At 49.2% G+C, this 67867-nt stretch overlaps 9 protein-coding genes across 13 annotated transcripts; 4 read left to right on the top strand and 5 right to left on the bottom strand.

Moving 5' to 3' along the window:
• Positions 1 to 8683: 8683 nt before the first annotated feature.
• On the bottom strand, positions 8684 to 9369 carry LOC120681392. The gene is made up of 2 exons (XM_039962881.1): positions 9217 to 9369; positions 8684 to 9067 (listed from the first exon to the last, which is right to left on the bottom strand). Exons 1-2 carry the CDS (start codon positions 9367 to 9369, stop codon positions 8684 to 8686), a joined length of 537 nt encoding a protein of 178 aa, XP_039818815.1.
• A 5304-nt stretch (positions 9370 to 14673) lies between these two features.
• Positions 14674 to 16840, bottom strand: LOC120683057. Its single transcript, XM_039965071.1, has 3 exons — positions 16430 to 16840; positions 15990 to 16195; positions 14674 to 15213 (listed from the first exon to the last, which is right to left on the bottom strand). Exons 1-3 carry the CDS (start codon positions 16517 to 16519, stop codon positions 14955 to 14957), a joined length of 555 nt encoding a protein of 184 aa, XP_039821005.1. The 5' UTR covers positions 16520 to 16840; the 3' UTR covers positions 14674 to 14954.
• A 4232-nt stretch (positions 16841 to 21072) lies between these two features.
• Positions 21073 to 21986, top strand: LOC120680824. The gene has a single exon (XM_039962384.1). The coding sequence runs from the start codon at positions 21287 to 21289 to the stop codon at positions 21725 to 21727; it is 441 nt and encodes a 146-aa protein (XP_039818318.1). The 5' UTR covers positions 21073 to 21286; the 3' UTR covers positions 21728 to 21986.
• Positions 21987 to 22136: 150 nt separating this feature from the next.
• LOC120680823 (katanin p80 WD40 repeat-containing subunit B1 homolog KTN80.2-like) lies at positions 22137 to 30216 on the bottom strand. The gene is made up of 18 exons (XM_039962383.1): positions 29924 to 30216; positions 29382 to 29512; positions 28948 to 29065; positions 28633 to 28859; positions 28395 to 28497; positions 27618 to 27688; positions 27259 to 27333; positions 27027 to 27170; positions 26691 to 26919; positions 25709 to 26593; positions 24939 to 24995; positions 24736 to 24848; positions 24044 to 24166; positions 23629 to 23703; positions 23439 to 23551; positions 23159 to 23278; positions 23016 to 23084; positions 22137 to 22675 (listed from the first exon to the last, which is right to left on the bottom strand). Exons 1-18 carry the CDS (start codon positions 29955 to 29957, stop codon positions 22609 to 22611), a joined length of 2754 nt encoding a protein of 917 aa, XP_039818317.1. The 5' UTR covers positions 29958 to 30216; the 3' UTR covers positions 22137 to 22608.
• Positions 30217 to 34786: 4570 nt separating this feature from the next.
• On the top strand, positions 34787 to 35402 carry LOC120681428. Its single transcript, XM_039962921.1, has 2 exons — positions 34787 to 34916; positions 35022 to 35402. Exons 1-2 carry the CDS (start codon positions 34788 to 34790, stop codon positions 35370 to 35372), a joined length of 480 nt encoding a protein of 159 aa, XP_039818855.1. The 5' UTR covers position 34787; the 3' UTR covers positions 35373 to 35402.
• Positions 35403 to 44518: 9116 nt separating this feature from the next.
• LOC120681817 (HBS1-like protein) lies at positions 44519 to 51672 on the bottom strand. Of its 5 annotated transcripts, none has more exons than XM_039963437.1 (11): positions 51106 to 51672; positions 50814 to 50991; positions 50520 to 50714; positions 49989 to 50066; positions 46808 to 47133; positions 46492 to 46602; positions 45923 to 46413; positions 45662 to 45830; positions 45177 to 45416; positions 44949 to 45083; positions 44716 to 44844 (listed from the first exon to the last, which is right to left on the bottom strand). In XM_039963437.1, the coding sequence occupies exons 2-11, from the start codon at positions 50980 to 50982 to the stop codon at positions 44716 to 44718; spliced, it is 2043 nt and encodes a 680-aa protein (XP_039819371.1). In that variant the 5' UTR covers positions 50983 to 50991; positions 51106 to 51672. The 5 variants fall into 5 exon arrangements, with proteins under 5 accessions (XP_039819372.1, XP_039819371.1, XP_039819374.1 ...); XM_039963440.1 differs by having other exon boundaries at positions 50520 to 50737; positions 50814 to 50975; positions 51106 to 51669; XM_039963441.1 differs by having other exon boundaries at positions 50520 to 50704; positions 50814 to 50975; positions 51106 to 51669.
• A 259-nt stretch (positions 51673 to 51931) lies between these two features.
• Positions 51932 to 57735, top strand: LOC120681819 (probable protein arginine N-methyltransferase 6.1). Its single transcript, XM_039963443.1, has 13 exons — positions 51932 to 52261; positions 52421 to 52486; positions 52577 to 52645; positions 53152 to 53187; positions 53694 to 53759; positions 54052 to 54120; positions 54210 to 54287; positions 54655 to 54733; positions 54847 to 54941; positions 55076 to 55160; positions 56394 to 56575; positions 56673 to 56791; positions 57403 to 57735. The coding sequence occupies exons 1-13, from the start codon at positions 52058 to 52060 to the stop codon at positions 57443 to 57445; spliced, it is 1191 nt and encodes a 396-aa protein (XP_039819377.1). The 5' UTR covers positions 51932 to 52057; the 3' UTR covers positions 57446 to 57735.
• A 724-nt stretch (positions 57736 to 58459) lies between these two features.
• LOC120681818 (protein ASPARTIC PROTEASE IN GUARD CELL 2-like) lies at positions 58460 to 60201 on the bottom strand. The gene has a single exon (XM_039963442.1). It carries the CDS (start codon positions 60126 to 60128, stop codon positions 58734 to 58736), a length of 1395 nt encoding a protein of 464 aa, XP_039819376.1. The 5' UTR covers positions 60129 to 60201; the 3' UTR covers positions 58460 to 58733.
• A 5031-nt stretch (positions 60202 to 65232) lies between these two features.
• On the top strand, positions 65233 to 67044 carry LOC120682696 (LRR receptor-like serine/threonine-protein kinase FLS2). The gene has a single exon (XM_039964695.1). It carries the CDS (start codon positions 65378 to 65380, stop codon positions 66944 to 66946), a length of 1569 nt encoding a protein of 522 aa, XP_039820629.1. The 5' UTR covers positions 65233 to 65377; the 3' UTR covers positions 66947 to 67044.
• The last annotated feature ends 823 nt before the right edge of the window (positions 67045 to 67867 follow it).

The raw sequence follows: 67867 nt of genomic DNA, 5'->3' as shown, positions 1-67867 counted from the left end.
ATCTCATGTTTTTATTAGAGCTTGATTTTCAGTACATGAACATTCCTGTAAAATTTTAGCCACTGAAACTTAGTAGTTTGGTCTGAATAAATTGAACTTGGTCTATGTTACTATAACTTGATTTACTTTGGATGCCTTTTATAGCGCTTGTTTAAATCTGAAAAATATACAGTAGGCTCATCATGAGATCGCCAACACTTAGTGAAGAATCCCTTATCTTTACTTGCATGTTTTGACCTGTACCTTTTATCTTTGTTTAGTTAGTGTCTGTTGAAACACTTGCGTTATATGACTTAGCAAGATTCTGGGAAGCCACCCCACGTTGTTTTTATGAACTAAATTGCATCAAGTTACTACTCTATAAATGACTGCCCAGTAAGTAGGAAATGAAATAAGTGTTTTCTTGACTTAAGTTTTATGTGGACTACAACTTTATCGTGAAGGAAAAATAATAACATCTATATTGTTGAGCAACTCGAAACTGTGCATTCATACATATGCATTGTTGCATTTCATTTAGGTACGATAGATGAACCACGTGAAGGACGCGACGTTGGAGTCAAGCCAGAAGACGGTGAATGGTGGACACATCCAGAAGATGGACGGATGGATCCCGATGTGCACGACCGAAGGAAGATGCTCGCCGAGCAGTTGTTCTCTAACTAACACTAACCTAGTGTTAATTCCAGGCAAGCCCCGGAGCATGTCCTACTATTTTAAATTTATGCAACTTATTATTGTTCCTATCTATTTGTGCATTTAAGTTTACAGGAGTTGACTGGAACCTTAATTGCATAATCCTAGGTACCGATGTTTGAACACTAGTATGTGTAGGTCGCTAGTTGGCTATGCTAATGTTTCGGTAGAAGTCGAGTGATTTCCTGTCACTCGCGAGAAATATAGGAGTTGGATGTTTACTACCTGCTGCAACTATAAGGCCTACGGGCGGGACTGTGGTACTTGGGATGTCCCGTCTGTTTAGTGAAATGTGATAAGGCCGCAGTGTGTGGTAGTGGTAGTTAAGCGTTTGAACGTACTAAACACATGCCGAGAATATGGTAATCGGTAAGCTTAAGTACCTGATTGGCCCGGCAAGTGGACTTCTCCCTCACCTTCTTTGAACGTTGTTTCTCATGCGCGCACATGCGGGTGCAGAGTCGTCGTACTCTGTAGTCGAGGACGGTGACCCTGATCCACAACCCGGAAAGAAAGGGGAAATGTTGCACGTGTGACTCTGGGAGTAACCACGTGACGTGTGTTTAGGTCTGCCTTGCAAGGTTAACAAATTCGATTCGAATCGTCCGCCTCTCACGGATAATGGGACTGCTTAACTCTTCTGCTACATAGAGTAAGAAGTGAAAGATGATGATGATGAATATGGTTGGTTGAATGTTGAAAGATAATTGTTTCCCACCATGTATGCTATTGGATAGATGCTCACCTAGAATGGTTAATTGAACTAGAACCTGAAAACTAAAATATAAAATTAAGGATCTACTCTTTACTGCTTTTCGGCAAACAAACCCTCAAGCCAAAAGCCTTGCATGTCTAGATAAAGGGCTAAGTATACCCTTAGTCGGGTAAGCCTTGCTGAGTATTAGTATACTCAGCCTTGCTTGTGGCTTTGTTTTTCAGGTGGTACATCTGAGGATGTGGCTGACGTCATGTACGGGCTTCATCATGACGTCTTGTTTCGTCGCTAGACTATCGTTCGTTTTCCGTCAAACTTAAACTCTGTTATACTTTTATGAATTCAAACCTGGTTTGTAATAATAATTCAATTTCATACTCTATGCTGTAAAATTTGTGGAATGTTGCATTCTCTGGACTGCTTTGTCGATCCTGTTCAAGTGGTTTAATCGGGATTTTACCCGACAGCACTGCCGGATTACTCCGTTTTAAGTGCGTGTTAACCCTGATTGTTGTTTTGATGATGGTTAGCGCGCTTAAGCCGGATTAATTTAGGCGGAGTTGCCACAATCAAGATGCGCCCCGAGGAGGGGTACCATTCTGTGGTGAGTTTGGTTTTCAGTCGTTGTCAATTTTGGGCTGTCTCCTTCCCTACTTCTTGCTCCTGTTCTGGTCGCGTTTGCAAGGAGTAAGCCGCAAAGGCTATGTCTCGAAGCCCCCAGTCCCGGAGGATCACCAAGCCAACCGCCTGCGTGATGAGACGGTGAAGAAGAGGAAGGACGCGGCGAAGGAGGCCGCCGCTAGGAAGAGGGACAGGAAGGAGAAGCACGCCAAAGCGTGCAAGATTGCTCAACCGAGGAGGAAGATTCCTCGAGCGGCGGGTTCAACTTCTCGGAGCCTGATGACTTCGAGGTGGTGACGGGCGTCAGTCCCCCGTGGGCCCCTCGAGGGGTTGGCGGCGAGGGCTCGACGGTGACACTGGGCGAGGCGAGGTTCACGCCAGGGTCACTGAAGGAGGTGCCTGCGTCGAGGGCCGAGCGGAGGTCACCCACGCCGGCGGCAGGACGAGGGTCGCCCGCGCCGGCAGCGAGTAGGAGGTCGCCTGCGCCGGTGGCGGGATGAAGGTCGCCCGTGCCGGTAGCGGGTAGGTGATCCCCCGCTCCTGCGGTGTCGACAGGCGGCAGGGGGACCACAGCGAGCGCGGAGTCGCCCGTGAGGATGGCCCCGAGGCTCCAGGCTGATCCGAGGACGACGCTCTCGGGTCAGTCATCGGGAGGTGTCAGCGTGCCGCGGGCCCAGAGGAGTGGCACGGGCAAACGCAGCCTGAGCGCCCGGTCCGAGTAAGTGATCTCGATTTTGTTCTTCGCATTCGTTTACTCGATCCTCCAATTCCGCTAACCTCAGCCTTTTCCTCCCCGATTGCCCGACTACAGGGCCACCACCAAGGATGTGGCCCGCCTTGCACCGATCAAGGCCCTCAAGACCGGGGCACGTGCGACGCCACATTCGGTGCCGCAGCCCCCGACCGGAGGGCACCAGGACCTAGAGGCGGAGGCCGTAAAGCTCTGGGAGGCGGTTGCTCGGGGGGCCTGGAGGCCCAACTGGCCCGAGCACAGGAGGGCGGAGGCGACGCCGGTAAGAGTGGCGCTGCGACGGCTACTCCGAGGAGGAGGAGGGCCGAGGCGACACGGAGAACGCTGCCCGGCCGAACATCGAAGCGAGCGAGGGCGGGGCGGTCGGCGTTGCCCAGCCAGAAGCAGGAGGAGGAGGTGGTGGAGAGGCGCAGGAGCGCCGCTCCAGCCAGAGAGTGGGAGAGACCCCCGCACCCGAGCCCCCGAGGGCTGGAGTCGAGGGTGCCACGGAAGTGGAGTCGATGCTAGGGGCGCCGGCGGTGGAAGAGACCAACGTCCCCGAGCCTGCGAGGGTCGGGGACGAGGGTGCTGCTAGAGTGGCGATGGCGCACCCGGCACCGGAGAACGTGGTGCCGGTGGTGGAGCTGCCGGAGAGCAGTGAGGAGTACGGCGATTCGAGGGACCTCGATCCCGTCGCAGCGACCAGCGCTGCCGCCTAGATTACCGAGTTCATCTCGGCCTCCGAGGATATCCTTGGTGCGGGAATGTATGAGGCGCTCGTCGATGAGGATGACTGGGCGATCATCCGGTCCGGAGTTCCAACGGTCATCGCCCCCACCGAGCGAGGAGAAGACGATGACTGGCGGGTCCATGTTATCCCCTCGGTTTCGCCGACGCCGAGCGGGAGGAGGGTGACGCCTGGCGCTATCACATGGCCGTCGGGGGCCAGATCGAGGAGGACATCTCCCAGGTCGTGGATCTTTTATCGAAGGCGTACCACAACGCCAGCGATGTGAGTGTTCTATTCGCCCACTTTCGATATTACGAGTATGCTTTCCTCTCATGCTTCCTCCCACATTTTCCCCATTTGCAGCAGCTGTTGTCCATGTCGAGGGACAAGAATGACAGGATGGCGCGGCTGCATTCCATGGTGCACTGGCTTGACTCGTACAATGGCACCCTGGTCACGCGACTGGAAGAAGCCAATGCGCGAGCTGGAGCAAGAGCTGGCCCGACCCACCGGCGAGCGCGACGCTCAGCGAGCCGCAGCTGACCAGAAGGCCCAAGAGGCCGAGACGCACGAGGCCGAGCTGCAGCGAGCTAGAGAGGTGCTTGAGCAGAAGGAACAAGCCCTCGAGGCAAAGGAGGATGAGCTCCAACGCGAGAAGGCGACCGTCGCCACGCTCACCGCGACCCTCAAGGAGAAGGACGCAGCCCTCGGGGAGAAGGAGGTGGCCATCCGGAACGCAGAGGCCGCCCTCAAGGAGAAGGAGGACTCCTTGTCCACGCTCCAGGAGGCCGCACAGGCCCAGGAGAAAGAGGCGCAAGGACATATCGCGGGTAAGTATCTGGGAATTCACTGTTGTTCGATTCTTGTTTACCGCAACTTATTGTTTGTTTCCTTGTTCAGAGCTGAAGAAGGCAGTGGCGAGCGAGACCGCGGCGAAGGAGGCTGTCAACACCACACTCATGGTGGCGCACGACGAGCACGCAGAGCTGGAGCTGACCGCCGTGGCCGTGTGCCAAGAGCTCGAGGGGGAGGGGGCCTTATCTGGTAGCTCGGTGGCCAGCCGCCTGCGGGAGCTAGGCGGTCGGGTTGCCGAGCATGCCAAGAGCACCTTCCGCCTTGGCGTTCAACGAGCCCTCGCCGTGGCCTCGACGCACTACGACATGGACCTCAAGCTGGTGTCATCGGGGTACGTCGTTGCGTCCGGTCTCGATGCGGACGCCACGTCGGCTACCATGAATGACGCCGATGCCGCCGTCGAGGAGTTCACCACCGTCTTGGCCAAGAAGCTCGAGGATGACATCTCCCCCATTGCCGAATTTGATATCGTTGAAGATCCGCTGAGGGGAGAAGGCAACCTGTAGGGAATCTGGGCCTCAGAGCCCATGTAAATAAGTTAGTACTTGTCGTAATCGTACCTTTGGATTAAGAAATTTGCTAATGTATATTGACAGTGTGGCCGATCGAGGCCTTGTGCGTTCGAGCCCTTGTTTTTTCCTACATAACTTCTGTGTTCTCATATGCGTCTTAGATAGTTTTCAGCGAGGAAGTTTGCGTTCACAAATGACTTAGGCATAGCGAGGTGAGTGGGGATGCCATATCCCGGAGGCGTAGGCGGTCCCACGGCTCGGCCGATCCCGTTCCTTAGTCGTTTGCGCCTTGCGTCTACCTTTCTAAGTATACGAGAAACTTGGATACGGAAATTTTTTGAAAAAACGTTGGCATTTTCGGGGACGTTCGGGGTTTCCCCCCGTAGTAGCCCCCGAGGGAGGCTTGGCTTTGCCGAGGGTAAAGCCAAGCGTACCTCAGTGTTCGTGCGCATTCGAGCCCCCAAGGGTCCGAAAAGTTCCCAAAAAATAAATAAGTGAAGCATACTCTTTATTGCTTTGGGAGATTTAATTGCAAGTACAAACTATGTACAAGTGGCTTGGAAATTTAAGGATAGAAGCGACGTAGCTGCTGAATGTTCCAAGCATTGGTGAAGACTTCGCCGTTCTCGTTCGCTAGCTTGTACGTGCCGGGCTTGAGCACCTCAGCGATGATATATGGGCCCTCCCATGGCAGTGAGAGCTTGTGGCGTCCCCTGTTGTCTTGTTGAAGCCTCAGCACCAAGTCGCCCTTGTTGAGGTCTTGGCGTCGAACTCTCTGTGCTTGATATCTTCGCAGGGACTGCTGATAACGTGCTGAGTGAAGGAGCGCCACGTCTCGAGCCTCGTCCACTTGGTCTAGCGAGTCCTCGCGGACTTGCTTGTTTTGCTGCTCCTGATAAGCCTTGAGCCTTCGTGATCCATACTCCAAGTCCGTGGGGAGGATGGCCTCGGCGCCATAGACGAAGAAGAATGGGGTGAAGCCCATGGCTCTGCTTGGGGTCGTCCTCAAGCTCCAGATAACCGAGGGTAGCTCTGTGAGCCACCTCTGGCCAAACTTGTTCAGCTTGTTGAAGATCCTTGGCTTCAGGCCTTGTAGGATCATGCCATTGGCACGCTCCACTTGGCCATTTGTTTGTGGGTGTGCCACAGCTGACCAATCCACATGTATGTGATAGTTGTCGCAGAACGCCAAGAATTTCTTGCCCGTGAACTGAGTGCCGTTGTCAGTGATGATCGAGTTCGGAACCCCGAATCTGAAGATTATGTCGGTGAAGAACAGCACAGCCTGCTCAGATTTGATCTTGCCGATGGGTCGAACCTCGATCCACTTGGAGAACTTGTTGATCGCTACCAACAAGTGGGTGAAGCCCCCGGGCGCCTTCTGCAGCAGGCCGACGAGGTCCAGTCCCCACACGACGAAAGGCCATGTGATGGGGATAGTCTGCAGAGCGTGGGCCGGGAGGTGCGTCTTCCGGGCGTAGAACTGGCAGCCCTCGCAGGTCCGCACGACGTCGGTGGCGTCGGCGACCACGGAGGGCCAGTAAAAGCCTTGCCGAAACGCGTTACCCACGAGGGTGCGTGGCGCGGCGTGGTGACCGCAGATGACAGCATGGATGTCACGGATCAGCACCTTGCCCTCGGGGATGGGGATGCATCATTGCAGAACGCCCGAGGGACTGTGCTTGTACAGCTCATCGTCGATCAAGACGAAAGACTTAGCCCGCCTGGCGATGCGCCGCGCACGGGCGTGGTCCGAGGGTAAGACCCCTCGGATCATCCAGTCGAGGTACTGGGTATGCCAATCTCACGGATGCGGGGCCTCGTCTATCTCCATCGCTTCTGTCTCGTCCACCGAGGAGGTCTCGAAGTCAATGTCCATGGCCTCGGGCTCCTCCATCGAAGGGTCCTTGGCCGATGGCTCCGTGGTCGTAGCCCCCGAGGGTCCAGGTGCCGCCCCGACGGCTTCCGCAGGGTTCTTGAAGTCAACAGATGGCTTGGCGAGGTCACTGGCAAAGACGTTGGGGGGAACGGTGGTCCGCCCGGACGCGATCTTGGCTAGTTGGTCCGCTTTCTTGTTGTACTTGCGCGCGATGTGGTTGAGCTCAAGCCCGTCGAACTTGTCCTCGAGGCGACGCACTGCATTGCAGTACACCTCCATCTTCTCGTCGTGGCAGCTAGCCTCCTTCATCACCTAGTCGATGATGAGCTGGGGTCTCCCCGGACATCGAGATGCGGAGACCGCTGAGAAGGGCCTCGTACTCCGCCATGTTGTTGGACGCCGGGAAGTGCAAACGCACCACGTAGCGCATGTGCTCTCCGAGGGGTGAGACGAAAAGCAGGCCCGCGCTTGAGCCGGTCTTCATCACCGACCCATCGAAGTACATGAGCCAGCATTCCGCTTGAATCTAGGGTGGGAGCAGCTGAGTGTCGGTCCACTCGGCTATGAAGTCTGCCAAGATCTGGGATTTGACCGCCTTGCGAGGTGCATAAGTGAGGGTCTCTCCCATTAGCTCCACTGACCACTTGGCTATCCTACCCGTGACCTCCCGGTTTTGGAGTATCTCCCCGAGGGTGAAGGATGAGACCACGGTGACGGGGTGAGCCTCGAAGTAGTGGCGCAGCTTGCACCGAGCTAGGATCACTGCATAGAGCAGTTTCTGGATCTGTGGATACCGTGTTTTGGTTTCAGACAACACTTCACTGATGAAGTACACCGGCCTCTGGACGGGCAGAGCATGTCCCTCCTCTTGACTTTCTACAACGATGGCTGCACTGACGACCTGAGTCGTGGCTGCCATGTATAGGTAGAGGGGCTCGCCGTCCACTGGCGGTGTTAGGATTGGAGCTCTGGTGAGCGACGCCTTGAGTTTGTCGAGAGCCTCCTGGGCCTCGGTGGTCCATGAGAAGCGTTCGGATTTCCTAAGGAGCCGATACAGAGGCAAGCCTTTCTCACCGAGGCGTGAGATAAATCGGCTAAGGGACGCTAGGCAACCCATGACCTTCTGCACCCCCTTTAGGTCTCGAATTGGTCCCATCCGAGTGATGGCCGAGACTTTCTCAGGGTTGGGCTCAATGCCCCGCTGGGAGACAATGAAACCCAAGAGCATGCCTCGTGGGACTCTGAACATGCATTTTTCGGGGTTGAGCTTCACCCCCTTAGCTCTAAGGCAATCAAACGTGATCCTGAGATCGGCTACCAGGACGTCTGCCTTCCTGGATTTCACAACGATGTCGTCGACGTACGCCTCTACAGTCCGTCCGATATGGTCTTTAAACACGTGGAGCATACATCACTGGTATGTTGCTCCGGCGTTTCTAAGGCCAAAAGGCATTGTGACGTAGCAGTATATGCCGAAAGGGGCAATAAAAGAAGTCGCAAGCTGGTCGGACTCTTTCATTTTGATTTGATGATAACCGAAGTATGCATCAAGAAAGGACAAAAGTTCGCATCCCGCAGTTGAATCAACGATTTGATCAATTCGTGGCAAAGGAAAGGGAACTTTAGGACATGCTTTATTTAAACTAGTATAGTTTACGCACATCCTCCATTTCCCACTCTTTTTCTTAACTAGTACAGGATTAGCTAGCCACTCGGGATGGAATACCTCCTTGATGAATCCGGCCTCTAGAAGCTTGTGCACCTCCTCGCCGATCGCCCGTCGCTTGAGCTCGTCAAAGCATCGCAGGCATTGCTTGACCGGCTTGGAGTTCGGCAGGATATCAAGGGAGTGCTCGGCGATCTCCCTCGGGATGCCAGGCATGTCCAAGGGGCTCCACGCGAAGATGTCAGTGTTGGCGCGGAGAAAGTCGACGAGCACCACTTCCTATTTGCTGTTGAGGGTAGCGCTGATCTTCAGCGCCTTGCCGTCGGGGGTCTTTGGGTCAAGGGGGACGTCCTTGGTACCCTCGGCGGACTCGAAGTTGCCCGCGTGCTGCTGCTTGGAGCCCATGGCCTCCTCGGCCATTCCTTGCAGCTGCGCGGTGAGGTCTTCGTCGAGCGCTAGAGCCTCGGCGTGCTCGATGCACTCGACGTCGCACTCATAGGCATGCTCGAACGAGGAGCCGACGGTGACGACACCTTTCGGGCCCGGCATCTTCATCTTGAGATAGGTGTAGTTTGAGATCGCCATGAACTTGGTGTAGTAGGGACGCCCAAGGATGGCGTCGTAGGCTCCCCGGAACCCTACCACCTCAAAGGTGAGCACTTCCTTGCGGAAGTTGGCCGCCGTGCCGAAGCAGACGGGCAGATCGATCTGGCCGAGGGGTTGGACTCGCCTCCCCGGCGCAACGCCATGGAACGGCGACTTGCTGGGGCGAAGCTTGTCCAGTCCGATCCCCATGAGCTCCAAATTTCCACAATGAGTGGATACTGTCCTGGGTTCGGGACGTAGTGGGGGTTGTCCTTGCGGCCGAAGTAGATGGTGTTCTCCGACCAGCCGAGGTAGGATGGCGTGGCCTTGGTGACGGAATAGACTTCTCGACGCTCGCGCTTGCGCTGCCGAGAGGTCATGTTCGCCGTCAGCCCTCCGAAGATGAAGAAGGCGTTCTCCGCCGAGAGGAACTCGTCGTCGCCACCCTTGTCGTCGGCATCCTTCTTCTTGTCCTCATCGCGATGCGCGATGCGGTTGTAGTACTTGCGGAGCATCTCACACTGCTCGAGGGTGTGGTTGACCAAGCCCTTGTGGTAAGGGCACGGCTTCTTGAGCATTTCGTCGAATAGACCGCCACCGCCTCGAGGGTGACCTCGAGGACCTTTGCGGTCTGTGGAAGTGACGAAGGCCTCGTCGAAGTCCTCCACTTGCCCCTGTCCGTGCTGGTTCGGTGGGACCGGCTTCTTTCCTTTCTTTCCCCTCTTTTGTTTCTTGGCGGGGGCCTTGGTCTTGCTGTTGCTGCCCTCTGCGGGCGCATCTTCCTTGCGCTTGTTTGCCTTGCCATCAAAGATGCCACCAACTGCCTCCTCGCTGGTGGCATAGTTGGTAGCGGCGTCGAACAACTCATTGGTGTTGGCGGGACAGGTTCGCGCAAGCTCGTGCACTAGGTTCCTGCACGCCGTGCCTTCGAGGAAGGCGTTGATGACCTCGACGTGGGTGACGCTGGGGAGCTCGGTGCATTGCTTGGAGAAGTGCCGCACGTAGTCACGTAGGGACTCGTTGGGTTTCTGTCGACACCCTTTGAGATCCCACGAGTTCCCAGGGCGCACGTAAGTGCCCTGGAAGTTGCCCACGAAGATCTTGACTAGGTCGGCCCAGTCATGGATCTGATCCGCGGGCAGGTGCTCGAGCCACGTTCGTGTGGCATCTACATGGTGAAGAGAAAGGTTGCGGATGATCACGGCGTCATCCGTCGCGCCGCCCAGTAGGCATGCCAGGCGGTAGTCGTTGAGCCAGACCGCGGGATCGGTCTCACCCGAGTACTTGACGAGTGGTGGGCTGTCGAAAGCGTGGGGGGAAGGGAGCGGTGCGAATCTCCTGACTGAACACACGGGTGCCCGGAGGCTCCGGTGACAGTCCCCTATCTTCTTCGGGGTCGAAGCGGCCACCCCGTCGAGGGGTGTACTTCCTCCCATTGATGACGTTGCGGGCATCACCGTCATCGGCATGCCCACGCGTGTCGTGGAGGCGCTACTTCGCAGGAGTCCTCTTGATGCGATCGTGCACCGAGGGTGCTCTCGCATCGTCGGCTGCGGCCGCCTTGCCCTTTCCTCCCAGGGGAGTGTGCACCGAGGCCTCGCGGCCCTGGTGTGCTGCACCTCCGGCCCTCGGGACTGCCGAGCGCATGCGAGATGCAGAGCTCTCAGGCTGCTGCACTGCAGCCTGCTCAATGAGCACCTTCGCCTCATTGCGCAAGTTGCGTTCCTCGGTCGTAGAGGGCTCTGTCATGGCTTGGAGTAGGTAAGCCGCGGCGAAGAGCTTTTCGCTGACCCTTTTCAGTTCCAGCGATTTGCTGACGTTGTCGTTGGCCAGGATCCGCTCCCGAGCGACGCGTCCCGCTTCCTGAGCTCGCACACCGCGCACGGTGCGCTCCTGCTCAAGCGTGGTTCGTAGCTCTCGTGTCTGCCGACGCTCCTCTTCGAGCTTCTTCTCAAGCTCTGTGAGTTGCGCCAGCTGCGCCCGCCGCGCCGTCGAGCTTGATGAAGCGGCGGGGTTCGGAGGGGGTGCCACCACTTGGTTCGTAGGTGGGGGCTCCTCGTTGTTCCCGTCGTCGCTCGGCGCTTCGTCGACCGCCCCATCCGCCAGCTCGACCATAAAGCACTCCCGAGTGGGATCGTAATCCCCCTCGCTTGAGTCTTCGGAGCAGGTGAGACAATATGCCGCCGCGAGCTAGAACGACCGGAAAGTGTCGAGGTCACAGACCCCGGAGTAGTCCACGGCCTCCTCGGCCGTGAAGTTGTCCATGAAGAAGTTGATGTAGTTGGCGATCGAGCCCGCCGGTTCGGGGTAGGAGTCGTCGGGGGACGACGCGATGAGGTTGCGGATCGCGAAGAGATGGTGACCCGACAGATCCTCGTATGTGCTCATGTCGGTGCTAACCGACGAAGCGTAGATCGTAGCCGCGTTGCGCATCCCGAAGGGAAAGGGCGATGGCGCAGTCGCTCCCTCCTTGGAAGGCTTCGGGGCCGCATTCGTCGGTGGTGCCGGCGCGGACGGCGCCGGAGCACGCGGTGGCGAAGTGGTCACTCTGTTTGTCGCGGTGCCAGGCTGCGACGCGTCAGCCTCGACCCACGTGGGGGTGCTGAGGCGTGCGGCCCTGCGCCGCTCCATGCGCGCTTGACGCGCGTGCTGGCCCGAGCGCCTGTTGCGCTGGGATGGTGGAGTCGGAGCGTCGGGGTTGGCCACGGACGGGAGAAGCTCCATGTCGTAACCGTTGGCAGTTGCGACGAAGTCGAGGCTCCCGAACCAAAGCACCGTGCCCGCCGGGAGAGGGCGTGGCTCGTTTGCCTTCCAGGAAACAGGAGAGAAAAAAAGACAAAAGTCTCGCAGCGCAAGGCCCCTACCTGACGCGCCAACTGTCTGTGCCCATACCGGGCGGTCCGGCACTAACTAGTAAGATGCTGCGTGATCTCTCTTCCTGGATAGTTGATGTGGAAGGTAATACAGGAACATACATATTTATCCTGGTTCCGGCTGCGGGGCCGTATGTCCAGTAAGGGTGTGCGAGTGCACTGTACTATTCTGCACGGGGGGTGCTTGTAGTAGGGGGACAAGTGAGGCGAGAGAGGGAGGGAAGCTCCCAAGTCTCTGCTAGAGGAGGTGATTGAGGCAAGTGCCAATATCGGTGCTCAAGAGAGGGGGTGTGTGTTCTGCGAGTCGTGTTTAGCGTGTTGGGGATGATCAGTTGGAGAAGACAGAGTCCGCCTCCCCCTTTTATAGACAGAAGGAGGGGTGGAGTACATGTACGGGGTGATCTAAAAAGTCGTCGTCTTCTCCCCAAATCGGGGGCGCGCAGTGGGTGACTACTGTAGAAAATACACTGTGAGGCACTGAAGAGCATGGCGCCGGGCGTAGCGGTTATCTTGGGAGTCGTCCTCGGTCTTGCGGAGATCACGCCGGCGTCCCGACAGCTCCAGCGGGCGGCATGGTGGCTCTTGTAGAGGGTACTGTCCCCTGCGCTTGACGTGGCGGTGTTCCGAGGGTCCTGCAGGTAGGGGTCTTGATCGGGTCAAGATTCGGGCCGCGCCCGAGGGTCGTGCCCATGCCATTTGAGGGGTCTGCAGCAGAGGAGGTACACGTAGTAGGCAGCACAGTGGAGGGAGCAGCGCCGAGCACGTCCGCACAGTGCGTCGCAGGTTCCCAAAGTGTTGCTACAGCGCCGGGGAGCAGTGACCGGAGTTGGCGGGCGGGACTCCGGGTGCTGTTGCTGTGCGGAGTGGCGGCCTGACGCCGTATGACCCGGGTGCTGTAGCAGAGTTTTGGCATTTAATGCCTACGTACGGCAGGCGGGTGAGCGGATAGGCGTTTGTCCTTTCCGTCGAGGGGTGGCCTCGAGAGAGACGGAACGGATCCGCTTTCCCGAGGGTAGGCTCGTTACCCTCGAGCGAGACGGAGTTGACGTGCTTCCCCGAGAGTAGGTTCGTTACCCTCGAGCGAAGCGAAGGTGCGGGAAGCTGTCGAGGGCCTCGGCGGGGAGCCCTCGAGCGAGGCGGAGATTGCCCCGTGGGTTTGAGGGGGGTGCGAATGGGCCGCACTGTGTACTTGGACCGTGGATTGGGCTTCTTTGAGTCTTTTTCTTTCCTTCGAAATAGAAGGAGGTTGTTGGCCTTCGCGGGCCCGTTTGCCTAACATGTGTTTTGCGTTTTAAGGGCGACTGGGTCCCCTGATTAGGGTGCCCCTAATTATGATACCCGACAATGATAAATTAATTACACGGATGGACTGAAAATCACGAGATGCATCTATCAAGCCTAATTAATTCGTCATTAGAGGTTATTTACTGTAGCACGACATTATCTAATTATTGCATAATTAAGTTCATTAGATTCGTTTTGCGTTTTCATTCGGAGGTTATGGAATGGGTTTTTTAAGTTATTCACATTTAATATTTTTAATTAGTGATCAAATTATCAAAGTTACTGTAGCGTAAGAAAAATTTTGGAAACTAAACCGGGCAGCTTGGTCAGTCACTTAGTCATCGGGTCGGCTAGAGAGAAACAGGGAGAGAGGTCAGGTCAATTGTGCATGTCGCTTGTCTTATTTTCTGACCTACGTTTACCTACCTAGCTACGTCCTCCCGAGCGAGCAGCGTCACGTCTAGGCGACCGGCCGGGAATCATGTGCACGCTGCTGCGAAGCAAGAATTGCATGCATGCCATTCCGATGCAGGGGCAGCGCAGGACGAATCTGGCCGCTAGCTAGCTAGCTTGTCTGAACCAGATCGACATGGCCACCCTTTTTTTTTTAGCTTGCCCTTGACCACGCATCACGATCGAGATCATCAGATCCATGGACGGACCAACCACGAGGTGACGGGGCGACGCCGACCAAGGACCAAATTAAAGCTAGCACAACACCAGCAATTCCGCTAGTTGGCCGATGGATTGTCCGCGCGAGCAGAGCAGACACGTGAGGAATTAGGCATGCTCCCCCAATCAGGCCGCAACCGCCGCCGTTGTCGCCGCCGGCAGACATGCGCATGCTACGCCTAGTACAGTAGCAGGGTAGTAGTGCACCGGCCTACTACTAGAATACTCCTGCAGGCTGCAGCAGAAACGACGGCGAGGCACAGCACCGCCTGGCGCCATTGCTACTCCCTCCTTCCCCATTTATAAGGCATGGTGGAACATGACACGGTCTTCTAAACAACACTTTGACCATTTATTTATCATATATTATATCACTTTTGATTATAAACTTATAATCATTGTAAACTATATTTGATTATGAATCCAATCATATGAAATTTGCATTATAAAAACAAAAATTTAATAGTCAAATTATTGGTCAAAGATGAGAATGTTTGAATCTTGATATACGTGTATGCCTTATAAACGGGGAAGGAGGGAGTAGTAGTTAAGAAGAGCAGCGGGGCGCGGCCTTGCCGGACCGCACAGGGACAGCCGGAGATGCGGCCCGGCGCTGCAGGGACACCCGAGGAGATCTTTACTCGGCGGCGGCGGCGACGACGACGACCGGTGTGCCGCCGACCACGCCTCGGTCCCCCGACACCGGGACCGGATCCACGGAGTCGTGTCCTGCGTCGCGTGCCTGCCAAGTGCAGCGCGAGCATAAACAAAGCTCCGCTGCTCGCCGGGAGCAGGACCAGCGCCCGCCGAGCAGCTCATGGCTCCGTACGGATTTCCATTCCGTGCAGATCGTGATTAGCCAAAGGTTATCTTGACTGTCGGGTAGTTAACAGGCACAGCAACAGAGTTTAGTTCTGAATGTTTATGCACAGGAAAACCTATTTCAGCTAGCAATGCATCAGGTCGTATGTTCCTGAATCTGATAGGAGGATTCACACCACGCAGGCAGCCCAAGGGCAACACGTCACACTACTACCACACGCTGGTCAATAAGGGAGGGCATGGACGAGCACATCATGTACAAAGCAGCAGTGTCGGGTCAATCACCACCCGTGTCCTGGTGAGGTCACTCACAGTCACATGCGGGTCATGCCGATGCCGCCGACGATGGGCGGCGGCGAGTCGGCGGCGGCGCGCGACCTGGCGTAGAAGAGGTAGTGCAGCTCGGTGAAGAGCGCGGTGAGGAAGGTGAAGGCGGCGCCGGCGGCGAAGACGCCCTTGCGGAGCATCGCGCACGACGGCGGGCTGTCGCTCGGCCGTGGGATGTACTTGGTGTGGTACGCGTTCCGGACCGAACCCGCCAGCAGGCACAGCTCCGCGATCACGAAGGTGATGCTGCGCCCAATATAATCCACTTAAGATTCTCATACAAACATACATACATATATGTGAAAGTTTTCAAGTCTGCATAAAAACTAAACTGCACTCTATGTCTATATATAATATTGTTGACTATTTTTGTTGTTGCCAAACATATTTTTTCAGTTTACCAGCATATGTTCTCTCAGTGGCTCAAGTCTGAATACCTAGACTGCTAATAAGATTATCTCAGTGGGCGATCCCATCAGTTTCAGTCCCTCCTTCCTGCTCAAACATACTTTTCAGTTGAGTTCCCCAGCAGAGATGTTCTCAGTGGCTCAAGTCTGAATACCTAGCTAAACTAACTCTTGCCGATTTGCTCCCTCGATCTTTTTATTCAAAAAGAAAAAGAATTTGGTGGTAGCTAATAAGGAGTTGTGCAGGGACAGGGCACCATATTTGCCAGATGATGAACTGTCCGGATACCGACTTGCAAACCAGCAGATGAGCATGAGCCCAAGGTGTGCAATATGTAGCCAACCAGGACACACACATGATGTATGCACTAATACTAATCCATATTTAGTGCTGTGCAACTAACTGAGATTAGCTGGGCACCGGGTAGGTGTACGACTGCAAAAACCCAAATCCCAGGGGGCGTAATCGCACAGGTAAGGTAACACCGCGACAAATGAGAGACGGACACAAAACAATATTGCTGAGGTTTCCCTAGCTTGCTTGCTGATTCACCAATGCAAGGTTGTTGTGGTTAGCCAGGAAATTAGTTAATTAATCAAGTAGCAATTAATTACCAGCAGACGACGAAGCAGATGCCGGACCATGCCCGCCAGCGGCCCGGCGAGAGCGCGCGGCCGCAGCAGAAGCATCGGGTGGCGACCATGGCGACCGCCTGGCCGGCGAGCAGCAGCAGCAGCGCGCTGACGCCGTACGCCGTGGACGCGTCGGAGCTGTACACGCAGTAGGCCCGCCCGTAGGTGTCCACGTTCACGTAGGTCACCTGCAGCAGCAGCAGCAGCAGTTAATGATGAGGCAGCCTGCCCTTGAGAACGAATCGGAATCGGATGGATCGCTACTACTTGGTTCCCGGCCCCTCTCCGATCCATCACCGATAGCAATAAGCAATCACACGGAGATAGAGTCAAGACGAATACTCATCATAATTAAGAAGAAGAAAGAAGATGATGAGCAAGCCTATAGTAGATAGATAGATATAGATATGTATCTGACGTACGTAGCTCCGTCGGCGCTCGGCGCCGATGGCGAGGACGAAGGCGAGGACGTCCAGGACGAACACCACGGCGATGATGATGATGGACGCCATGCCGGCCGATCACTCAAGAAACCAGCACCCTACCCTCTGGGGATTTCTGGATGGAGGGGAGTGATGAACTGATGATGCCACAGGCCGCAGCTAGTATAGTATAGTAGCACGGGGCTCGATCGATCGATCTCGCTTTCCCCTCCGACTCGCCGTCGTTCTCGTTGGCACAAAAAAATAAAGAGAGATTAGGCCGATCCAAGGGGTTGCCGGCCGGATAAGCTGAGCTGAGCTTAGCGCGATGTGGTGTGGTGAGGCGATGCGGCACTAGCCTCCGACGTTGACGTGTTAGCAGCTTAGCGCCGCTCGTCGATACCACACCACCTGCCTTTGCCTCCGATCATCTAGCTAAGCTAGCAGTAGCAGCTGGTTGACGGGCGGTCCCAGCCCCAGATTCGTGCATGATTGGAATGTTATTGCTGTGCAGCTGTTAGCCGCATGCTTTAGTAAGTAAATTTCCTTCCTTCCTTCTGGGCGAAGAATTAGAATTTGCTTGCCAAAGCAAAGCAAAGCTGAGCGACTAGTGGCAGATGCTTTAGACCATGTTTAGTTTCCAAAAAATTTATACATATCACATCGAATTTTCGGACAGATGCATGGAGCATTAAATGCAGTTGAAAAAATAACTAATTATACAGTCTAACTAGTTAGCAATCTTTTAAGTCTAATTAGCCCATAATTAAACGTTATTTGTCAAGTAACAATGAAAAGTAATACAGTACAAAAACCCAAACATTTTCACCGCTGCGCGGGTGGCCCAAGCCAACTGGGCGAGATGGTGGTGGTGGTGAGCCTTTTCTTTCTTCTTTGCCACCAACGGTACGTGTCAACCAAACATGCATGGAGGCTGGAGGCTCCTCCTCCTTGCACGAATCCTTGAGCTAGTGTTTGCTTGCAACGCGTGCAATTTGTACTTGATTGACGCCAGAGGACTAGAGGAGCATGCCTGAAAGGGATACCTGAACATCGGGACATCTGACCAGACTACTGCACGTAGCTAGTATCTCTTTCTTTTTTTCAACTTTTGTTACGGCGACGAACACCTCGGTGCTTGAGTTTGTCCAAGACTAGTATCACTGCGATTTGCGCTAAATTAGGTTTCACTTTTTGATGCAACCACCGCCGGAAACCGGCTGTTTGCCGAGTACGGCACTCCGCAAACAAGTTATTTGCCATGTGTAGAGAAAAAAACTCCCGACAAAATAAATACACTCGGCAATAATTATATTTACCGAGAGGTCAGGCACTCGACAAAGATAGTATTTGCCGAGAGCCTCCTAGAAGACACTCAGCAAAAGAGAGGCACATGCTGTCACTTGGCTGTTCCCATTCCTTCTTTTTGCTGAGAGCCGTCTCAGCACTTGACAAAGGATTTGTCGAGTACTCGACAGAAAGCACTCAGCAAATAGTTTTTTTCTATCAATTTTGTGGCGCTGTCACATTTGCCCAGGATGGCACACAATAAAGCTTTTGCCACGTGTATTATAATCTTTGTCAAGTGTCATGTATCCAAGGTTCTAAATAGCCGGCTATAGCCTGCTATTGTCTTTGAGAGCGGAGAAAACTAAGATATCCATCTCTTAGCTCTAAATGCCTAAATCCGCTAATAGCTGGCTATATCCCTCTATAACCGCTAAATTATGGATTAATTTAGCCAGCTAAATCATATAATTAGTTTTTATTTATTATTAGTTTAGTAATAAACTTTATCATTTATAAAACTTAGTATTTCATCAACGATGTAACGAGGAAAATGAAACCCAAGACGTACTTCAGTCAATGAAATTTTCTTGATTTCATATATATATGCAAAATTACTCATAGATTTATATATGGTATTGAAATAGAAATGCATAATTGTGAGAAGTTTCTAAAAGATTAGAGAGCATGTGTCGCTGCGGGAAATGGGCGACTACAAAACTACTCGATTGCTCGTTAGTTGTGCGCTTGATCGGATATGGTCTAGCACGCAAAGACTCGAGGATTTAGACTGGTTCGGGCCTGAAATGCCCTACATCCAGTATGGGGGGTGGTGTTCTCGCTCTATTGCTCACGAGCCCGGGTGCTCAAAGTTCAGAGGGGAGCTTACAAGCTGGTCAAGCAGTGTCGAACCCGTGAGAGTCCAACCCTTTCCTACGTGGGGGGTTTTTCCCTTTTATAGTCCAAGGTGGGCCCCCATTTACAGATATCTAGCGCTGTGTCTTGACACCGCCGGGGTGCAATTCGTCCTTGTCAGTCGTCGGGGCCTACTCGGTCGGTCGGGAGTGAGCAGGCTTGATCCTGGCGATCTTCTGGTGCAAGGGATGATCCTGTCGATCTTCTTGGGCGGTGCGTTCCCCCGGTGCTGTCCCATCCTGGCTCAGTCGGGGCGGCGCGACCACTCGGACGGTCATTCGGGGGTCTCTTCCGGTCTTGTCCGCCGGAGCCCGTGTTCCTTACCCGCGGAGCTATCTTACGTAGCTCTGTCACCGGACGGCGTGCCTGGTGAGGGGTGTCATACCGAGGCCTACCTGGTGGCATCCGGTCACACTCGCTGGCGTAATAAGGTGAGGCACAGAGGCAACCATCATTACGGCGAGGGGAGGCAGCGTCTGCGGACGCCCCCTCCTGTTGTGTCGCGGGGCCCGCGCGAGCGGCGCTGTCCCCTTGTCAGGGAGTCCTGCTGGCTTAGCCCTTGCCGCAAGATAAGGATGGCTGGCGTCTCAGGGCTCGCACGGAGCCTGTCTTGGCCGGCACGCCTGTCAGGAGGCGCGGCGCCCTTGAAGCACATGTCCCGGGTCACCGGCAAGGCTCTGACCCGGGGTGCTAGGTCGGGGGGCCGCCACGTGTCCCGGGAGGTAATGCTCCCGGACCCGCTGGCTTAGCAGTGAAGGCAGCTCCCCGCTCGGGTTAGCGGGCTGTCCCGTTCTTGGCCCAATAGGCTTGCTGGGCCTTCTATTACATGAGTCGGGCACGTTAGGGGTCCTGGGTTTGTACCCCCGTCAACATGCATGACCATACCAGAGAGAACGTATATTGTAATTGCTTGAGCCGCGAGCCTCTATCGCGCTCTGTTAGTCAATCAGCAACCAAGCTATCGAGATAATCTTAAGATAAATCACTTCGTCGAATCATATGCTTACAATTAGTTGTATATTGTAAAATTCTTGGATTAGAAATTATATGTGAAAATTTTCTTACGGTATATATATCAATATATAATACTTGAAATTTGCACTATACTATAGGTACTTGGATAGTGTTGCCCCCTCATACTTTATTCCTTGCTCCGCTCCTGGTACACTACAAACCGATCAAACCTAAACTCAGCTCTACAATTGATTGAGTTACTTCTCTTTGGTAGCTAGAAATATCCGTACTTTTATATAATGGTTTTTCTTTCCTCCTCTGTAATCTTTTTTATCTCATGATACCTAGAGCACCTCAATTAATAACTCATCCGATCATTATGGTTTTTATCGCCTAATGCATGCAGGAAAACACAAAGTTTGGGGAAAATTCAATTTATGTTCGGGTCAAAAAGATTGAGGATTCGTTTGGCTCCAACCAGAGAGCGGACAGCTTGGAAAAGGCAGCATGTCCAACCCCAAGCATCCAAAGTTCAATACCTGGATTTACGCGGAAAAGGCAAGTTCAGAAACAAACAGGCCTTGATACCATGTCGTTATGATGAATATGGTATTGGTGACTTGAAGCGAAGGGTTATGATCAAATGCACATACTTGTATCGAGAATTGATGTTGCGCCTTAACGCAAGAAAAATCACAGAAACATATTATATCTGGAAGGAAAAAGGCATGTTCAACTGGAAAGCATATCGGAAACATATAGAAAGCATCTGAAAATCATTTGATATTCTTCGACATGCTCTTGCAAGGTACAATGATCGTCGTATAAAAGCTGGGTACTTTTATATGTGCAAGAATCGAAGATTACACTTTGGTATTTGTAATGAGCCCACTGTATATTATGCCACGGAAAGAAGCATTGAAGAAAATAAGACGCATTCTTCAGAGGAGAGAAGCCTATGACCCTACTCACAACAAAACTACCCGTGGTACACATGTATCAAGCTCGAAAAATATAGGTGGACATATTTGGATGCAACTATTGTTGCTCTATCTCTTTACCATAGTCATTGTATTATAATATTTTATCATTAGGTATATATCTACGTAGTTTATGAATTCTCTATAGTCAGTGCTTGTTGAAATATATGATATCTACTCTTGACATGTATGGAAACTTTATTTTAATTTTTAGCAATGTATACTCAATTTTTCTTTTTTGAAGTCATGTTTGCTGTTTTTGTGGTTTATTTTTTTAGAAATATAACCTGTGCACAAATGCATACAATATGTGTTCAAGATTTTACTCCATCGGATGGAATTATTGCCGATGTCTCTTCCCACGAGTCATGATGGAGAACCCTGCAGGTCATTTTGAAAGAAAAAAAAAGCTTCCTGAGAAACATTGCTTGGAATTATGTTGCTTTCATTATGCTTTGAATATACGTACATACATACATATATATTAGAAATTAAAGGCAACGATTCTGAACACATCCTCTACCTATCCATGCTCCCTCGATCACGAGCACGTAGTTGGCGCCTCTTACCTAACCGGCATAATTAGTTGAGGCATGCCCTGGTTGCTGCCCAGATCACGAACGTACCCAGCATTATAAATACGCACGAACCGAATCTCGCAACCAAAACCACACTAGAAAAAAAGATTTGTATTGATCGAGAACTAGCTCTAGCTGCAGCGATGCCTCGCTCTTGCTGCCTGGCGGCGTCAGTACTGCTCCTCGCGCTCGCCGTGGCGGCCAGCGCCACCTCGCCGGCGGCCTCACCGTTCGAGGCGCGCCAGCAGGACAAGCGGACCATCCCGAGCGACGCGCACCTCGAGGAGGCCACGCGCCTGCTGGCCGCGGAGGGCGCGACGCTGGCGGCCATCTGGGCGGCGAAGAAGGACACGCTGGCGAGGCCGCTTGAGGAGCAGCCGAGCGGCGGCGTAGCCACGCAGGGCGACGACCAGAGCTCGTCGGGAAGCGGCGAGCACGGCAAGGAGGGCGAGAAGCAGGGCAAGAGCTGCCTCACCAAGGAGGAGTGCCACAAGAAGAAGCTACTCTGCGGCAAGGGCTGCACGCTCTCGGCGCACAGCAAGTGCGCCGCCAAGTGCACCAAGTCCTGTGTCCCCACCTGCTAGAAGGCAGGAGCCATTCAGTTCCGTGGTGAAGTCAGTTTGAGCGTTGGCGTGTAGTCTTGAACTCCTGATTAGGTCTGGGAGTCAGTTCTGTAGTAGTAGATAGACCATGGAGGGGGAATAAGGAAGGGCACTTGCTGCATGCGTAAACCGCTGGTGTCTTATCATTTGTTTGGGCTACAGTTTGTGTGAAGGTCGGTCACGTGATGGATAATCTTGTGGAAATTTTAATCTGAATGGAAGTTCAACCTGTTTGTTGCATACAACTTGGCATTTATCTGAAACCAGACTTTCGAGATGCTCGTGACCAGAGAAAGGGAATCCAAAATCAATCTGATATCGGCTTTATCACTATTACGATGCAAGACAGACATGCAGTTTGCTAAAACAGAGTGATTGTTGCCGGACCAAGAACAGCACAAGTTCATCGAAAGCTTAAATTGAACAACAAGGTGAAATCAATTCCGCGCTTTAAGTAGAACAAAGAGAGTCATCCAGAGAATAGATATCAAACATTCAAAAATGATATACATGCCTCGCTTGCTTCACTCATCAATCTTGTGACTAAATCAACCACGCAGCACACTATAGATGGCGAAGTACTAGAAGAAGTGCTCGAAAAGCCCACCATCTTCAGCAGCCATGAAACGACCTCCACATAATAGTGTGGCTCAAGTCATTGTCCATGGCTGCTTCTCTTCTCAAATGATATGGATGTCAGTCCGGCTGTTAGCATGTGTACAAAAGGCACGAACAGCAGCAACAAAATGTTTCTGTTGCTGGTGTGGCCTTGGAGCTTGATGCCAGCTCACGATTGAACAGCTAGCGCTCAGCAGCTGCTGATATCAATGCACCATAAGGGGGGAGCATTTCCCATCTAATTGTCAACTCATAACTTCCTGGAAGACAAGAGTGAGCTCCTGTGCTGCATTTGCAACTGCCCCTTTTCTTCTGTTGAAGTTTAACAGAATCAGGACATGGATGATGTGGATACAATGAAATGCAAATTGTAAAGAGCTTGGTGCGCTTACTAAATGATTCAAAGCTACACGTTTAGTTAAGACTTAAGACAATTCGCTCAACTGAATCAAGTAGGTTATAACATGTTCCTAAAGGTTTATAGCAGTTTAAGCAAATGCAGCTTCTTCCCAATTTTTGTGTCAATAATGAAACAATGGTGCACTTGACTCAACGACCCAAGAAGTAAACGGTCAATGCTATCTAGTTGCATGACTATTACAGGTCAAAATTATAAATTCCCTTAAGGTATAATATTTAAATTGTCCAATACCTTGTAAGAAAAGGAAGCTTATTTTTTACTTTCTCCAGTTCAATGAAGCATAAGTTGCAGCGCTCCCGCCTACAAAAAACAAGCAAATTACATCATGTACTCTAGTAATGGCCTTTCATAGAAGAAGCTATCTGAAACAATACCTTTGCTCTGCCTCAAGATCTACACCAACAGAAGAAGGACCTGATGATACTGTCGAATGTATCATTGGACCAAAGGTCCTGACAAGCTTCACCAACAATTCCAATGAAACACCTAAATGTCTGCATATAATTAATTCATTAATTGATTAGATATCATGATGGTCGCTCGGATGGCACTCAGCGTACATGGATCAGTCAAAAATTGGTCCCAATCTTGATCGATCCATATAATACCAGAAAAACATGAAAATCGCTCACAAAAGTCATAGCAAAAAGGTACCTGTCAGTTTTACTCTCCAGAAGGTCAGTGACAACAGGCAAGATAGAGGTACATAAATCTAGTGTGATTGTTTCACTTTTCTCCATCAGAACACTTGCCATATCGGCAGAGACCTGCAATTAACAGAAACGATATAATCAGCAAGATGATGATTATTGGATGCATAAGAAAGAGTAGCCAAAGTACTGACAGCATGATCACACATCTTCTCCATCGCAGAGAGAACACCTCTGATGTCGTTTCTTACCCACATCTGATGAATAATCTGTATGTCAACAAAAAGAGAAGCATTTGAGAAGTTGCACTTTAAAAGCCTAGCATCAATTCAAATGGGTGCTTTACACCACTGAGCAACACAGTGATTTACAATAGTATGTGATTGCACCACACTTGGCAAATCACGTACCAACACATTTCTGGATGAATTATCAAATAGGCCCTAATATAATCTTAAACACCGAAACACAATTCATCAATAACCTGGGGAAGTTACACTATCTAATTAATTGGTAGGATTAAAAGTTAAAGTTATAAAATTGCTTTTCTTCACCAGCACTGATATATTACACAACAAATAAGGCTAACTGGTCAAGCACTGCACTGACCTGCAATTTTGTCAGGCGAGACCGCGTTGAGCTTAGAAATAGCTCATGTTGCTCCATTAGAAGGGACAGAACATCCTCATCGCTAGCAATGGTTGGAGTTTCAGAAGCTTGATTGCTTCCCCTCTGCAAAAGACAAATGTCTCACAAATCTCAGCGTAAAAGAAAAAAAGACGACCAAACATGCTGGAGAGATACAAATTCATCTACTTTCTAGTTCAAGCTATAAACCGAGATGCCAAACAAAGTTTAAGATCTGCATATTTTCAATAGAGTAAGCACAAGCTAAGCAAGCATGAGTCTGCAATGATTTCACAGGAATCGGTGAAATTTTAACATGTTTCAAATGGGAATTATTGATAGGTCTAGGCTGAGACTGGGCAAGGTATGATTGATGGAATGGTTAAGACATACGCTATCTTTGGTCCATGATCTATCACATGAATGAATGGGGCAGCAGCAACCACAAAGAAACATGAAATAAAGGGGGGGAGGGGAACAAACTAAGCATAGCATCTTCTAATTGCTGGAGAAAAGGTGGAAAATGCATGAACATTTATCTACAAGATGAACTGAGGTCATTACTTATTGCAACCACTGAGGTCATTACTTATTGCAACCACATTTTACAACCTTCAGGAATTAAAATAGAAAATAAAAGGTATGGGATGTATAAACGTTTGTCTCCGACATACAGATAAATATGAACGGCCTGTAGGAGCCAGCGAAGAACTGCTTGTTGTTGGTTCTTCATGACTAGGGGATTGATCCCTCCCTTCCCAATTAGAGACATTTGATCTTGCTCTACCTACACGATAATTTATTAGGATCCATGGAACATATTACGGGAAGCACAAGATAGTAGCATCTTCCATTAAAAAAAATAGCATAACTATACCTGCTCTTGAAACTTCAACATAGCAGTTATCTCTTGGTTTCCGCATTCTAGAAACATCTGTAAAACAGAATCAAATGGCACGATTACCCAAAAAAGTAATTTTTTTGTCAAAACACATATATCTAATAGTTAACCAAGAGAAGAGACGATGTGTTTCTCATACAATTCAGAATGTAAGCTCTGAAAACCCATGCTTCATCCAGTTAATACTGAGTAAATAGGATATTACTTAATTAAATTCAGATGAAAACTACAAGACATGCAGAACAACTATAGCTCTACAAATTACCGAGCACCTTGAAGAAATAAACATGTCATTCTTTCCTTTAAGAAGGAAATTGTTTGGATTAATATTTGATTCAATGTAACAAAATGAAAATGTGACTAAATCCTATAAGAATCATTGCTCTTGGATTGAAACCGACAATTCTGAAGAATATAAACCTTTTAATGAGGATGGGCACCTTACTGCACAACACTGCTATATGTGTATTTGTAGATATGATTTAATTTATAGAATTACTAGTATGCGCAAATGAATGCACAACAACAAAATTCACAATCAGCTAATTACATACATGTAGGGACATATACATGCAAAAATGTGCATGCGCATGGAAAACAACATACATAGCAAGCAATAGAGATATCTCAACTTGTTAGTCCATTAAGCACAGGGTGAAGGAAATCAAGCACCACTAACAATTGTGAAAATGCATGCAAATCAAAATGTAGCGGCACATAAACAGATAAGTAGGTATAGATCATACAATTCTCACTGCGGACACTTGCACTCGGTTCTGATGAATTTGAAAATGGCATCCTGTCAACTGCACCATGCTTCATATCTTCACAAGTTTCTTCAGAACTTATTGTTTGAAAAACACCATTTCTCCGGGAGGGAAATATTTGGCAATTGAAGTCATCTGTTTCAGTATTTTTACTTCCGCTGTCAACTTTTGCATGGGTTAACTTGCGTAGCTCAGCGTATCTTGACTGGATTCTGAATGGCGATACTCTTCCAGCAGAAGGTTCTCTCCTAGAATCTGAGGACATTTCTGTTCTTGAACTTGTTCTGGGGACGATGACAGGTGCTGCATCAGCACTTTCTTTCTTTGAATCTGTACCAGGATCTACCTTTCTGTTTGGCTTTGAAAGAATAGGTGCAGAATCAGAGGCCATTTCCATTTTTGTATTTGACCTAGGAACAACAACAGGTGCAGCATCGGCGCTTTCTTTTTTTGAATCAGCGCCAGACTCCAGCCTTCTGCCTGACTTGGAAATAATAACAGGTACTGAATCAGAGGATATTTCCGTTCTTGAACTTGCTCTAGGGATAATAGGTTCCACATCAGTACTTTCTTTTCTAGACTCAGTAGCAGGATCAGCCCTTCTGGTTGCCTTAGAAAGAACAGGTGCCACATCAGCAGCATCACTTCTAGAATCAGTAGCCAGCTCCCCTCCTGAGATAGTTCTTGGAACAATCACAGGCACTACATCAGCTTTACTGAAATTGCTAACACTAGAGGCATTGTGACTCCTCAATGAACTTCTCTTCAAGGTGGTACCACCAGATGCAAAAGCTGAATTTCCAAAAGATCTATTATTGGAGCCAACTCCAGCCCTTTGTGGTGTGCTTGGGACCAATCCGCTTGCTTCAGTATGGTAAGAACAGTAAAAGATATAAGGCATATGAAATTCTTTAATCATTAAATGTAAAAAAAGTGTAGATAGAGATGAGCAGGAACATACAGGCTGTTGATTTTGTCTCTTTGAGTGCAGAATCTGAGTTCTGAGAAACCGACAGTCTTCCTGAAGAAGCTTTTAAGTTATTCTCTGAATTTTGCAAAACTGATGATCGCCCAATGTTAGCCCTTGAACCACTGTCATTTTGTAAAGGCAAAGTGCTGCTTGACACAGTCTTCAATTCAGAATGACCATTTACTTTTGTTGATGTACCAGTTGCATATGGCTCAAGACGCTGCCAATTGATTTCTTTGTTAGTGCATTCAAGAAAAAAAACAAAAAAGGAATACTCCAATTGACGGTAACATATCGGTGTTAAAATTGCAGCTTTAGCAAACATACCGTCAGATCAACAACCCATATTCCAACACAACTTTGATTGAAAGAACAACCAAGAAGTTTTCCCTCATGAACATTCAAATCAGCAAGTCTAGACCATCCCACATCCACAGTATCATGGCATCTTATTGGCTCCCAAGAGAAAACCTGCTCAATCGAGAAAAGTTTATTTCTGGAAGTGAAGGGGTACAAGAAGCTGTCATGGCGTGATCACTTGAGAAAGTAATAGCAGTACCTTTAAGCTTTCGTGCAACCCACATAACAGAGATCTTCCGTCAGGATTGAATGTCATGGATCGAACACCTGTTGTCTGATAAATTTGATGGAGACAAGAAACAGTAATTCAAATGAATTAAATAAGTAATAATTTAACTGGATTTTGCTGTAAATATTCGTATACGATTCTTTGTGGTATAAAGTAGCATCAAACAGGTGATATTAGTTTCTTTCTGATCATTTTCCATTTCTTTTTTTATGGAACAGAGAAAGGTCACCAACACTTTAGTTACTTATTAAGGAAATGATGTTAAAATATCTCATGTTACAAAGACAAAAAAACAATGGAAAGAACAATGAATGCTTATAATAATATACCTCAGGTCCAGTAGATCCAATCAACTCAAAGGTCTCCAAATCCCAGAACTTGACAGTTTTATCAGCTGAACCTGAGTGAAGCAACAGGTTTTATATGTAAGAGAGATTTAGTTTCAAAAATAATATACTCTAGTTCCACAGAGACATGAATCTCCCTTCACTACCTGACAGGAAACAATATGCATCTCCGCAGGAGCAAAAATGGAATTTCTTAATCAATGCTGATAAGTACACAGTTTAAGATGCATCTCCTCACAAATGCCACCGATGAACAGTGAGGAGCTTATAAATGGAAACAAGCATGACATCCCACAACAAAATTAAGAAAGTACATGAATTGCTGATTTACTTACAACAAGCTAAATTACACCAAGACATGACTATTCGGAAATTTTGTCATCAATCCAACAGTTATTTGCAACCAGCACATGTACAGCACATAAACAACTATAATATGGTGCATTACACTTTACCGGTTATACCGTCAAGGAAAGGTTATTTGCACTTTGCCAGGGTTCTTGTTTTCAGTTAGGATATCATTCTTACACAATTTTTCCACTTTACGGACAAATGTCGAACCTAGCTTTTTAAAAGTGTGTGCATAAGTAAATTAATTTAGCAACTCTATAAAGAAACAAGTCTTTTCCTCAACCAAAGGCCAAGAAAGAAGTCGAAGAGTTAACCACAAAAAAGTAAATAGTACATAGTACAACAAAAAGGGTCAAATGAACATTAACAATTAAAAGATAGGTCAGCATTGTAAAACCTTAACCTAACCTGTTGCCAAAAGGAACTCATGGGGATGGAAATCTATGCACTGAATCTGACCCTCATGGCACTTGAATTCATGTAATAACTTTCCGGCTGTCAGATCCCAGAGCTGCCAAGGCAAAACTTATTATAAATTCCACAGAGATAAGGATTTGCATTGGAAGGATTAAGACAAGAAAATGGAATGACAGCACAAGAACTAGCAATTGAAACACATAGCACCGGCTTACTGGCAAATTATTACCTTCACTGTATTATCTTCACCGCCAGATACAACCCACCGGCCATCAGGTGTGAATCTAATAGCATTCACCCCTCGTGTGTGACCTTTGTATGTATGGATGCAATTCTTCCTTCTTATATCCCATATCTTCAGATTAGTGTCCAATGACCCAGAGGCAAAGAATTCCCCAAAGGGATGAAAATCAACTGACATACAGTTTGACCTATGTCCGGTAAGGGTGCGGACAACTGCATAAGATATAAACCAAGAGATATAATTGCTGAAAGATTCATTAATATTTATATTAGTAAGTTAAATATACATATTAAAACATACTCTTCGCCTCCTGCAAATCCCATAATTTTATTGTTCCACTAGCTGCTCCTGCAGCCACAAAAACTTCTGTGGAATCAAAACCAACCGACTCCACAGCACTTGTATGGCCAGATAAACTCTGCACAGCCACCAAAAAGTTAAAAGTGTGGATACAATAAAGTATTCCGTCCCACCTATTTGTTAACTAAACCCACAATGCTCAAACACATTATTGTGCAGTAGGTTGTTAGCTATCTTTGTATTGATTGAATACCATCATAAAGAGAACTATGTTAGATAAGCTAGCAGCAGTTGGAATGGTGAAATTTTCATCTTGTAACCACTTCAAGGTTCAGCAAAAGTTTTGCTGAGTGAGTTAGGGTTTTGCTTTCGTACTCAGCTGTAGAACCACATTTACATTCAGTTCGGAACAGCACTAGACAAATCAGTCTTACCAATATTGAATTGGGCTTCCCAATAGCCCAAAGATTGACCTTATGATCCTCTCCTCCTGTGAGAAGAACCCGTGAGGTCTTCCTCCCAATCTTGAGGCAGTTAACATTGGACGAGTGCGCCACAAACTCCTCTGAGCCAAATGCAAGTCAAGGCATTCCAATGTCGCAAGTTTAGCAACCCAATCACCCCCAAAAACTGTTGTTACGTCTATGCACCACTTCAGACATTTCACAAACGCAGGATGCCCGCAATTGCACTTGTCAAATAATAATCAACAATAAATCAGTAGTGGCTACCTAAAAGTGCGACCCACCCAACCTCACAGCCGCCAAATCCCTGTTCCTCTTAACGGGGGGGGGGGGGGGGGAGGGGGATAGAAGCAGAAAATTGAGACTCGGAAGCTCCCTCCGAAATTTGATAAATCAAATCGCCCAGCTGGTTGAACGGCAGCGGCAGCAGCGATGGATCGGTCACTCGGAAAGCAACTATGCGCCACCCCGAATTGAAATTCAAATAAAGTTAGCGAAATTGACAAGGATACGGAGCTTGTAGGCGCGCTTGGTGTTGGTGGTCATGGCCAGCACCTCCGCTGCGAATACCGCGCCGCCGGGCCCAATCTCATTTCAGATCACGCCGACGCCACGGCGCCACCCCGAGACCCCCCGCGCCTTCCGGCCCGGATCTCGCGCCGCGCCTGCGCCCAGCACGAAGCGGCCGTACACACTCTCGCCAGAGCCTCCCTGTTCCAGGGACAGACCCTTCCGCCGCCGCCGCCACTGCCCGGGTGGGGGAGGGCGCCGCCGCCACGCCCGTAGCCGCCGCTCCGGGTGACGCGGAGGGGAGGGGCGCGAGGGCGGGGGGGGGGGTGGAGGGAATGTGGGTGCGCTTTCGGGTTTGGTGCGCGGTCGAGGTGGAGGGAGGACGGGGAGGGGAAACGGAGCTGTCTGGTCTGGTCTCTCTCTCTCTCTCTCTCGCTCGCTCTCTCTGGTTGGGGCCGGGCCGGGCGCTGTGCGGGTGGGGTGGGGAAGGGAGGCAGGAGGAGGAAGACGAGAGAGAGGATGGTTTGGTTCGAAAAAATTCGAAATAAAAAAAGCTCGGGGTTGGAGGGCTCGCCGATTAAAAATGGAGCTGAAGGCGTTGGGCAGTGGAGGTGGATCTTGTCTTCCTTCCCAGCTCGCTCTGCTCTGCTCTCTTCAGCTCTCCTCAAGAGACGAGGGTAATCCAACCATTCCGCTGGTCCTGTTTAGTTCTCAAAAAAATTTCTGCAGCATCCGTCATATCAAATTTTCGGACACATATATAAAATATTAAATATAATTGAAAAAATAACTAATTATATAGTTTAACTGATTCATACGAGATGAATCTTTTAAGTCTAATTAATCTATGATTGGACATTAATTGTCAAATAACAACGAATTGTGCTACCGTACCAAAATCTAAACTTTTCACAAACTAAACACCCTAGGCAAGTTCAGTGCACGTTAGTATTCGGAAGAAACTTACGCATCAATGTGCTAAACACGCAAGGATAAGTGTTTCTCGGGTTATCATTTGCACGCTAAGACTATACACAACCATCACCAACAATTAGGCAAATGACACAGCAAACGTCTAGCCAGATAAGGTAAGGAGTAATCAGTTGGGTGACAAATGTCCTGCACTCGGTTGAACGCAGTGTCCTGGGCAGGGATTCACAAATGCTTCCTTTATGCTCACGGGTGCCATGGCTAGTTTGTTGAATTGTTGTCAAAGCCTCCAACAGAAGCCTTTGTTCACGGATCATGATCGTTTTTGTTGTGCTCTGTGAGCGTTGGTCGATGCATAAACAGAGGATTCTCCCGATCCGTTGAGTGAAGTGGAGGAGAATGCATACCGTACCATATATGCTTACGTGCACCTCATCCCCAATTTTTTTTAATTGCACAGTATAACACTATTTTTTTTAAATTACAACTCAGACATTCACAACGCACGTATATTCACACCGCTATGAACACACGTACGCAAACCCTACCCCTATGAGCATGTTCGAAGACTGAGCCGGCAAATCCTCGAGATTGACGAACTCACCACAGGCGCCCACAAAAAATATTTTACTGCGATCATTTTTTTAATACCTCTAAGGCGGGCAGGAATTTTAACCCTCTCAATTAATACCAGGTATTAATCGAGACGGTCATTTTCTTTTAATTGAGGCGGTTAAATAAAACACCTCGCAAAATAAATTGTCCGAGGCTGTTGTTATATTTACTGAGGCGTTTAAAAATACCCGCCTCAGTTACTCATTTATGGAGGCGGACAAGTATAAGGCATCCGGCGAAGGGGCTCACGGTGCAGTGGCAAAGGCCACTGGTCGGGGTGCTCCCGCCCGGGGTTCAAACCCTCGGTGCCGCACCTAATTAAACTTTAAGGGTTTCCCTTAAAGTATTTCTATCAAAAAAATATAAGGCGTCCGCCTTAAGAAAAAAAATCAGGCACAACCCACAGCCTACTGCTGCACTCGACTATATAATAAAATCCTAACACTAACCCACTCATTCCGTTCTCTTCCTCCCTCATTCCCCATTCGGCGCCGCCCTTTCCCTCCACTCTCTCACTACCTACAGCGCCGGCGCACCTCCGGTGTACTCTCCTCTCCCTGCCGAGCACACCTCCGGTGCCCCTCTCCCTCCTCCCTCTCCCCTGCAACCTCCGGCGCAAGCGGCGACCATGGTGGCGCGGGTGAGCGGCCAGGGTGCTATGGACGTGGGCGGCTGACCAGGTGGCGCGGACTAGACCTGGTCATCCGTCAGGTTGGATTGGGTTCGGATTGGATCACTTCGGAATTCAGATAAAAAAATGTTGGCCCGCACCCGACCCATAACATGGTCGAGTCAGGTTAGGTTCGGATTGAGTCAGGTTGACCCGCATTTTTTAGTTTAATTTTCTGGTTGGATCGTTTTTTTAGTTTCGAGTCAAATATTTCGGCCTGCACCCAACTTGTTACATGATATTTTTTCAGACTGCAGGTTTATCGGGTCGGATGCTTCGTGATTGGGTTCAGCACGAATGTGACGTGGCCGGCCGGCCGGGTGGCGGAGACACGGGTAGTGCGGATTCGGCTGGCCATTGCAGTGCAGCGGCCGGCCGGCCAGGCCGAAGCGGCGGCCCACGGCGGGCGAGGCTGATGTGGCATCTTCCTTCCCTGAGCTCCCCTTCCTCTCCCGCAAGTAGGTGCCTAGATCCGGCCATGGGTGCTCGGATCTGGTGGCTGTTGCCTAGATCCGGTAAGCAGCTGTGACGGCGTGTGGATCCAATGTGCTATGGCCGCGGTGGCACGTGGATGAGTTTGTCGGGCTTATCTATGGATTTTTCTTTTTTTTTACCGCCTCGGAGCAAATACTGTCTCGGTTAAGTTTGTTGTAGTATTGCAGCACTCACTCCTATAAATATACATATGCAAACTCTATCTCTATGAGCATCTTCGAAAATTGAGCCGGTAAATTCTCGAGATTGACGAAGTCACTATAAGCGTCTCACTGTTGACCGACCAAAAGCACAATACCATTAGACATATAACTACCGAGGCTTTACTTTTGTAACCACTAAGCTACAGACCCCTTCGCACCTCATGTCCAAGTTAATCATGGTTGTAATTAATTTCCAAGTACACCGACGGTGTAGTTAAGCCGAAGCTGTGATAGCTAATTATTAAAATATGGCCAGCTTGGTAGCCTCATGATTAGCGGTGGTTCAGTTGGCTTGTCGAGGAAAATGGGATCGCATTCGTGGAGCTCTGGATGAAAGATCCGATAAAACTGTCTGTTGCCCCGTCTCCTCTACATTTTATTGGGCTATTTATATTCCTACCCTTAGTTGTGAACCCCACCTCAGTTGTCCCCCTAACTCATTCCCCACCTCAGATTTACCCTCCCACGCGCCACACTTCGCTGAATTCTACCCGCACGGACGGAAACCGTCCGTCATTGACAGGTGGGGCCCACATTTCACCAAATATATGCACCGCGTTGTCTCACTGACCAGTGGGCCCCACGAGAAACTTTCCCCATTCATCCTCCACCAGCCATCTCGATCCAGATCTGGGAGGGAGGGCCGAGCTCCCTGCGCGCGCGGCCTCCTCCCTGCCGCCGCCGGGCGCCCCGCCGCGTGCCTCTGCACCGCCTCCCTGCGCGCCTCGCCTCCTCCCTACCGCCGCCGCGCGCCTCTGCACTGCGGGTCAAGCTCCCTGCGCACGCGGCCGGCCTCCCCGCGGCTTCCCTCTATCCGCCTCCCTGCCGCGCGCGTCCGACCTCCTCCGCTGTCCGCCCCCCTGCTGCGCGCGTGATGCCCACTCCCCACCGGTCGCCTCTGTTCCTCCTCCCCACCGGCTGCCTGCCCTGACCGAGCTGCACCTCCGGCAGCCCGAGGCTCCGCCGAATCCCCGCCGCCCTCGCCCCTGCGGCGCGCGTGCTTGCCCGGCGAGCGCGGGTCCCTGACGCGTGCGCGTGCTGTGCGCGGCTCCCCGAGGGCCCCGCCGCGTGGTGCCGCGGCTCCCGGCCGCGCGCGTATGCCCGCCGACCTCCCCTACCGCGCCGGCCACCCGAGGCTCCCCGCCGGCGGCCCTCCACGTCCTGCGAGGCGTCGTGGCTCCCTGCCGCGCGCGGTCCGCAAGCCCCCTCCCTGCCTCGCGCGGGTGCCTGCCGGCCGCGTCTGGTCCGGGCCGCCACCGCCGCCGCATCCCCGCCGGCCACCGCTCCGTCGAGCCTCCTCACCGGTCACCGCTCCGCCGCCCGAGCTTTCTCGCCGCCCCCCGGTCGAGCTGTGGTCCGTGGGTTGAGCTCCCTGCGCGCGCGGCCGCCAGCAGGGCTCCCGCAGCCCGGCGCCAGGAGGCATTCCGCGCCCGGCCGCCGGCCTCTGCGCCTCTCCCCCGGCAGATCTCCTCCCAGGAGCGCGCGGGGTGCAGCTTCCCCCGGCCGCCTCCTCCCTCCGACTCCCTGATTGTTGAAGGTTGTTTTAGTTCTCTGCTCTATGATACACTGATTGTTGAAGGTTGTTTGTTGAGCTGCTAGTTTACAATTGCTTTGTTGTACTGCTGATCTTGATTTCTGAAAACCGTTACTCAGAATTCTAAAGCACATCCTAAGAGGCACATCGTTCTGACCACACATCCCCTATTTTAGACCATACTGCAGTCTTGCGCAAAGCAATAACATACATCAACTTAATAGGGTAAACTAAGAAAATAGGGTAAACTGGTTATTGAGAGCCTTCATCGAGCAAAATAGGATTTACTTAATGTTTCACATTTTGTAGTTGCATGATTTCTGTAATAGCTTATGCTTATACATACCTATGAGCAGGTCAGCATGTCGCGTGGGAGCAGCTCAAGCATCAGAGCATATGAATTGGCCCCGAACGGGCCGATGCCACTCACCCGCTGTCCAAAATGCCCACGGTTGGATCCCCTTGTGAGGTGCACAACGAAAAGGACAGAGAATGGCAACTTTGGCCGTGAGTTCGTGAAGTGCGAAAGCAAGGCGCAGGCAGGAAAGGTTTGCACTCGTTTTGCTCATGTTATTTAGCTTCCTAAGTGTTAGATTCGTGAATAGTTGTGTGGATCAAACTGTGTGATAATTTGTTTTATTTTGATGGATTAGGCTCTTAAACAATGCCACTTTTTTATGTGGTTGGATGAGTATATTGCGGCACTAGGCATATGCAGGGATGACATGATGACCGGAGCAGCCCCGGAACAAGCCGTCGACAGTAGGGCATATGTGGCTACCGACACACTTGCTGCCGAACTGAAGAACATGAATGCCAACCTTGCCGAACTAAAGATCATGAATGCCAACCTTGCCGAACTGAAGAAAATGAATGCCGACCTTGCCGAACTGAAGAACATGAATGCCGACCTTGCCGAACTGAAGAACATGAAGAAATTGTTTAAAGTCTTTTATATTTCTTTGATATCTATCGGTGTGCTTTTTCTTATGATGAATCATTGAAAACATCTCGCTATAAATTGCTTAGCACTGTGATGCCACTGTTGTTTAGGAGTGAGGAAATTTCAGTACGTAAATGTTGCTTTAGTATTAGGTCATGGCACTGTTGTTGTATGAACTGATGCTTTAGACATTTAGTGGGCAAAAATTAGTTTAACACTGAGCACATAAGCGGCCAAAACAGGCAAAAACCAGCCCTCCCCATGCACCTCACCCACCGCAAAAGGAAGCCTGACATCCCCCCCACCCCCCAGCGCCAAACGGCCAAAAAATCCACCCCCATCCACCAGCGCCAAACTGCCAAAAAATTGGTGGTGCTGGGATTCGAACCATGCACCAGGGGTTGTGTATTAAAGAGTGCTCCAGGGACCAGTCGGACGGGCTCGAAGTTATGCCTTACAGTGCAACGGAATATAATTAACACATACCCAAGTTTCTACAATTAAACAAATTACAGAAAATTTTTTTCTATAAATTCGGATTTGAACTGTAGGTATGTCATATAGGGTTCAAAAAATCCTATATAAATATATACCTAACTAAGTATACACAAATACACATCATATCCAAAAATTGTTCAAAATTTCAAATATATGGCAACAATATTTAAATTCATATTATTCTAGTCATTTTCTGAAAAATAAAATAATATGTAAATGTGGTCCAAAAATTCTGAAAATTGGCATGGAGTCATAATATGATGCTGATAGTTTGTAATAAAAAATTTGAAACATTTGACAACAGTTCATATATACTTTGTTCACAAATGGGAACATCTCTGAAGAGGTTTCATAAGATTCAACTTGAAGTTCATAGTTTGAACTAGAGTCAATAAATGTTTAATTATTTTTACTTCAATTTTGCACTATATATTCATTTAAAGGCAAACATTATGTATTTCAATGATATTTACCATTTTTTAACGCTTAAACAATTTACTACATATTTATATGTGTTAAACTAGACAAAATAAATAATAATTGTCAAATGGGCTGAGGAGGCCCAGTTACATGTATATGTTTGGCCTAGTGCCAACGACTCAAATGACTCAAATTGTCAAATAGTAGCAAAGATGTCTTAGTGGATTTGTGTTTCACGCAAATGACCTTCTGTACAGGAAAAAAAAGAAATATACTTTTCTTAAATGCTTCCTATTGTTGTTGTCAGTCTCACTGAGACACCACCAAGATATGTTTGCATCTTAGGATTGGTTTAAGAATTACCATCCCAAATTGTTCATGCAAAACAGAACATGCAGCAGGCTTAACAGGCAGATATATCGATGGGCAAAGTGATTTGGGGCTTATCCTTCGAGGAGAAAGTAGTTAGGGCTAATTTCCTTCCTGGCACCCACATTCAAATCAAATAAGTAAAAAAGAAGAAGCAACTGGATTGAAAGTGTAACAGTTTCCCATAATTCCCAAGTTTAACAGTTTCCAAGCGCATTAAATTTTCAGGTTGAAGACAAGGGTAACAAGTTAACTGTTACATAAACAAGCAATATTACCTGGGTCTCTAAGTCATGCCACAAACCAATAGCATGTTCAAGCATGCCAAAAATCAGCTACCATCCATGGGTCTCTAGGTCATTCAAGTCAGCCAACAATGAGCTACCATCCATAAGTTCCTAAGTCCAAAATACATCAATATCGCAGCCCACAAATTACAAGCCAAAAGACATCAACAGTCCACAATAAGTTTTTTCTTGCTTCTTGTTTTTTTTGCAATATTGAGTTGCTTGCTCCTAGTGTTCTTGGCTGGACTATCTTCAGTTCCTCCCTTCCTTTTCTTCCCTTTGGATGGACCATCTTCAATTGGTTTCTTCCTTTTAGGTTGATTCTTTCCCCTGTGCATAAAAACAGCTATGTTCTGTTAACTGATAACTGCTATGTCTTGTACATCACTATGGCCTGACATGAAACTTATTTCTCAGGTGGAGTCCACAAGCGAAACAACTAACTTGCAGGAACATACTGAACAAGCAAGACGGTTTAAATAAATTCTAGAAAAATAAAAGGGGCACTTGCAGCATCTCCTTTTCGTACAGACTTTCAAAGAATCAGCCAATATTACCTAGAGTTTTTCTCCAATCTTTCTTCAGTTCCTACCTTCCCTTTCTTCCCTTTGGGTGCACTCCTTGCCCTGAAAATCAATACACGCATAAGAGGAATTACTAGCAGAACATAAAAGTAGAATATCAATAACAATAATAGAGGAATAATACCTAGAGGGTCCATCTTGTGCCTCTACTGTATTTTCTTCTTCCTCATGCCCTTCTTCTCCAAAAGATGGATCAACTGCATTTTTACAATTTCTAGCAATGTGTCCAAATCTGCCACATCTCCTGCATTTTCGCTTTCTAGGCCCAAGTCCAGCTCCCTCAACACTTGATCTGATTCTAACTTTTTTTGGTCTTCCCGGTGCTCTTCCTTGAATTGGAGGATGCATCACGAAACCTTGATCAACAATGTCCCACTGATGCTTTGCCTCTATAGAAGGTACATTTTCAGCATAGGTTGCATTAAACTTGGCCACTGAGTAGTACTCATGTACATACTGATCTATTTCTGCAGCTAAACCACGAAGAGAAGTAATGAAGAAGAGGGCATGGGTGCACGGCAACCCGGTCATCTGCCACTTTCTACAAGTACATGTCCTCTTTTCCAAGTCCACTGGATATCTAAATTCTCTCTTTTTCTTATCCAGCACTGTCACCTCTGCCGCCAAAGGCTTGCGCTTGAGCAAAGTCATCTTCAATTGTCTAGTGTTCTGGTGTAGTTCCTTCATCACTTGCGGGATTATTCTGTGGCCAACAAATTTTTCAGAAGCAATTCTTTGACGCAACTCAAACTTGGCCATAAGCATCTGCCTAATCCTATCTATCAAGTCAATTAGCTGATACCCTTTAATGTGTCTAATCCATGAATTAAAAGACTCAGCAAGGTTATTATTCACATAGTCTACCTTGCATTTTTCACTAAACTTGCTTCTAGCCCATATTTTCCGGTGCTCAGCTTCCATGTATGCCTTCACCTCTGGCTTTGCATATATCTGATTCACATGGAAGTTATGCTTTTTTAGGCTATAAGTCAAAGATGCTGGCCATAGGTTGTCATCATATATCTTGCCCTTGTAGTACTTGCTGAAATTTGAAGCAAGATGCCTCATGCATTCCCTATGTTCCACTCCAGGAAAAACTATATCAACTGCTAACTCTAAGCCCTTGCAAGCATCAGTATGGATAGTCAAACCATCAGGATGCCCAATAACTGCACGTAAGTGCTCAAGAAACCAAGTCCAACTTTCGGTTGTTTCCGCCTCAACTACGCCGTAAGCAACCGGAAACAACCAATTATGTGCATCGATTGCACATGCAGCCACAAGTTGTCCTCTATATCTTCCATTTAAAGAAGTTGCATCCACTGCCAAATAGGGTCTACATCCATCTAGAAACCCCTTCCAACATGCCATATATGAAATAAACATTCTCCTAAAACATTCCTTTTCCCTAATCTTGCCTTTCACCTTGTACTGCACTTTATGGTGGTCAATCTCTACCACACTCCCAGGGCATGCCTTCTCCACTTCAGCTTTGTAAGTGTAGAGCAACTTGAAACTTTCTTGCCAAGGACCATAAATCATGTCCAGAGCCTGTTCTTTTCCATAGAATACCCTCATGTAAGGGACCTCAACACTATACTTCTCTTTGATTTTCTTCACTAATTCAGTGGGGCCAATAGATGGATTCTCTGTCACCCATGGCAACACTACATCACCACACCACCTACTCTTACACAACTTCAATGATGCTTTCCTTTCAGCACTTGGACAAGAGTGACGATGCGGGTTCACTTTGACTTGAATGATTCTGCTATTCCTCATTGGGGAGGCATGCAACCTCCATTGACACCTCTTGAAGACACAATGCACAGTTAATCTTCTTGGCTCACTCTTGTCGATTTCGTAATCATATTCATTCTTAAGACAGTAGGTAGCAAGTGCATTCCGTAAAGCAACCATTGATGGAAATACACTGCCCTCTTCAAGAGAAGGATTCTCTTTGTCATATTCAATCATCGGGAAGTCATCTACATCCTCATCATCCCCATTCACAGCCATGTCATTATTCTCCTCCTCCTCCTCCTCATCTGTTTCTTCGAATTGTGGCAAATTGCCAACAAACTCAGGATATAGTCTCTCATCATCATCAGGTAACACATCTAATGGAACTGATGCCTCTGCTGCCTCACTTGGATTCTGTGGCTGCTGCTCGGAAGTATTTGCATCCATCCTATTTGATGAAAAAAAAGAGAAAGAAATATACATGAGCGCAGCCACTTATAAAAGCAATCATCATTTCAGGACAAAGCAATGCCCATTGTAATATGCACCCATGCTGAGAATTGTAATCATCATTTCACTAACTCAGCAATTGTAATCATCATTTCTTTCAGTAATTGTAAATATCATTTCACTAACTCAACAATTGTAATCATTATTTCAGCAAGTAATCATCAGTTGTAAGCATCATTTCAGAACAAAGCAATTGTAATCTGCACTAGTTCACTAACTCAGCAGTACAACAAAGCAATTGTAAACTAGCAGCTCAACAAATAACCTTCAACAATCAGTATATTGTAGAGCAGAGAACTAAAACAACCTTCAACAATCAGGGAGTCGGAGGGAGGAGGCGGCCGGGGGAAGGAGGAGGCGGCCGGGGGAAGCTGCACCCCGCGCGCTCCTGGGAGGAGATCTGCCGGGGGAGAGGCGCAGAGGCCGGCGGCCGGGCGCGGAATGCCTCCTGGCGCCGGGCTGCGGGAGCCCTGCTGGCGGCCGCGCGCGCAGGGAGCTCAACCCACGGACCACAGCTCGACCGGGGGGCGGCGGGAAAGCTCGGGCGGCGGAGCGGTGACCGGTGAGGAGGCTCGACGGAGCGGTGGCCGGCGGGGATGCGGCGGCGGTGGCGGCCCGGACCAGACGCGGCCGGCAGGCACCCGCGCGAGGCAGGGAGGGGGCTTGCGGACCGCGCGCGGCAGGGAGCCACGACGCCTCGCAGGACGTGGAGGGCCGCCGGCGGGGAGCCTCGGGTGGCCGGCGCGGCAGGGGAGGTCGGCGGGCATACGCGCGCGGCCGGGAGCCGCGGCACCACGCGGCGGGGCCCTCGGGGAGCCGCGCACAGCACGCGCACGCGTCAGGGACCCGCGCTCGCCGGGCAAGCACGCGCGCCGCAGGGGCGAGGGCGGCGGGGATTCGGCGGAGCCTCGGGCTGCCGGAGGTGCAGCTCGGTCAGGGCAGGCAGCCGGTGGGGAGGAGGAACAGAGGCGACCGGTGGGGAGTGGGCATCACGCGCGCAGCAGGGGGGCGGACAGCGGAGGAGGTCGGACGCGCGCGGCAGGGAGGCGGATAGAGGGAAGCCGCGGGGAGGCCGGCCGCGTGCGCAGGGAGCTTGACCCGCAGTGCAGAGGCGCGCGGCGGCGGTAGGGAGGAGGCGAGGCGCGCAGGGAGGCGGTGCAGAGGCACGCGGCGGGGCGCCCGGCGGCGGCAGGGAGGAGGCCGCGCGCGCAGGGAGCTCGGCCCTCCCTCCCAGATCTGGATCGAGATGGCTGGTGGAGGATGAATGGGGAAAGTTTCTCGTGGGGCCCACTGGTCAGTGAGACAACGCGGTGCATATATTTGGTGAAATGTGGGCCCCACCTGTCAATGACGGACGGTTTCCGTCCGTGCGGGTAGAATTCAGCGAAGTGTGGCGCGTGGGAGGGTAAAACTGAGGTGGGGAATGAGTTAGGGGGACAACTGAAGTGGGGTTCACAACTAAGGGTAGGAATATAAATAGCCCCTTTTTATTCGCTCAAGTTGAAAACGATGCTGGTTCATAACACTAGTTTCAGGTTTTATATCTATTTATATACCAAATGTAGCCAATTTCCATAATCCCCTCCAGACCAGCAAAACGTGGCAGAGACTACGGCAGAAGAATATGCTGCCGGGCTTAGCAGCTAGGCGCATTCCTTGCTGTCTTTTTTAATAACAAATTAAAGGGAAAAAAACGAGCGACGAAGGAGATGTTGGAAGAGAAGAGAAGACCGGAGACGACGCACGATGCGTGTACACGGATCATGGTCGGACCACTACTACTGTTGTATGTATAGGAGCAAGGAGGAGAGATGAGATGGGTCCATGATCTCCATCCATCCGGCGGGCAAGGCAGCGAGGTCAGCCCTGCCTAGTGTTGGTTGCCACTCCAGGTCCACGTCGACACCCACTCCAATTGCAAGCAGCGACGACCTACCCCCTTTCGATGTGGTCGCGGGCGTTCCCACCTGTTGTGCTTCTGGCCTTCTGCAGCGCGCCGAAGGGCCTGATTGGTTGGCTGCACGCAGCTCAACCAGGCCCGGTGGATGCAGACTCTGCGTGTTTGGTTTCCTGCTCCACTCCTTCGACCAGGTTGTGCGCATGCAAAAGGCTGCTCTCAGCCAGGCTCCGGAGGAACGAGAGAATCAACCGTTTCCCTGGAGCCAGGCTCCGATGGTGCAAGCGCGAGGGCGTGTGAGTGTGCATGGAAGAACGTGCAAACACAGAAATTCACTTTTGCATTGGATGTGCAGGCAGCCAAACAATGTCTAAACCAAGTCTGTATATAGGCGTACGCAAACCAATCAAGCACCTCTCGCACCCGGCGAGCCTGGCCACAGCGGGCCTGTAGGCAGCATGCGAGCCAGGCCGTGGCTATACGCAAACCAATCAGGCCCGAACTGAATCCACACATGCTGCCATGAGCCATGCGCCCATGCCCACAGTACTGCTTAGCCGCAACGAGGTACACGCTACAGGTGGAATCTCGGAAGCCCTGTACTTGTCCACCTCGGCTGCATTTGATGCCCACAGTTGTAGTATGTGCTGTGACACCCGAGTCTGCAAATTGTCAGCTTCTGAATCCGATGGTGTACCTATCACTCATTCATTCACCTTGCTGGTAACTGCTGCCAGCATGGTAGCATTCGCGCATTTCCTTTTGCGTTAAAACCAACTCATCAGGGCGAGAGATGACCATGACCTCGGTTTTTTTTTACTTGCTAGTAAAAATCAACTCGAGCAACGTGCTGGTATAGGCAGGCGCACGGTTCTAACTTAATTTGACGTGTCATACTATATGGGCAACGTATCTAGTGCAAACCAAGGACCTCGTGCAAACCCGTGCAAACCTACTAAACAAAGTTTCAAAAAATTCTGAAAAAAATCATGAATGTGCTTCTCAGCTTACCTCATCTATATATAAAATTTCATGGTCAAATTCGTCTTAATCTAGAAGTTACAAAAAAGACAAATTTTCTGACAACAATAATGGTTCAAATGCATCTCAAATTTGTCTTTTTTGTAACTTCTAGAGTAAGACGAATTTGACCATGAAATTTTATATATAGATGATGTAATCTGAGAAGCACATTCATGATTTTTTTCAAAAAATTTTGAAACTTTGTTTAGTAGGTTTGCACGGGTTTATACGAGGTCCTTGGTTTGCACTAGATATGTTCCCTACTATACGAGGTTCAATGCTCGATGGTGATGTCTGGTGGGCTAGACGCTGTCACCGACTGCTCGGAGCTGCTGACGTAACAGTACGGGGACAAAGAGCCTCCGTCCAAAACATATACGACTACGTAACGCCGGCTGCATCATCGATCCGCTCTCTCTCTCGAGAGAGAGAGAGCTTCGCCTCCAGCTCCAGCCTCCAGGGGGAAAAAATAAGTAGCAGCTAGCAGCTCTGACGCAGCAAAGCGACCGGCAAGTACAACGACCTCAACAGGTATCCTGCCGCCGGAGCTGCAGCAGGGAGCCGACATGATCTATCTATTCTATCCATGGTCTGGAGCTCGAAAGGGAAAGGCAACCGTGCGTAAGTGCGTTGGGAATACATGAACACCAGAAAGTTGAGAGCATGAGCATCAAGTAGTAGCTAGCACAACCAGCTGCATGCAGTTGCAAGTAAAATATCAGCATTCAGCAGAGGATGGATGAGGCGTCGTCGTCTCGAGTCTCAACGGAGAGGGAATGCAGGGGGCCGCCCGCCCATCCGGGACCAATGATGCGTGCATGCCATCATCCATCCTTTAACAACTGAGATGAGAAGATGGGAGTTGCTGCATAATGCACGCAGGCGCCACATGCCTGGCAGCCCAGCGGCGACGGCCGATGATTACATGCGCGCTCTCAGCTCCGGCCGCTCCCACCCAAACACAAAATCGCTGGCCACGCTAGGCTAATCCCGCAGAAATCACAAGCTGGTCACATGTCATCTCATCACATCACAAAGTTGACAACACAACGCCGGCCTAACTAACCGACCGTACGCTCCGCAGAGTCCTACAATACTCCTGCTACTGGCAGCCCAGACGTTGGGTCGTTCGCGGTTCGCAGTACTTGCGCGCCTAGTGTGTGTACGTAGTGTAGTAGTAGTTGGTATCGTACCCCGAGCAAGCACGCGCGTGTCGTGTGTCGGTGCGTCCTATGAAAACGAGGAGCAGAGACGCCGGATTGCAACCAGCGAACGATCGGAGGCCGGGACGACGGCGACGCTTCCAGCCGGCCTCCGGGTTGCTCTCGCGGCGCATCGGATTCCGTGAGGCCGACGCGCCACCGGTCGCCTGGCTCGGCCCACCTACCGGCGCTATGCTTTCGGTGTGGACACTGTGGATCGGTGGATGGATGCAGAGCCGGCGGCTGCCTGCTTTTTTACAAACCGAACGGGGGAGGCGCACGGACGCGTCCGGGCAGGGGCGCCGAAAGGCAACCGCAACGCCCGCTGGTTGGGGGCGGGCACGGTCCCCTCTCGGACTCTCGGTCCCGGGTTGCTGCTGGAGGTGGTGGCTGGTGGGCATCCATGAGACACACCCGACCAGTGCAGACCAGGATCCATCACCGCTTCTTGCCCCCGCCCGTGGCGTGACCTTCATAAATTCCAGGGCCGCGCGCCGGGCAACGATTTATGGGGGGCGGCTGCGCGCACGAACGCATTGGATTGCGTTGCGATGCCAACTTGTTGCCAAGCCTCGCGCATGGCCGCCAATCCATCCGGCAGCACGTGAGGATGATCACGCCTGGCTGCTGCCGGCTAGCACTTCGATTCCATACACAAAACTAGATTACCGTTGGGGGAGGGGGGGGCAGGCTCCTGAAGTTAGTGCCATCGGTTACGGCCAGTACAGCCGCCTGTAGCTAAGCTGCTACACGACCACCACATCCTAACTACGCCAAGCTACAGAATACGAACCTATTGACTACAACTGGCAACATAAGACTGATACATAGACCGTGTACGTGAGATGTCTGGTTATCAGTCGAGGGGTCTCTAAGCCTCGTCCAGAATTCGGGTCACAATGCCCACTGCAACGGTGTTGCCACGAGACCGCAGGAACACTCGACCAAGGGCCTTCAGAGCTCTGAACTCTTCCACGCAGACTTCCTTGTCCAGCTTTACCTGAAACACAAACATCAAAACCGAATATTACCAAAAAAAAACCAGCAATAAATTATCTTAGTTGATTAGCAACAATGTTTTGACTACATGTGACGTAAGCTTACTTCAACTATAGCAGCCTGCCTCGCGGTGAGCAGGCGTGGCATTTTCTTTGAGGCCTTGCCGGTCTTCTGGTCCAACAACAACAGTATTTTAACCAAGCTTGCAGACACCTTCGCATGATGTATGTGCAGTTCAAACTGGAATATTTTGATCGAAACCATATGTCAGATGATCATTATTAAAGATAAACTTGATGTGTGTTATCCACTATGTGGTGCTGCTCCACTAACCTGGAGTCCAACCAGTATTGGCGTAGTGATTTCTAGAACCAAAATTTTCAGCTCCAAGCGAGAAGCAACGTGCACGGGGAAATCTGGATGGCATATAACTCCACCTGACACAAGGTGACTAGGGTCCATCCCTTGCAGACCAACAGCAATGTTGTCCCCGGCTCTTGCCAAGTTGCAACTAGAGGAATCCCGCTCGATGGTTTTAACTGTAGCCAAGTCTCCGGATGGCATGACAAGAACCTGGCAACAGAACATCAAAGATAAAAATAACAACTTAAGCAGGATGTAAAAAAAAGCAAGCAAAATGCAGATATGAGATGTCATATATGTTTAGCAGGTAATCAGACAGGACAGTAAAGGAATGAAGTGGATAACTATAATGTGATGTACAAACATAAGAAACCTTCTACACAGCAAGTGGTAGCAAGCATTACAATTTACAAGTCAAAGCTCATACTTTACCACGCACAACATCAGAATGGTACCTTAGAGCCAGTCCGGATTCCACCAGCCTCGACTTTACCACAAACTGCCACCTGCCCCAGTGTGATAGATGCAATAACATCACAAATTGGAAGGCGTAGTGGCCTCGAAATATCACGATGAGGAGGAGGCAATAAGTCAATGGATTTCAGCAGACAATTTCCATTGTACCTGACATCGGGTATCAAATAAATTGATCATCAACTACAAAGTCCACGAAAACAAGTGATGCGTAAAGAAACCCACCATTAGCAATATCTTACCATGACAAAAGACGAGAATCTGAAGCAGCAGTCATTAAGTTTTCGTTTGCCATTGCACTCAGAGGAACCCAGGTGATTGAAGAGTCTTTGAACCCACAAGATCGAAGGAAGATACCAAGTTGCGATTTCACAAAATTAAACCGGTCCTTCGAATATTCTACCATATCCATCTTATTAACAGCAACTATCAAGTTCTCAACACCAAAGCTCCTAATAAGTTGTGAGTGCTCCTTTGTCTGACCAATCCCATTAACACCCATGCCTGCTTCAAATGAGCCTATGGATGCATCAACAACTAGGACAGCTGCATCAGCTTGTGTAGCACCAGATATCATATTAGGAACAAAATCTTTATGACCAGGGGAGTAGAGCAAAACTACATGGTATTTTTCAGTGTCAAAGTACTTCACAGCCACAGTCATTGTAATTCCACGCTCCCTCTCATCAGTGCTGTCATCCATGGCCCAAGCATATGCAAATGATCCTTTCCCCTGATAAAGAAGCATTTTAACAATATAAGCAGCTGTTGCAGGCTGAGACGCGCTAGCAATCTGAATAACAGAACTGACCTTTTCTTTAGCTTCTTTCTCATATTTATGCATTTGCTTTTTTGAAATCAATCCCAGAGCATGTAGTAATCGACCACATAAAGTTGATTTCCCAGAATCAACATGACCAACCTAGCACAACATTTCCGACAGACTTAGAGCATAACAAATGAAATATCTGTATGTAAATACAACAACAACAACATAGCCTTTTCTCCCAAGCAAGTTGGGGTAGGCTAGAGATGAAACCCGAAAGAAATAAGTTCAAGATTTACATAAAGTTGAAATATCTGTATGTAAATGATTGAAAAAAAAACAATATGCAATTGTTGCTTACAACGGCAAGATTTATCTGTCTGTGCATTTCTTTATCTTCACTCGGGAGCACCCATGGTTCTGGCTTGTACTCTGAAATAGAAGCTGGTTTCTTATTCTTGGGTTTACTGCTCTTCGGCTTGCTCTCCAAACTCAAATGCTGTAGCTCAGAGTCCAAAATAGGAGTTACATGTTGATTACTGGAAGGAACACTGCTACTAGTTCCGCCAAGTTTATCCGCCTCAGCTGATGTACTTGGATCCATACTTGTATCCTTTTCAGTTTGAAGAATACCACTATCCATCATCTTCTTTCCAGTGGCATCAACTGAATCTTTAATTTGAACCTCTGTATCATTTGGTAACAAATTTAAGCTAATATACAACAATAGAAAGATATACATAACAAAAAAAATTCAGGAAACAGTCTTCAATTTAACCAAAAAAGAAAGGAAACAGTCTGGAAGCTAACATATGTTGTGGTAGAACTAGGGATAGCACGAAGAAACTGTTCGTCGCCCTCCCTTTGGAGGCTCCGACTACTTTTAGAGTTCTTGCTTGCCTCTAACTGATACATGATAGTCTCTTTTATAGAGACAACTGACTTGACCCCTAAGCAATATCCTAACCGAATCAATCTAACTTATCTCTTTCCTAACAAACCAACTAATCCTATTCGCGGCACTGTTCATGCGCTACAGTACTCGTGGGCCTAGGCCTGTGGCCATCCACTTACCATAACACTATGCCGGCCCACTGTGGCCATCCACTCGCCACAGATGGTGATGCGCGGCTTGATTGGAGGCTACGGCGAAGAGGACGGCGTAGGCGCAGGCGTCGCAAGGGGTGCCCCAGGTTGTAGAGGTATTACTGGGGCTGGAGCAACAGCCATGGCCCCCAGCAGCGCTGCTGACGAAGCCACCGATGAGGGTGTCGTGGTCATCAGAGCTCCTGTAATCAGGCCGCAATGGGCGATGACGAGCCGCCGGCCGGCAGCAACAGGCAGACGGACGGTCGTGGACGGGCGGAGGCGCGCACGGATGCGCGGGCGGCCGCAGACGGGCGGAGGCACGCGCGAACGGCGTGCTGGCGGCCGCGAACGGAGGTGCGCGAACGACGCGCGGGCGGCCACGGATGGAGGTGTGCTGACGGGCGCCGCGCGATGAGCGCGGATAGGTGCGGACAGCCGCGGACGGGGGCGCGACGGGCGGGGATGGATCCACCGTGATTGAGGATGGACGCCGCTACGGACGGGGCAGCCATATCCTCGACGGCCGGGGACGCCGCCGACGAGGATCTGTGCCGCCGAGGAAGGCGGCAACAGGCGGCGACAGACTGGCGGCGACGGATCCATGATGGGCAGGGCCTGCTGCTTCCCTCCCACAAGCGGATCGATGGCGGCGGCCAACGTTGGTGCAAGCGTTAGCGGTGGCATCATCGGCGTGGCCCCTGGTGATGGGGCTGGTGCTGACGCCGTGGGCACCACCGGTGCAAGCGGAGAAGGTGTGGCCGGCTGCAGTACAGGATGAGACACTGGCAGTGCAGCTGATGTCGCCGGTGGCTGCGACGTGGGAGGAGACGCCGGTGGGGCTCCTAGCATCGCTTGCGGGGGCAGAGTAGACGGCACCGGCGGGTCAGCAGGCGGCGGCGGCAGGGGAGGTGCAGTCGCGGTTGTCGGGGCAGAGAACGTCGAGGGCGAAGAGGTCGGTGCTGTCGCAGCTGCCAATGGTGAAGCAGGCTTGTTCGGCGAGGTTGCTGTTGGTGGCGTCGGCCCTGTCAGGGCTGTAGATGCAGCTTTAACCCCTGCCGTCTTTGCTGCTGTTGGTGGTGAAGATGGCGATGTCGTCGTGGCTGACGCTCCCCCTGATGTAGATGAAGGGGGTGATGTCGCGGTCGTCATGGCCAGGGACGTCGAGGCCGGAGGTGCTGGTGGCAGTGTCGTGGGGGCCTTCACCAGTGCTGGTGTTGTTGGTGAGGCCACCAGTGGAGAAGATGCAGCGGCCAGGATCTGGGACGGCGACTGTGGTAGAGACGGCACCGCTGCTGATGGTGCTGCAGATGCGGGTGTCGGTGGGACTGCTGGCGACAACAATTGAATTAAGGTATCCCGCAGCCCCCTTGCAGATGCATCCATGGTAGACCCAAATTCGAGTTGAAGGTACTTCATGAATCCCGGCCACCCTTGTAAACCCCAGGATTCCAGCATCACGGTGTACCACTCGTTGGCATACCCAGCCAAATGATACACGGCAATCCACTCTTTATTCTCCTCCTTTGTCTAGTTGTCTTGGAAAAATTGCTCCAAGTTACTGAGCCATGCGTTCAGGCTCCCCTTTCCATCAAAGAATGGGATCTGCGCAGCCTTGATTATGGTAAGGTCGGCTTTCAGCTTGCTGCCGGCTCGCCACTCCTGGAGATCAAAGTACCTGTTGTCAGCCATTGGTTAGGGGCTTTGGCTAGCAGATGCGAGCTGGGTGGATCTTGGGATGGGAATTGGGTGGGAGAACAGGAACAAAATCAATCTAATCCCGTGGTACTGTTCACGCGCTACAGTACCACATTGCTGAGCTGGTGGGATTGGCGGCGGCGGCGGCGGAAGCAAAGTCGCAGGTACAAAGGCTCTGAATACCAAATGTTGTGGTAGAACTAGGGATAGCACGAAAAAACTGTTCGTCGCCCTCCCTTTGAAGGCTCCGACTACTTTTAGAGTTCTTCTTACTTGCCTCTAACTGATACATGATAGTCTCTTTTATAGAGACAACTGATTTGACCCCTAAGCAATATCCTAACCGAATCAATCTAACTTGTCTCTTTCCTAACAAACCAACTAATCCTATTCGCGGCACTGTTCATGCGCTACAGTACTCGTGGGCCTAGGCCTGTGGCCGGCCCACTTACCATAACACATAACACACATTAGCGCTTATAGCAATTTCTCAAGGGAGCAAGAAAACAAAGAGGCAAGAGATATCTATGCCACGGGCCAGTCCATGGTTCACTATCATATTGAAACCAATATGCCCTCTGTCCGACCATACTCGTTCTTCAGCATTAGCATGTAAATCCAAATTAACTAGGAGAAATTCACATGACTTCAAAATAAAAGATGAAAAGAAAGGGATCTGCACTAAATTAAATGTACATGCATTTTTAGTATTCTACTGTCCACCTGTAAATGGAGGGGAACAGCAGGGCAACAAGTACCTTTTCTAAGATTTACTGATGATTTTAAGCCTGTAGTAACCATGTCATCAGGAGATGGCATATCAAACTTGAAAGGCACTGTCAATATCAACATAATGCAGTCATGTTCCAGGTAATTTACTCTGAAAACCAATTGGCAAATGAAAAATAGATATGGTGGGCACTAAGAAAAAAAAGAGTGTATGAACATTGAACACACACCATAGAACTACAATGTATTGGACCCCTTAGGAACAACAAACAAGTCAATGCAACATAGATTTGTCCAAATTATAAGGAACAGGGACTCAAGATAGACCTAGATAAAGCACATGCCAATGCTGACATACTGGACTCTTATAAGCTCAATCCGCAAATTTATGTATTGCTAGTTTATAAGCTCAATCCACAAATTTATGTATTGCTAGTCTATAAGCTCAATCCGCAACCCTTATATGCAATAATAATTTGGTTTACAAATTTCACTAAGAAAATTAACTTACACAAAGTAGAACTGCTGAGTGTAGCTGTAGCAATGTACCGTACGCGTACCTATGTTAATGTGGCGCTTTTTGCTGGGCATGTATGTCTTATGCAGATCATACATGGTAGCTTGCTTATTCCCTGTTGCATTTGTATTCTCTTGGGAGCCATCAGAGAAAATAATAGCCTTTGATTTTGTATTAGATGTTGTAAAAAGAGATCTTGCCAGTACGGATACTCCAGAATACTTGCTTCTGCACTTAGCTAGAATTCAGGATGGAAAGTAACTAAATTAACAGGCTAAAAAGAAGCAAGTATACTGCATCACAGTAGCAGAATATAATGTAAAACATTATTATATACCTCCAGCTTCAGCTTCACAGCTATTATTGAAATATAGCGACAGATCACGAAGTACGCCGCATAGCTCACAGGATAAATTACTCGTATCATTTTCATGAGTGCAAATGGAGCATTGCCACACCCCTGGATCTGTAATGGGCTTCTCAAGATCAGACCTGTTATCTAACATGGGAACAAACTAAAGAGTAGTTAGTGAGTAACTAGCAGAATCACTTTAAATAAATAGTTCTTGTGGTTCTGAAAAAATTGGAACTCATCATGTTAATTTAGCAAGTGAAAGCTTTGAACTTACAATCTCTTACATCTAAACTTCCCGTTTTACCCTTACACAATCCAACACAATGGATTGGATCCAATCCGTGTTCTCATTTTCCTCTCTCTTCTCCTGTGCCCTCTCTTCTTCTCGCTGAGCAACCATGGCCGGTGCTGCCGGAGCACCGTCGGCCGCCGCGACCCTTGCACGCCCGCGCGCGTCCCTCTGGGGGCGCACGCTGCAGGTTCTTGCCACCCTCTAATTGCAGGAGCTCCCCTGCCGCTGCAGGCCATCATGTTGCACGAATCGAGCTCTGCCACGGCTCCAGGCCGGAACGTAGCATCGCCGCTCGCCGTGGCTCCAGGCCGGAATGGAGCGCCGCCGCTCCACAGCTGCAGGAGTAGGCGAGGCACGGTGGCGCCGGCGGCTGCTGGCGGCCCACGGCGGCGGAGCATCTTGGTGGAGGGAGGGAGGGGCGGGCTGGCCAGTGCGGGCGAGGCACGACGGTGCCGACGGCCCATTGCGGCGGACTGGGTCGCCGGCGGGGTTGGGGAGGGAGGCAGCGAGCCCTCCCCACTGTCCTGCTCGCGAGCGAGAGAGCGAACGGAAGGAGGTCAAGAACAAGAACGGGATGGTTCGATTAGGAAGAGTATGTTGTTCATTTGACAAGGCTTGAAAAAATATTTTGAAAGGCTCGCAAATTGTCATGAATTGAAAGAGTTCGGTTAATTTAGAAAATAGGAGCAACTAGCTACCCGTGTTATCATGTTATGAAACAATGGAGACCATAATCTTACCCCTAGTGTTAATTAGAATTCTAATCTACTTAAAAGAATTAATCATCAACTAGTAATACAATTGGTGGAGATACAAAACCACCGGGGAAGGCAAATCAAAGTTCGGCGCGCAGGGAGCCAAGCCGTTGAGGGGAGTAGAGCACATTTCGCTCAGAAATCTCCACTCGAATCCCTCTCGCCACCACCAATCCGCCATGCTGCCGTCGCACCTCAACGGCCACTCCCCCCTCGCGCGGCGCCGCCCGCGCCTCTCCGCTGCTTCCCCACCCGCCGCCGCCGCCGGGGAGTCCCCGGCCGCGGGGGCTGGGGCTACATCCACGGCGGATTCGCTGGAGGAGCACGACCGCATCTACTTCCAGTCTTACTCCCACATCGGCATCCATGAGGCAATGATCAAGGTAAAGCCATTGAGCTTGTGATCACTTCCATAACTGCATATCCTAAACCCCCCTAAACCCTAAGCAGCGCCGCCGCTAAATCGACTTCGTGGGCATCGTGTTTTGAACCCGAGCAGTCATTCGGTGCAATGGGGTTTCTTAACGTTTCGTTTTTGGCAGGACCGCGTCAGGACTGATGCTTACCACTCAGCCATCATGCACCATCAGAAATTTATCGAGGGGAAGGTAAAATTGCTAGCTGAGTCGAGGGTTTACTGCTTGTTCCACATTTTGTCAGAGGTCTGGATTTTGGTAACGGATTCCAAAACTTTGCAGGTTGTGCTCGATGTGGGGTGTGGAACTGGAATACTCTCTGTGTTCTGTGCTCGTGCTGGCGCAAAACGGGTGAGCTTCGAGAATGCTCTGTTGAAACAACTGCTGAGCTTCGAGAATGCTCTGTTGAAACAGCTGCTCATTTTAGATATTGTTTTTCTTGGACAATGCAAAACTAATTTAACATTGCTCTTTCTATCAGTTGACCTAATGTAGCAGTCTACAAAGCGCTGGGATCCAAATGTAGTTTTGCACTTACACAGTTTTTCTTGCAAATTAGCAGCTTAAATGAATTGTATGTTCCCATTGAAAGCACTAAAGTTCGTAAAATGAAATTACGGCCTGTGTTTTGTTTGTGGTTTCAGAAAAGTACAGTGTAAATATTTCTTTATGTTCCTATTTAGTATCTATTTTAGTCCTGTTTTTCTATTTGTCCTTTTAATAGTGACAGGAACCTGGGATAACTGAAAAATTAATGAGAGTTGAATGTAGCAATGATCTGTTTTCTCCAATCTATCTATTTGTTCTCCACTTAAGATCATTAATTTTTGTCCCGCCCTCTTTGCACTCTCTTTTAGGTGTATGCTGTTGAAGCTAGTGAAATTGCTACCCAGGTAATATGTTACTTCTGAAGATATGCTCTAACATCAAGTCGTGTGCTTTTTTTCCCCCCTGTATCATGTCTAAAATTTCTGTTTCAAATGTTTTCAAGCTGAGAAATCCAATTTGGTTATTCAATCTATGAACCTACTTTCAGTTGACAAATACATGTTTGGAAATTGACATACTTAATGCAATGTATTCCCATGAGGCCATGACGAAAGAGTAATCCAGTAGGCAGTAGGTTGTAGTTTAAATTTGACAAGAGATCCTTCACTGATTATTTACCAGTACATACCATCAGGCACAAGCATGTATATGAGAGCATAGTATGATAAATAGCATCTAGACCATTGCATATATAGAATAATCTCTTGGAGTTATTTTTCTACATCTGATGTTGTAACTTCTTGGTTTTCAGTTGTTAATATGTCTAAAAAGCCTCCATTATAAGGAAATTGTGCTATAAATGTGATTTTTCTCTTATAGAAATAACATAGAATAAATGCTTCTCATGCAGGCTTGTGAAATTGTAAAAGCAAACAACCTAAGTGATAAGGTTGTGGTCATCCATGGACGTGTTGAGGTGAGATCACCTTTCTTGATCATTGCTTATTACATTCTTCATTATGTGTTGGCAACTTGGCATTTTTTATTTTTTTCGTACCTAGAACAAGTTTGGTACCTTTCTTCTCTATGGATGCTATCGTTATCTCCATTTTCCATGGAGCAAACACATTGTTAGCAACTTAGCATGATCAGGACATAAACCAAGTATTTTCATTAATACTATTATTTGAATACATTTACATTTCATTCCATACACTCTTGGTTTTGATCTGCATCATTTTCTCATTAATGTTGAACTGGCAATGCAGGATGTTGACCTTGAGGAGAAGGTTGATGTAATAATATCAGAATGGATGGGCTATATGCTTCTGTATGAGGTTTCTATTTCAATGCTGTTTCTTCGCATTGCATTTTGATGTGCAATTACTTTGGTTAGTTCTAATTCTTCTGTTTTTTTTTCCTGTAGAGTATGCTGCCAAGTGTCTTATTTGCAAGAGATAAATGGCTTAAACCTGGGGGTCTTATTCTTCCTTCTCATGCTACGGTATAATTATCATACCATGTTTAAATCATCATAAAAATGAGCTTGTTTAAATGTGACACTACTTAAACACAATTGCATAAACACTTGCAGTCCAATATGCGGGAAAAAAATTACACTGAAGATGCGTAGCACCTATTTGCTACTTTGTTCAAGTCATAAGATATATAATTTTTAAGTTTGAATAGGCAGAAGTAATATTTCTGATAGTAATTTTTTTCGGTTTAAAAGGGTCTATTATCATGTGAGGCCAAGTAGAGGTTTTCTAGCTGAAAATCTTGATTTACCATCTTTTGCAATGACACCAACCAATGGGTTATGATACATCATTGTCCAAAGCTGAATAATAATCCATAATCGAATCCTGTAGCTCTTCATGGCTCCGATAACAAATCCTGAGAGATATGAAGGCAGTGTTGATTTCTGGTGTGATGTCTATGGCATAGACAGTAAGCTACTGTACAATCCTTTCAAGAGTTTTAATATGCCTTGTCGTTGTCATCAGAACTTGGGTGGTGGCTTCTGTATGCAATATGATGATCTCAAACTTTTTTTTCTGCAGTGTCTGCTCTTGTGCCACTTGCCAAAAAATTTACATCTGAAGAACCCTCCATTGAAACAATTGGTGGAGAGAATGTTATAAGTTGGCCATCTGTGGTGAGTCTTGGCGAGGTTTCCTAATACCAAAAGTGTCAAGCAACCATCATGTCTAATTGTTACAGCTTTAATGACTAAACTCTAATTGCATTTGTGACATTCTTTTTGGTCCTGGGGCTGCACACTGTGTACAGGTCAAACACATCGATTGCTATAATTTTACAGTTGAGGAATTCAAATGTATCACCGCAAAATACAAAGTTTCATCAATGATGTTAGGTGAATTATTTGACTTCAACCATAATTTTTTTGTGTGTTATGAATTTTCTATGTTAGTTCCACTGTATTATAGTATGGCATTGGATTATAGATTTATAGTATGATATTATCTCTTGCCCTTGATATGAGAACTCTGATATGTTACCTGACGCTGAATAGCTCCAATTCTTGTGTCTATTCCTTTTTTGAAACTATATATTCAAATTCATGTGGGTTCCTTTGTATCATGGAATTTTAGGAGCAATATTGGCTGATTTGACAAAATCTTTAAGAGAGTTAAGATAGGTCAGTTGGTGGTTAGTGCAGCATACATTATTTAGTCATATGTTTTCACAACTGCCAGATGTATAGCCGTATAGGGAAGTAAGCTGATTTGTCAACTGTAGTAGCATGCTTCTAGATTCTGTTTAAATTCCTTTTTTCTGTACATTGAATACTAGTTCAGTTTATAAGAGAACTCATATTATGCCAACTGTTTGGTAATGATAATTGCCATCACTTGAGTTAACAAACTAGAAAAATGTGGATTGATCGCAATAGGTTATCTTCTCCCCATGTTGTTTCAGCTCTTAGTTTGTTCCTGTTGGCAGTGGTATTTTGCCAGTTTGATCCATGTTTGCAGTAGTATTTTGCCATCAGTTGAGCTAACAACTACTGCAAACACTGTTTGGTCACTAATAATTACACTACATTAGTTGGGATCTCTTTGAAATTATATATCATGTTTTCAACTCCATTTAAAGCCCAAATTGCCCTGTGCTCTTTTTATTATGTTGCTCAGTCCTTTCTTCTTCATAATCTGTCCGAAAATACCACTAGTTTTTAAGTTTGAAATAGATTAATTTCCGTACCTGTGTGTAGTTCATTTCTTTCGATGCCCCTTAAAGATTTAAATATCCAACTATAGGAGTCATCAACCTTCTACTTTGCTTTTATGGATGTAGCATTTTATAAGCCCATATCAAGTATACGAGAAGCTCTGAATTTATTTTTTTAGTAAGAGAATATCTTAATTTATTTTTTGCAATTGATATCTGACTTTAACCGTAAATAGAGAATTAGATTTCATCTATTCAGAATATTGAGATGGCACAGTTAATCTTGACTCACAATTCAATCTAATGTTAGCAGTTGAATCTATTTGGAAGTTAATGCTGAGTCTGGATTGTTATTTTTCTTTCGAACTCACATATTAAATGTCTTATCTCGGTTCCTTCTTTTTCCTGTTTGAAGCTCCCATTCATGGCTTTGGTTTCTGGTTTGAGGTGGAGTTCAATGGGCCCCAAGAGTCCTCCCATAATATTCCTTCCAATTTGAATCCACTTGAAATTATTCAGAAGAAAAGGAGACGATCATCTGAAGATACAGTTCTTCTGTCCACAGCCCCTGAGGATGAGCCGACCCATTGGCAGCAGGTTTGGTTTGCGACAATGGTTTATTCGTTCCTACAAGAACTTATTAAGTTTTCTTGCTCTTTGTAGTATAATTATAATCTTGGGTCACCTTCTGCAGACTATTCTGTACCTCCCTGATCCTATAGAGGTGAAGCAGGATCAAACTGTAGAAGGCTCTGTAACGGTGTCCCAGAGCAAGGAGAACCCACGTTTTCTGAATATTCATCTAGAGTGCTCGTAAGCTCCTTTACCTGTTATACTTCAGTAGTTCCTTCTGAGCATATGGCACTTCTAGTATGCTGTCCATACCAATATAGTTGCTCAGGAAAACTCTTGTTGTTGTCTGATTTTTTTTCATGGATCTAGATTTAGTATGCTACATCATATTGCTTAGTATATAATACTGTTCTGAAGTGATCTAGTTGTCATTTTAGCAGTCCATATAGGCATTTCAGATTTGCAATGATGAACGATGACATATGCTGCCTACTTTGTATTATAAATAGTGCATCCATGCTTCCTACTATGTTTTGGAACGTAGGAAGCCAATCAATCAAGATATCCTGCTGTTGTAGATTCCACATGTGTATGGCTTAATTGGGAACATCATAACTAATGTCTCAGAATGAACAGATTTGATCCAAATTGTCCATCCATCATTCTGGTAATTTGCTAGCTGACATATATCATAAAGTAAAGCTTGCTGTCAAGTTTTTGTTCAAATTTGTGCAATGCCATTTGGCACTAGTTTTGCACTAAAACATGAATAGGTTGCACATATATCATGTTTATAGATCAATTAAAAAACTGGCTTCCCTCTCTTATGCCCTTTTATCTTGGTACAACAGCACAGGAGGACATACGTTGGTAAAAGACTGTGCCATGCGATGAACTGGTCCTTTTTACTTTTTAGTTACGGTACTGGGTCCCCCCAGCAAAGATCCTATAACTTGCAACTTGCATGAGGTCTTCTACTCTTCCTTTCAGCTTCCGCGAACTGAATTCTATCATCTGCAACGAGGAGTTCAAGATTCTCTACTGATAGTTTATTTCCCCTCATTTTCTGAATTTTTACTGGAAGCAGAGAATTTGTATTATTAATGCATTTTCTGTTCACTGTTAATGATGGCGGGGATTGCATGATTTCAGTTTGTCTTATGCTATAGATTGGTAATTTCTTTTGGCTCTGCATCATCAGATTAAGCCCGGCTGACTGTCTAGGAGTTCAGGATGAGATGAGAAGGTTAAAGTAGGAAAAGGTGGATAAACTGAGATAAGCTGCTTTCCCTTTACAACCTAAGGATACTGCTTGACCTTTACCTGCACAACACTTGAACTTTTTCTTTGAGAGGCTTGTACTTTAGTTATGGTGAAAAAAGGCTGCAGAAAGGTGAGACTTTTGATGGTGTTCTCCAATCGTGAGTTCTGCAAACTCAAGTTTCTGTGTCCAGTAGATTGATGTGGGTGATACTCGTGCCGCCCCCTTTTGCTGCAGCAAAACATGGATAAGGTGTCTTTGAATGAAAGCAAGTGCATGATATGGGCAGAAAATAAAAGGTCTTACCTGCCGCTGTTGTGGCTCCTGAATTGCTTTGAAAAATACAGTCTTCTATGTGGCTGAAACCGTTCTACTGCTGAAAAATTGTCCATAATGTTATGGTTGAAACTTGTGATCGTACTAGTTTCTGAAGCAAATTGTTTTTTGCGCTGTCGATTTCCACGTCTGTACAGGCCAAGTTGTAGGGTGAAAGGTGACGAACTGAATTATTGGTCGGGGACATCACCCCCCACATTCACTTGCAGCCTTGCACACGCTAAGTGAACATGTTCTGCACTTTGCAGAGACCATGACCAAGCAAGCACCAGTCAATGCTGTTGGAACTTTGACATGGCGTTCTCGTCGCCTGGATGTGATGAGCAGATCAGCTGATCAACTCAAAGATACTATTATACCCTTTCAATCTTTACAAACTTCATTCAGGAGCTTTCCTAACACACAGGAAAGCCATACTCTGTTACTCTACGTATGTACTACAACTAACTAATATATACGCACTGTGCGATACACTCATTCCGTATGCCTACGTTTTAGCAGGCACATGTACGCTGCTCGACGAGTACATTACATAAAGTAAGCTTGCAGTAGCTGGATGACAGTATGACAGGGGGGACCACCAATCTAGCACGTGTTGGGCCCGAAGCCAATGAAGCCGTTGGCCGAGTCGACGGTGATCTGGATCCCTTCCTGCTGTATGTTCCCCAGGATGGAGAGCCCCGACGACGACGGCGCGAACGCCAGGCAGTATATCCCGCCGTCCACCTCCACCAGCAGGTTCCTCGCCGGCAGCGTCAGCGTCGCGCCCTCGTCGAAGTACAAGGACACGGTCGGCACCCGCACGCTCGTGTACCCGCTCAGGTCGTAGCACGTGTCCAGCAGCGACACGCCCGGCGCGCGCGGGAGCGCGCCCACGTCGCCGGCGAACGCGTCCCGCAGCGCCGCGTACGCCTCCTGCGGCAGCCGCGTCACCGCCGTGCCCGTGTCCATCACCACGCCGCCGGCGCCGTCGTCGCTCAGCTGGAACAGGCCGGCCTCCAGCGGGAGCCGCTCGTCCCCGACGCCGATGCCCGACAGGCCTACGTAGTAGAAGCTCGGCGACTGCGGGTTGCGCACCAGCGGCACCCACACGGCGCCCGCCGGCACCGCCTCGCTCCGCCCGAGGACCAGCGACCCGGCGTCGGCGCTGGACCCGGGCCCGCGGCTCGCGAGGCAGTAGCTGAACGCGCCGCCGGCCGCGCCGCCGAGCTGCCCGACGAGCGACATGGGGCCCCAGCCGAGGCCCAGCAGCCCCGCCGCTCCGACGAAGAGGCCGTGGTTGCGGTGCCCGCAGCCGATGGCGACGCCCTCCACCGCCGTGCCTCCGACCGTGAGCGTCTCGAGCGCGAGCACGCCGTTGGTGTACGACCCGTCCCCGTACGAGACCTCGTACTGGCACCTCCCCGCGTCGCCGCACCCGGAGCTGGAGAGCATCCGGCAGATGGCCGACCCGCACGACACGCCGGAGAAGGTGGTCGACGAGGCGGGGTCGAAGAGCGGGTCGGCCTGGGCGTAGCACTGCAGGCACGGCTTGCACTGAACCCAGATGACGTCGCTGCCGGAGTCCACCACGAGGTACTGCTCCGTGGGCGGCGAGCCGACGCCGACGCGGACGAAGTACTCGCCGCTGCCCTCGTCGAGGCCGGACACCACCTCGGAGCCCAAGTCCGTTGGGAGGTACGTCGGGGACAGGCGCCTCACGAGGTACTCGGCGCGCGCATTGTCGCGGGCGACGCGGTCGAGCACCGCGTGGCGGCGCGAGGGGTACGTCGCGCCGGTGATCGCGTCGCGGCGCACCAAGGCGAGCGAAGGGTTGCGGCTGCGGTGAGCAGCAGCAGAGGACGACGACGTCGCGCTCGTTTTCGTGGTGAAGTTGTGAGAGTTGATGTAGTGGAAGCGCAGGGATGATGCGTGGGAGATGATCAGCATGAACGTGGAGACGAAGAGGAGGAGAAGCTTCCTGATGGTTGTGGCCTGCATGGCGCTGAGCTTGCGGATGCGTGGGCGCGCGCTCCTTTTCTTCTCTAGCTGCTGCTTTCTGAATTGAAGTGAAGTGAATTTTTTGGAAGTGAGGAAGGATGCGGGAGGGGGTGGATTTATTTGTGCCGGCCCCTGCCTATCATTTCACTGGTAGCCTCTCTCTGCAACAGTTGTTGCAGTGTAACAACAGTGGTAGTGGCAGAACCAATGGTGTGGTTGGTGCAGATGCAGTGAAGGTGTGTAACTACATGCTTGCCCACTTACCTTTCTTCTCTTCACGATATTGATTCAAAATTGATTTTGAAGTGAAGTACATTCCCTGAATCTGCATTTGCGTGACAAAGCATATCCGAAACATAAGTTTTGTTGAAAAGTCTGCTATAATTCAGGACTAAAGCCAGAATTAATATTCCTTAACATCCTCGTGCCTGCAATAATGCTCAAGTGAAGTTGGATAGCGAGGTAAAACATGATTCTGTTTCGTTTCGTCAGGTTTTGGCATTTTTGAGTCTTTTAAGGTGCTCACTTTCCCTCCTTTTGCTTGAATAAAAACACCTTTTGCTAGTAGATTCGATGCTGTCCTTTATCTTTCATGTTGCTTCTTTAATTTTCGCAGAGCCAATTCTATATATAGGACAATGCTTTCATATATTACTGTTAGCAGACAAATCGCTTTTCTATACACCGTAGTACAGTGAACTACCGAACCTAGGCTCCAGACAGAGGTATTTCAGTATGTTAAGGAATCTACACGATCTTGGGCATGTTTGGTTTTCAGTAGCACAAGTAGCACAAAAATTTTGATCAATAATTAGGGGTACTAAATAAAGGCAATTTACAAAACTAAATCCACAACCCTGCGCGGCTTCGCGAGACGAACCTAATGAGGCCTTTGACCGCGCGATTAGAGTATGGTCACTGTAGAATCACTGTAGCCAATCATCAATTAATTACCGTCATTAGATTTGTCTCGAAAAATTACACACACCTATGAAAAAGTTTTGCAAATAAACTTCGTTTAGTACTCCATGCATGCAAGATTTTTTTCTCGGGAATCGTGTGTCGTAGTTGTGCTACTCAAACAAACAGGTACCAATCGGTACATGGTGACGAGGACTGTACCATGCAGGCCATATGTTTTTGATTTGCAGTAGCTATCAAACGTATTGCTGGCCTTGTTGACAAAGGTTTGCAGGGACCACATAAAGCTCCGATCCTTGCACGACCAGATCAATCTTTAGTTTGGTCGTGTTGATCAGTGCCTCTCTCTCTCTCTCTCTCTCTCTCTCTCTCTACGTGTAAAGACTCAAAAAGAGTTTTTGATGCTGATGAAACTCCAACTTGACTAGCATGCATCAAGATGAAAACATATAATTTCTTTCTTTGCTTGGAACCACGAGTAGGAGCACTGTTATTTCATCTAAGAAGATATATGGTGAAAACAAAATAAAATACTACCCAGATACTGGTGAACACGAGGTCACCAAGAAAAGACAGTAGAACAGTTCCTTGGCCTTGTTTGGTTCTAGAGATTCTAGAATGGGCTTTGAACACTAATTAGGGGTGTCAAACAAAGGCATTTTACAAAACCAACTCCAGAACCCCTGCACTAGAAACACTGACGAATCTAATGAGACATTTGACTGCGCGATTAGAGGATGGTTACTGTAGTATCACTATAACCAATCATCAATTAATTACCGTTATTAGATTCGTCGCGAAAAGTTATACACATCCCTGAAAAGGTTTTGCAAATAGACTTCATTTAGTGCTTCATGCATGTTAGATTTTTTCTCGGGGAGCGCATTCTAGAAATCCAAATTGCTATGCACACTGTATTAACGAAATCTAATACCATCAGAACATGTAGAGTATGCAAAACTTTTCAAGTCCTATCAAAATAAACATATATAGCCTATATATCCACCATCTAGAAACAAAATGGTTGCATGTAATGCATAACCATCTTGATTGCATGAAAAAAGTTACAATCATTGTAAACTTTCACAAAGTAATTATTATTTTCCACTCATTGGGATGAGTTAGAAAGCCAGACTTCTTTTGGTTATAATAATGGACATGCTAATGCTGCATCAACTTGCAGGGGAGAGAGATCACGCAGTGCAAACACATGTCATTGGGTGAAACATGACATCTGAGTCGGCTGTCCTTTCGTCCTTTAAAATCATTTCCATCCCCCTTTGTGTCCAATTCAAAATGGCGTGCTCACCGGCCACTGAAGAACAAAAAATAGTAGCTCGAGTTAGTTGAAGTGTTGAACGCTAGGTTGGCAGTTCATTCCTGAAAGATTAGCTAGCGTATGATTTGCTCTCTTGTCACTAGTGCTGCAATTCTTTAGCAGTATTTGCAATCAGCTGCATGCATGCCCGGCCACCAAAAGCCTACATATACATACTACACTAGAAAGTAGCAACTCGTATTGCTAACTTGTACGGCAGAAAATGACAGTCCACTTATTGTACATATAGACGGCGGTAAGGTCACCATGTTTTCAACTGAAAGGCAGGGATGGTTGGTTGCTGTAGTTTCTACATATCCCTCTTTCTCAAGAAAAAGGCAGGGATGCATGGGTCTGTATGAAACTACAGAAACCTGACAATCTCTTTTAATTTTGTACTGTAAGAACCTACTTGACTAACTTATTGATTATGTATTTATGTATCATGTATGACTCACTTTCTAGACACAGTACCAGCAGAGATTGATTAGGGCGATAACAACATTTTGAACCTGCCCAATTAGAGGCACTCAACTTTACGACAAAATGCGACAAAATGTGGTTGGGAGGAGATGAAAGGATTGCTTAAACAAATGAAAAGGAGAAGGCATGTTTGCATGGGATGCTTAGGCACGCAGCAGGCGAGTGCTGAAATAATAGAGGCCGGGATCCAATCCTGGCGTCGATGTAGTGGAGATGTCACCAACGCCAACGGCATTGCAGCGCTAGTGAAAGAGGATCGAAGGGACTGGCCTGGCGTGCTGGCTAGCTAATGCGTGTCCATGCATGTTCCTGGTGGGAGGCACACATCACAGACGCCACCGTACCTTTGGAATTATTGGAGCTAGCAGGCCGTCACCAAATTGACGACAAACTAAAAACAAAACCCTGAAAGATCCAACAAAACTCTAGACCAACCTGATCGCGAGTGGAAATACCGATCGTGTCCGCCCCTGGTACTGGTACCCTCTTGGCCCTTGGATCGGACTCTTGCGGCTCAGATCTGGTGGCGGAGGCCGGAGGACAGGGACAGCCCTCGCTTGAACCTCGTCGTCGCCACCAGCGCGGCACGGAATGGATGGGCGGCGGCGAGCAGAGTCCAGTTGTCTTCTGATCATCGATCCAACAAGAGGAAGAATCGACGCTACCCAAATGCGCGGCGGCGCTCATCATCGATCACCCATGGAACTCGCCAACCCCGAGCCAGCGCGGCGGTGCTGGCACCTTGTCTGACCGAAGATGGCTGCGACATGCATTTGCAGCGCGCGATCGGCGGCGGAGATACGTGCTGGGTTTGGGCAAGATCATTCGACAAGCAACTCGAGGTGCGCGCGGCGGCTCTCCGGCGAGCCACGCCGGCACGGCATGCAGCCAAAGCGGCGTTCCAGGGATGGGGATGGCCAAATACCGACCGGGTTGTAGACCGTTGGATCGGATTCGTGCGGCCGAGCCGGCGAGCAGGTTCTTCCGCTGGAACAGGCCCGACCGGTAGTAGCCGGCGCGAATCTTTTGGGAGTGCCCAGCGCCAGTGACCGGCTCGGAGAAGGCCGACGTAAGTGGTAGCCCGGCCCGTAGGCTCACGATATCAACTTTCAAAAGGAGGTGGCGGCGATGACCGTTTTGCGGCCGTCGTTCGAAAGGCTCCAGGAAGAAGGAGAGGGAGTGGACCCATGCCGGCGGCGCGGGGTGGTTCCGGCGAGCCACGGTGTGCAGCAGAGGCGACGTCCTTGCCACGACCAGGGGCGGACGGTATCTCAAATACCGTCCACCCATGGATCCTTAACAGCCATCCAGATTGGACTTGTGCGGCCCAGATCATGGGTGGCGGCTGCCAGTGCACTTTAGTCGGGAATTGATTGATTCAACTCTTCGGCAGCACCAGCACGGGGCAGTATGCAACTCCAGGGGCTCTCTGTCGGCATGTTGTGGCAGAAACACAGTGGAGAAAGCCAGGGCCCAAGGCCTCCCGACTAAAGTGATACAAAAGGCAAACAAATATGATTGGTAATGCTGCAGAAATTCCATAAAAAAATTGCCGTAGACAGCTTGGGTGAGTGACATGTGGCTGAAGATCCGAATGCAACCAAAGTTGAGTAGAATGCTAAACTCTAATTCATCACAAAAGAAAAAAAACAAAGCATCCTACGGCTCGCTCTGCTGTTAATTTCATGAGATTTGATAAATTCGAAGGAAAGGCACAATTCGCAAAATCTTTCCAACTCACATGGGTGAGCAAAGTGTAAAGATGAACGTTGCTAAGACACACTGGTAGCGACGAACAATCCTTAACCAGCAAGTGACGACATGAAACGGCAACCCGGCCAAGTTTTGTAACGAGGCGTGATAACTGAAGCGCGTATGCTCCGCAACGAACTCCCGTGACCCGGAGCTGACGCCTGTAAATAAAGCCTACGAAACCGCAGGCAATTGATCGCCGACGACGCGAGCGTGCAACCCAGTACCTGCAGCAGCTGGAGCTGGAGCTAGCTCTAGTCAACTGAACCCGGCAGCTAACGGCCTGCGCATCGAGTGCTCCCTCCTCTTTGCATCAGCCATCATCAAGAGCCTTTCGCTCCTCACGCCCGTCACGCCCATGTCGGCGCGTAACCGCCGGAAATGCAACAGCCAAGGCCAACCCCCATCGAGTCCGGCCGGCAGGTCATGCCGTTGGCCCCGGCCGGCGCCGGCGAGGTCGGTGAATTCGGAAGCCCCACCCAAACGCTCCAAAAGTTGATGTGCCGGGCCGCAGTAACTTCGCCTAGCCCCAACGCATGAGCACAGTGAATGCACGCGCACGACGTCGCGCGCTATAAATCCTCGCGCGTCACAGATCGCACTCGCACTCGCATCTCCCACGGCCACGCCACCATCATACACTCGTGTTCCCTACGTTGCCGCTTCTCGTTCTCACTGATCCATGCTCTTGCTCACGCATCGTTCCTACAGTGTGCAGTAGCACTGTAGCAGAGTACACAGACGCGTCAGATCATAAGAGAAGATTACCTGAGCAATGCAGCTTTCCGCAAGGCTCCTGCGTGTTCTTGCCATCCTCCTTGTCGCCCTGCCGTCGAGCTCCGTGGGCCATGCAGCAAACGGCGACGCGGCGCGTGGCGACGACGAGAGGCAGCCCCCGCCGTGCTCGCCCGCGGACCGGGCCGCGCTGCTCGGCTTCAAGGCCGGCATCGCCGCGGACACCACGGGCATCCTCGCCACGTGGGCCGGCGGCGACTGCTGCGGCGCGTGGGAGGGCGTCACCTGCGACGCCGCCACGGGGAGGGTCGTGGCGCTGCAGCTGGAGGCGCCGCCGCCCAAGGGCCGCCACTATATGGAGGGCGCCCTGTCCCCGTCCCTAGGCGGCATCGAGTTCCTGCAGGCCCTGGTGATCCGCGACATGGACAGGATCGGGGGCGCCATCCCGGCGGCCCTGTCGCGGCTGACGCGCCTCAGGGAGCTCTACCTCGAGGGAAACATGCTCGCCGGGGCCATCCCGGGGAGCCTCGGCAAGCTGGGCTCCCTCCAGTACCTGTCGCTCGCCGGCAACCGGCTGGACGGGCAGCTGCCGCCGGAGCTCGGGGCAGTCTCCGGCCTGGAGCAGATCAACTTCTCTCGGAACCGCCTCTCCGGCGCCGTGCCTCCGAGCTACAAGAGTCTTTCGAGGTTGGCGTACCTTGATCTGAGCAGCAACCTCTTTTCTGGCGCAGTGCCCGGGTTTATTGGTCAGTTCAAGAACCTGGCCTTGCTGGACCTCAGCAACAACAGCTTCTCCGGCGAGATACCGGCTTCACTCTGCACCTTGCACAGCCTGACAGATTTGTCACTGAGCCATAACAAGCTTGGTGGCCAGATTCCACCGCAGATGGGCAGCCTCCAGTCTCTGAATTCTTTGGCCATGGACGGCAACATGTTTGTAGGCTCCATTCCAGCATCATTTCTTGGCCTTCAGAAACTGTGGTACATGAACCTGTCAAGGAACGGGTTCACCGGTCCACTTCCCACCGGCATCAGCAACGCTTTGCCTTCTCTGGTATCCATGGACCTCTCCCACAACCATCTCACTGGCGACGTCGATCAATTCTTCAGAAGCTTATCAGCAGCAAATCATGATGCCAATAACCATGCCAACAAGCCTTCACCGATTGTTCTCCCCCAAAAACTAGAGCACTTGGACCTGTCCGGGAACAGAATCACCGGCGCCCTGCCTGAATTCACCCGCGGCGCAGGGCTGACGTGGCTTGACATCTCAAGCAACGCCATTGGCGGCCAGATACCGAGCTCGATCTCGAAACTGAGCAACCTGGAGAGGCTAGACATTTCCAGGAACCGAGTCCGGGGCATCATCCCTGCATCCATGGCGGAGATGGTGCGCTTGCGATGGCTGGACTTGTCCAGCAATGCGCTCGTCGGGAGGATACCGGACAACTTCACAAGACTCGCAAGTGTGAGGCACGCGAGCTTTAGACGCAACAAATTGTGTGGGCGGATACCGCAGGCCAAGCCGTTCAATTTGTTCCGAGCGGCCGCGTATGCGCACAACCTTTGCCTCTGCGGTAAGCCGTTGCCACCATGCAGGAAGCTATGAGAAAAAGGGATGTCAAGGTGTTGGGTGAAAAGTTAAAAGAAATGTTATCTGCTGTTTCTAGAAAGGGTATGGACGAGATAACAATGTTGGACTGTTAATTCAGTTTAGAGTACCTTTATGTGTGTCTACTATGCAAATTTGTTTCTGTATTGTAAAAATGAAGTGCAAATAAAAGCCTTTCATATTGGTGAGTGAAAACTATAAATGTTTTCTAGAAAAAAATCACACATCGCATTCAAAAATAGAATTATGACGTTCTTGGAAATAAAGGTTTTATCTTATTTTGTAATTAATAAGCTCCTTACGTATAAATTTAAAATATTTAATTGATGTGAACTTTGTAACTACTCCCTCTGTTCCATTTTATAAGTCGTTCTGGCCATTTTCAGGCGAATTAGTAAAACTGGAAAAAAGTCCATCATACCCCTCAGTTACACACAGCTGTACCCGCACATGGTCCACCCTCCCACCCAGCTGCACACGCACATGCTACACCCAATAGTCCTCCCACACACGCCAAGTCATTCGAAGTTTGAATTTTGAACCCGTCGCCCGTCGGCTCCCACCCGCTGTGATCCACACACTCTCCTTCCGATCGCTCCTTCCGGCCGGCCGGGCCCCTCGACCAGCACCTCCGGCAAGCGCTCCAGCGCGTGCTACTTCCAGCAAGCAAGTAAGCTCCTGGACCTGCGATCTCTGGGAAGCAAGAAGGCTCCTGGTCTTGAGATCTCTGGATCTCTGGGAAGCAAGCAGCTCCTGGACGTGTGATCTTCGGTAAGCAAGCAGTTCCACCACTTTGATCCCCAGCAAGCAGTACTCGCGGCCAGATTTTACCCTCATTTTCAACGTATCTGCAGAAACAAGTGGAAAAAGTACATAGGCATACATGGCACCAAGTTTGCTGGACCTCAATTATGCTGT

Source organism: Panicum virgatum, chromosome 7N (assembly GCF_016808335.1).
Source record: "Panicum virgatum strain AP13 chromosome 7N, P.virgatum_v5, whole genome shotgun sequence".
Taxonomy (NCBI): domain Eukaryota; kingdom Viridiplantae; phylum Streptophyta; class Magnoliopsida; order Poales; family Poaceae; genus Panicum; species Panicum virgatum.
The sequence above is the reverse complement of the archived record's forward strand: the minus strand, read 5'-3'. Positions and strand labels throughout refer to the sequence as shown.

What these genes read in the sequence shown, in the direction of transcription:
- LOC120681392 (XM_039962881.1), bottom strand. Translation starts at nt 9,369, where the DNA reads ATGACCTCTCGGCAGCGCAAGCGCGAGCGTCGAGAAGTCTATTCCGTC. An exon ending in CAGGACAGTATCCACTCATT is followed by an intron (nt 9,068 to 9,216) that starts GTGGAAATTTGG and finishes AACTTCCGCAAG; the next exon opens with GAAGTGCTCACCTTTGAGGT.
- LOC120683057 (XM_039965071.1), bottom strand. Translation starts at nt 16,519, where the DNA reads ATGGCGTCCATCATCATCATCGCCGTGGTGTTCGTCCTGGACGTCCTC. An exon ending in CCGAGCGCCGACGGAGCTAC is followed by an intron (nt 16,196 to 16,429) that starts GTACGTCAGATA and finishes CTGCTGCTGCAG; the next exon opens with GTGACCTACGTGAACGTGGA. An exon ending in ATCTGCTTCGTCGTCTGCTG is followed by an intron (nt 15,214 to 15,989) that starts GTAATTAATTGC and finishes TATTGGGCGCAG; the next exon opens with CATCACCTTCGTGATCGCGG.
- LOC120680824 (XM_039962384.1), top strand. Translation starts at nt 21,287, where the DNA reads ATGCCTCGCTCTTGCTGCCTGGCGGCGTCAGTACTGCTCCTCGCGCTC.
- LOC120680823 (XM_039962383.1), bottom strand. Translation starts at nt 29,957, where the DNA reads ATGACCACCAACACCAAGCGCGCCTACAAGCTCC. An exon ending in TATGGGTTGTTGATCTGACG is followed by an intron (nt 26,920 to 27,026) that starts GTATGTTTGCTA and finishes ATCAATTGGCAG; the next exon opens with CGTCTTGAGCCATATGCAAC. An exon ending in AAGCTTCCTTTTCTTACAAG is followed by an intron (nt 22,676 to 23,015) that starts GTATTGGACAAT and finishes AAACTTCAACAG; the next exon opens with AAGAAAAGGGGCAGTTGCAA.
- LOC120681428 (XM_039962921.1), top strand. Translation starts at nt 34,788, where the DNA reads ATGCCACTCACCCGCTGTCCAAAATGCCCACGGTTGGATCCCCTTGTG. An exon ending in GCAAGGCGCAGGCAGGAAAG is followed by an intron (nt 34,917 to 35,021) that starts GTTTGCACTCGT and finishes TTGATGGATTAG; the next exon opens with GCTCTTAAACAATGCCACTT.
- LOC120681817 (XM_039963437.1), bottom strand. Translation starts at nt 50,982, where the DNA reads ATGTTAGATAACAGGTCTGATCTTGAGAAGCCCATTACAGATCCAGGG. An exon ending in AAAGCGCCACATTAACATAG is followed by an intron (nt 50,067 to 50,519) that starts GTACGCGTACGG and finishes TGATATTGACAG; the next exon opens with TGCCTTTCAAGTTTGATATG. An exon ending in GAATCCGGACTGGCTCTAAG is followed by an intron (nt 45,417 to 45,661) that starts GTACCATTCTGA and finishes TTCTGTTGCCAG; the next exon opens with GTTCTTGTCATGCCATCCGG.
- LOC120681819 (XM_039963443.1), top strand. Translation starts at nt 52,058, where the DNA reads ATGCTGCCGTCGCACCTCAACGGCCACTCCCCCCTCGCGCGGCGCCGC. An exon ending in AGTTTCATCAATGATGTTAG is followed by an intron (nt 55,161 to 56,393) that starts GTGAATTATTTG and finishes TCCTGTTTGAAG; the next exon opens with CTCCCATTCATGGCTTTGGT. An exon ending in AGCCGACCCATTGGCAGCAG is followed by an intron (nt 56,576 to 56,672) that starts GTTTGGTTTGCG and finishes CACCTTCTGCAG; the next exon opens with ACTATTCTGTACCTCCCTGA.
- LOC120681818 (XM_039963442.1), bottom strand. Translation starts at nt 60,128, where the DNA reads ATGCAGGCCACAACCATCAGGAAGCTTCTCCTCCTCTTCGTCTCCACG.
- LOC120682696 (XM_039964695.1), top strand. Translation starts at nt 65,378, where the DNA reads ATGCAGCTTTCCGCAAGGCTCCTGCGTGTTCTTGCCATCCTCCTTGTC.